At 43.9% G+C, this 50,716-nt stretch overlaps 1 protein-coding gene across 1 annotated transcript; it reads left to right on the top strand.

Moving 5' to 3' along the window:
- The first annotated feature begins 2,707 nt into the window (after positions 1-2,707).
- On the top strand, positions 2,708-47,472 carry LOC126260149 (dipeptidyl peptidase 1-like). The gene is made up of 10 exons (XM_049957408.1): positions 2,708-2,779; positions 8,009-8,185; positions 11,069-11,220; positions 11,301-11,453; positions 19,209-19,351; positions 24,752-24,877; positions 32,464-32,650; positions 33,927-34,038; positions 40,512-40,672; positions 47,055-47,472. Exons 2-10 carry the CDS (start codon positions 8,014-8,016, stop codon positions 47,238-47,240), a joined length of 1,392 nt encoding a protein of 463 aa, XP_049813365.1. The 5' UTR covers positions 2,708-2,779; positions 8,009-8,013; the 3' UTR covers positions 47,241-47,472.
- Positions 47,473-50,716: the final 3,244 nt, after the last annotated feature.

The raw sequence follows: 50,716 nt of genomic DNA on the forward strand, positions 1-50,716 counted from the left end.
TGTCCCCGGTGCGAAAAGGTCTTCGCAGCTTTAGTTTTCCCATCCGGTGCAAGATGTAGCACTGGTTAATGGTGGTATGGATTCCACCCTTCAGTTTTGTTTCATGGTTTCCTTCGCCCCGCACTTTGCTCTCTTTCTTTATGCCTTTTTCTACAACTATTAGCATGGTTTTAGTTATGTGCGTCCCTAACTCGACGCAAAGAGTGCACTTACTAGTTTTCAGTTCCTTACTGTTAAAAAAAATTTAAAAAAATGAAAAAAAATAAAAAATACATAAATGAATAAATAAAATAAAAAAATCACAATAATACACAAAAAAATGGTCAGCATGACGGACTGCCGTCCTAAGGGGCCCGGGTTCAATTCCCGGCTGGGTCGGGTATTTTTATCCGCTCAGGGACTGGGTGTTGTGTTGTCTACATCATCATTTCATCCCCATACGACGCGCAGGTCGCCGAATGTGGTGTCGAATGTACTAAGACCTGCACCAAGGCGGCCGGACCTGCCCCGTAAGGGGCCTCCCGGCCAATGACGCCAAACGCTCATTTCCATTTCATTTGTTAATATGAAAATATAGCAGAGAAGACCCTTCCAGGACACAGTTTCCGAGAAACACGAACGTAGAGACTAGTGTATTGGAAAACCTAGCAAGAAGTACGGGAGTGTAACTCAGAATTGTTAAAGAACTGCATATGTGGAAGTGAAACGATTGGTTAACACTGTTAAAACTTTTGCTAGGAGGAAAGATATTTGTTTAGATAACAAAAATGTCAGTGTTCAGCATTTTTCAGAGCCTTTTGAGTTGGTTCACGGGATCTGTGCAGACTTGTAGAGAGGGAGAAGGAAGTCTGTGTACGAAGAGAATACTTCACCTGGGGACCGTGAGGAGGACACCCCGTCTGGGGATCCAGAGGAAAGTACTTGGTCTGGAGGCACAGAGGAGAGCACGTCCTCTGCAGATGTCGGGAAATTCTGTGCTAGCAATCGGTGACTGATGTATTGCAGTCTACAGCGCTTCACGTCGCCCGCAACTTTCCACTACTGAGTGCAGAATATGATGACAAATTGCGACTTGGGTGAACAGAGTATGAGAATTACCAAGCATTTGTAGGCGCTCTGTTAGAATCAAGTACATTCCGTTAATTTTATGTTTTTCTGGAGTGACAGAAGCCAATTCACGACTCGATCAGTGATGTTATTTGCATACACTAATCTGTCACTATTCTGGCGGAATCAGGAGATCGCTGTGTGTCCATCTCAGATTTGTCTTTCTATACGTCATTCGTCGAATACGGTTTTATCCCATTCGCCTAAACTATGTGGGCCGGCCGGAGTGGCCGTGCGGTTCTAGGCGCTACAGTCTGGAACTGCGTGAGCGCTACGGTCGCAGGTTCGAATCCTGCCTCGGACATGGATGTGTGTGATGTCCTTAGGTTAGTTAGGTTCAAGTAGTTCTAAATTCTAGGGGACTGATGACCACAGATGTTAAGTCCCATAGTGCTCAGAGCCATTCATTAAACTATGTGGTTTTTGTCATGACAGTTAAGTGTTAGATTAGATGTGTCCCTTGTTAAAAATTGTCAGTTGCTCTGTTCTCTGCATTCATTTAGACAGAATAGATCCTGTGATAACTTCTTATTTATGTATATGTTAGCATAGGGGTTAATGTGGACCATTGTTTCATTTCATAGTTAGATGATGCATCTGTTTGTTGTCTTTTGCGAGATACAACACCCATGCCTGACACTGGCTAGCACCACCAGCTGCGTGATACCTTTCATTAAAGCATGTGAGCCCGTTGAGTGTGCTCTGATTGTCGGCCTGTCCAACCGATGGGCATCATTCTGACTTCCAGAGAGATATGTCAAAAACTCACCTGCACCCTCGCAGTACAAATGAACATCTGAAACGCAGAATTGTGTGAAAGTGGACTGTGGTCCATAGGAATTCTAATGAAGTAGAAACTGTACGCATGTAAAACGTGATTCTGTCCATGAATGTAAAAAATATATGGCCAGATAAGACACGAAGTGAAGCATTAAAAATAATTCGCAAGGAAAGGATTTTTATGGAATAATCTTACCAGAAATGGTTAAGGTGGAGGAGTGGAGGAGAAAAGTAGCCAGGGAAAACAGATCATAAATGATATTGAGTGTAGTATTTATGAGAGACGAAAGGAAAACAATAGGAACACACAGATAGTATCAAATCATTCAAAGGACTGACGACTTAAAAAAAAGATATCATAGGAACTCATTTATCGTTCATGCCATTTTTCCATTTTGTTTCAAGGCGCTTATTTTGTTTCAAGTTGTTGTTTTTCTTTAAGAAAACCAGTGTAGTACTAGTGCGATAGAAGATAGGAAAACAACAAATTGCACTGTTTTAGGGACGTATAATTTAAATTAGTTACACGTGATATTACAAATCCTAAGAAATAGTGTCAAATCTGTAGACAATGAGTAAATTCTCTGTCACTATTGTCAAAACCTTTTGTGTATGAATAATCTAGAGAGTTGTAAACAAGATAATGACATACGAACGTACGAGTAAAGAGTATTCCTATGGCTGACAGTTCACATATAACGTCTCGTAATAAATTATATATAACGATTAATCAGTTCGTTGTACAACAGACGCAGTATCAGGCAAATTGCGCTTCATATCTGGAATGGCACTGTGTGGAAGATAGCAGTCAATTGGGTGCAGAGGTCGCCCGCCATCAGATATAAAAGGCTTTGTGGATTCTGGTTTGTTGGTCACCGATAATTTCTGTGCGGTAAGTTATTCAGTACATACTCATGCACGTCCTGGGCTAGTTTACATTCATTATTATAGTCAATTACATTCGCTCGTAGTCTCGTAAACACTAATTCTAGCCCAACTGTGAAAATCTATTAATCGACTGTGACCGAACTTCAGGCTTTGGTAAAATCATAATTAGAAACATAAATACTGTAGCACCGTTTGAAAATATTGCGTATAGCCATAAATGGTTAAACAGTTTCGTATGTATTGTCTCTTGAGAAATCTGTAGGCAAGCTCTTTGTTTAATCTGTCTCTCATTGGTACACATTATCTCTTTAGCGACATGGTGTAATGCTCCTGTGACAGTTTTCAGCAGAAGAAGCTAATAAGCAAGTTCTTAATGTTTTATCATTATGATGAATATAGATTCCCTCTAACGTCTCCAGTAGACGGCCTGGCTGCAGTAAACAGTTGTCTTCCCACTATAAGACATTACAGACAAATCTCAAAGGCTACAGTTATCAGGAAACTATCCCCCTCTTGTCTTCCTGGACATAGACTGATAAATTATCTCCTGGCTATGAAAACGCCTTCAAATAGTACGTAGAGCTTCCAGCGAAATACACACCATAATTTTTCACTGTCAACTGTACATTAGGAACAGCGAAGAACAATTTTGATATTGTAATTTTTATAATATATGTTACGCTAATCCGGAAATACGGCTATCAGAATTATCATGGATTTTCACGTGCCACCTCATTCAAAATTGAAGAGAATGTGCCTAATTTATTGGAGTTTATATTTGCACCGAGAAATCTTGCGTAATTGTTTGAAGCCAAGCACAATATACTTGTAAAAAATCGTTGTTTCAGTTTCTTACTGAGCACTGCGTTCGTCTGCTAAACGTTTACCTATCGTATTGGCAATGAGATTAGGTTCTTAATTGTCATTTGAGTTCACCACACAGTAAGACGTCAGATTTCCTGATTATGGTTCCCTGTCAAATATTTTACTTTCCTAGACAACTGTTGAGACGAAGCGCGAGTCTTTTTATGAATAAATTGTTTTGGAGTTTCCATGCATTTTAATGACAAGCTAGTTAAACATCTGCATTATTTTAATTTGTGTCAAGTATATTTTTTAGTTGCATATTAAGTAACATTTCACAGTTTTTTCTGTATGTGCTACTTTCTAAACGCTGAGTACCTTAACACTCTGCCCCCAGCTCTGGAGAAATTATTTTACGTCTTTTCATTTTCCCTTTCAGTTATCATAAGTAGTTTAGCTATTTTTTCTGAAAGGGCAGTTTTTTTACCTCTGAAGGTCCCCCTTGTAGCTTATTGTAACTGAACAATAATTTAATATATGAAACGAACTTTTTGAGTGTGCCTACTATTTTGGGGTTATGTATTACGAATTTTTTCCAAACTGTTAGTTAATACTTTCAGACCCGAATTTTTATGGAGGAATAAAAATTTTTCTTTATGTGGTAAGGCTCTTAGGTGATTTTTTAAAGATTTTAAACGCAAGATTTATACAGAAATATGTATCTGTTTTCGAAATATACTTTGTACACTTGGCTTTATTTTGTGGACTAAAATAACTAATTGTGAAATATTCCCTGTTGTAATAAAAAAATGATCATTCAATAATTACCATGCACATTAACAATAACACTATTTCGTAATACGGTGGAATACAGTCAGCCAACCACAACCGTATATCCTGGTGGTCGTGGGCTATTGCTCACTGTTACAATGAGTTTCTGGTATTTTCAGAGTCATGCCAAACAGCTGGCAGCACCTGCACGTGGTAAAAAGGTTGAACATTCACAAATGTGCACCTTAGGTTCCCATTGGGGAAAAATACACTGATGAGCCAAAACGTTATGACCATTGCCCACTGCCCACAGTGACGTTGGATGCCACCTGGTAGCGCTGCGGACAAGTGACGCGGTAACAAAAGAGTTAAACGGAGCAGACACGGATGGGGGATCACCCTACCGAAGATATGGGTTGCAAATGGGGAAATTCGTTGAGCTACGCGCTTTTGACAAGGGACTTGTTATTATTACTCTGAGCCTGTGAACGAATATTTCGAAAGCGGCGAAGCTGGTCGAATGTTCACGTGCTACTATCGTGAGTATCTACAGAAAGAGGTAGAAAGATAGTGAAACAACCACTAGGAGCTAAATGGTTAGACGTCCACGATCATTCGCAGAACGTAGGATTCGGAGGCTTGTCCGCTCTGCTGAGTAGGATAGGTGGTGATCTGTGGCATCTGTGCCTCTTGTGCACACTCAAGTGTTTCGGTTCACACCGTTCATCGTACATTCTTGAACATGGAGCTCCGCAGCAGATCACACCTATGTGTTCACGTTGAGATCCAACGATATCGTCAGTTACGATTGCAGTGAGCACGGGACCGTTGGGATTCGACAATCGATCAATGTGTCGGCTCTTCGTGTGAATCAAATTTCTGCTACACTAGGGCGATGGTCGTCTCCGCAAACGCCGTCATCGAGACGAACGGCCGGCCGATGTGGCCGAGCGGTTCTAGGCGCTACAGTCTGGAACCGCGCGATCGCTACGGTGGTAGGTTCGAATCCTGCCTCGGACATGGATGTGTGTGATGTCCTTAGGTTAGTGCTCAGAACCATTTGAACGAGACGAACGGCGGCTCGAAATGTGCAGCGCGGCACTGATGCGGGCTGGCGAGTACAGTATTATGCCTTGGGAACATTCTCCTGCACTTGCGTGGGACCTGTGGTAGCTGACAAATGGTTCAAATAGCTCTGAGCACTATGCGACTTAACTTCTGAGGTCATCAGTCGCCTAGAACTTAGAACTAATTAAACCTAACTAACCTAAGGAAATCCCACACATCCATGCCCGAGGCAGGATTCTAACCTGCGACTGGAGCGGTCGCTCGGCTCCAGACTGTAGCGCCTAGAACCGCATGGCCACTCCGACCGTCCGGCAGCTGACAGCTGCGTTCACACTTGATTCTTCCCCGAAGGTGATGTCATCTTTCAGCAGTGTCATTTCTCCGTGTCTCGGAGTCAGAACCGTGCTACAGTGGTTTGAGGAGCATTATAGTGAACTAACGTTGATGTCTCGACCACAAAATTCGTCTGATGCAAATCCTGTGGAACTCATCTGGATCGCTATCGGTAGCCATCACCGCGTACGCAAATCAGTGTCCCGTTATTTATGCGAATTACATGACCTTTGCGTGGACAGCCGGCCGGAGTGGCCGAGCGGTTCTAGGCGCTTCAGTCCGGAACTGCGCTGCTGCTACGTTCGCAGGTTCGAATCCTGCCTCGGGCATGGATGTGTGTGATGTCCTTAGGTTAGTTAGGTTTAAATAGTTCTAAGTTCTAGGGGACTGATGACCTCAGATGTTAAGTCCCATAGTGCTCAGAGCCATTTGAACCATTTTTTGCGTGGACATCTAATGTCACATAACTCCAAAAACTACCAGGAAATTGTGGTATCCCTGACACACAGAATCAGTTATGTATTTCATTTCAAAGACAGACAAATAAGCTAAACAGGTTGTCATAATTTTTGGCTTATAAGTTTATTTCTGTTGCAGCTCAAACAGCGAAAGTTAATGAACATAACTGTAGCCAATAGATCTTAAAGGATTAAGAAAGTTTGCAATAAAATACAAGTATGTGAAAATGAAAGAGCGAGGTGGCGCAGTGGTTAGCACACTGGACTCGCATTAGGGAGGACGACGGTTCAATCCCGTCTCCAGCCATCCTGATTTAGGTTTTCCGTGATTTCCCTAAATCGCTTCAGGCAAATGCCGGGATGGTTCCTTTGAAAGGGCACGGCCGATTTCCTTCCCAATCCTTCCCTAACCCGAGCATGAGCTCCGTCTCTAATGACCTCGTTGTCGACGGGACGGTAAACACTAACCACCACCACTACCTCTGTAACCGAGAGATCGTGGTGATCGACGTCAACATGGAGGATCTGGGATCGATTTCTAATGTTGTAACAGAGACGGACAGCATTCTTTCAACCTGAAAACAAAGGATCTATCTGCAGGAAATGTTATCTTTGATTTCGTAAGGCAATATTAACTACTAGGCGGCCGTTGTACTGCCTATATACATCTCCGGTAGCGGCATCTAATGTAGCAATCAGAGGTCGGTGCTCAGACCACGATCCTCTATAGCAGTTACACAAAAGATTTTCTTGTATAAACATTTGGTGTGACAATGTAAGGCAAGTGTTACTTTACTGTGAATGATTGGAAATTGTTTTATTCCTCATCTATTTCACTGGACAAATGTAACAAATTCCTATTATCACGTAGCCGCAACATTTACTGAAACGACCGCCAGTTACGGAAACTAATGTGGTACAGTACAGTATGCTTTTCGTGATAGACGAGTCAAATAAATGCAAATCATATCCTATTCACTGCTGCACTAGTCAATGTCCCCTTTGTTTTTTTCTCCTCCCCCCCCCCCCCCCCCAACCTGATCCCGAAAAATCAGTATTCCTTCCCCCCCCCCCCCCCTTGCCTTGCCCACCAAAACCTTCCTATGTATGTGTTATTTCTTCCCCTCACACATGTCGACATTTTTCCTTGAATGACTAGACAGATTATGCTATTATCCAGGATTGATATCAGATTAGCAGACTGCTGACACTGAAAGAGGAGTTAAGTATTATTGTAGAAAGATAATCAGTTTCTGCAGCTGCAGAAGACGTAACTGGTATGGGTGAATTAATACCACCCACTATTAATTGTGAGTATTCTTTAAGGGGGGTGGGATGTGAAACCGGCCGACTGGGAGCAGGAGAGGCACCATAGAACATTTTAATTTCGAGAGTCCTGAATATATGATTGATGGCTTCCATTATAAAATATAAACGTTTGAATTGTACAGAGCAAAATACAGTGACGTGCGATAGAAAAATGCTGTGTGAAGAGTGTGGTGCTGCACTTTGGCACACTTAAGACTGAATAACATGTCGTACATTTACTCGAACATATATGTTTCATATATCAAACTCTTCAGAAAGATGTGCGCTACAAAATGGACATATTTTGAAAAATCGATTTTTTTTTAATTTTTGACGCCCTGTCTCAAACGCTTGAGGGGGGAGGGAGCGCCACTATCAAGTTTTTCTCCCACTTCGGAAATGTCGTAGATCCGGGGCTGTATGGGAGTAGGACTTCTGCGACTAATTGTGCGAAATTGTATGGATGTTGATGGTATTAATTTTTTTGACAGGAGAGATGGCAGCCATGTTAGGGTACCTGAGAACTTCGCTGATAGTGGCAGCTCTGCTGTTGGTGAGCGCCACGGCTGACACGCCAGCCAACTGTCTATACAGCGACGTGCAGGGTAGCTGGACGTTCCACGAAGGCGAAAGAAACCTCGACAACAGCGCCACTTGCGACTCGTTCGGTGAGTAACTTATTCATACAGAGACTCTTGGCTTACACATAAATTAATGTCAGCAGCTTGGTGTCAGTTACAGTTCCTAACTTTCAAGGAAGATTTTGTTCTTTAGTGGACCACTTTATTCAGTAACGAGTAACACGTTTGTCGCAATATCAAGGAAAACCAAAAATGTAAGTGCAGAAACAAATATATCTGTTTTACTGAGGATCACAAAATTTCAGAAATGTTAACAGCTTCTATATTCACTTCTGAAAAATATTTAATTTATGGACGATAGTTAAAGTCTTCTGTGTAATCACCAACTGTCTCCTTTTCAAAAAGATATTTAATGTTGCTATATACAACCGTATTGTTCGAATAAACAGGAAGAAACTTGCAATTGCAGCAGTTGTCGAAAGACTTACTTGTTTCTATGCGCGTACAGTCACTGTGAAAATATACGCCATATACTAAGGAGACCATAATGCAAGTGGATGATATATTTCACACAAAATTAGTACATGGAAGTTATCGACATCACTGATAATGGCTGTCAAGTCTCATTTTATGAAAAATTTAGTAAGACTAAGGAAAACGTGAAAAGTATTCCATTTTCCCAAAATTCTTTCTATAATATGTCCACCTCTGATCACAAGTAGAAAAAAAGGTTGCGATGTAAAGTACCTAAAATTTAACTGCCTATTACATGAAGCTTAAAAACACAATTATTTTTAATAAAAATGTAGCAAGATATGTTTTCGCTCCCTATTGTTTATTGGAGTGATCACTAGCAGTCATCGATTTAAGTGAATGACAGCGGAATTACTGTAAAAGTGGTATTTCCTGTTGGAGCATGCGTGTCTAAGGTCGAACCTCGTTGTAACCATATCATCAACTTCTTCCACATCTCAGGATTTCGAGGCCCAAGGAGGAGAACTAGGCACCAAGAACTGAAAGAATGGATATTACTTGTAGTGGCTCAAGTTCTGGTGCGCTTGGGGATACTGAATCTGAAGTTAACGTAAAGAACACATGGAATCTGACACATTTGCATCGGAAAGCAGATCACAAGCTCACCCGAGGCTAAAGGCTAGCCGTCACGTAAAAGACCAGTTGCCCTATATCTCATAATCTTCAGCCTGAAAGTCCTTGACTTTATTGCTGAATAGCATAAACTACTTTATAGTCACAGAATCGTTTCAAGAAATACATCACGAGTACCTTAGCAACACCTCAAAATATGTTCAAGTTTGCATTGTTTGGCAAAGAACAAGGAATGGAACCGTTTGAAAAATAAAGTTTATTACCATCAAGCCTCACTAAATAGCTATGAGACTTTGTCAGTTTTGAATAAATGACAATTTTCAAGGAACCATCTTGGCCTATAACTAGAATAAATTTTGATGAGCAGAGTATTAGCTCATGAAACACATCTCAGGAAACTAAATATTAGATGCTCCCCTACGCCTTTCACATATTTCAAGATCATTTAGAATATTACGCGAAGAAAATGTTGCTTTTCAATCTTAAGGAACAAGTATTACTGTATTCAAATCTTTCTGAGAGTACTGTTGCGTCATCTCCTTCTTCTGGATATCCCTTAATGGATACTGACGAGCACACGATGCATCTTTATCCTATGAAATTCAATATGTAGCAGCTGATCTGCACTTGGTAGTCGTATACACTGCTTCATGTTAGCTAATCAATATATTTTTCTTCGTCATTTTCTTCTTTTGCTCTCGATCTTCCCTTCTATGATCAATAGTAGAAGTAGGCCTATACATTTGGAGTTTCGTAGGTAGGTCCTAAATATACAGATTTTCTTCTTTTAAAGTTGTTAACATTTTTCACTCGTCGCAATACCTCGGTGCCAGTTGTTCTAGCTGTCTGCGGTATTTTAAACATTCTGCGGTAAATCTACATTTAAAAGCCTTCTATGTTCTTTCATATTGGCATGTTTAGTGTCCATCCTTCAGACCCATGTAGACGTATAGGCCAGATGTAGCATTTACAATCCGAACTCTACAGTGTAAGCCTAAATTTGTACTTGAAAGATTTATTTTTGAATTTTATGAAAGTATTATGGACGTTCTCTATGCTACGTTTTATCTCCATGTCTCATCTCCAGTCTTCACAAAGCCACATTCGAAGGTACTTACATTCGTCTACTCTTCGTATTACGGAGCCACTGAAACGTAGATTCGCTTTAGTAAAGGAGTCGGGATGTCTTGTGACAACCACAAAATGCATCTTTTTGGTGTTGATATTCAGGTATTCAGGCCTAGATTATTGTCGTAATATCCGACTATGTTGACAAGATGTTGAATGTCATCTAAATTATCAGCTTTCAGTACTGTATCATTAGGATGGCGAACGTTGTTGGTGAAAACTGCCTTAAAATTTATGCCTTTTTCTATACCATCAAGTGATTCTTGAAAGTAACCCTCTGATACGAATTGAATAACAGGGGTGACAGAACGCATCTTTATAGGACCTCTCTACACATGTTAACCAAGTCGGTGACTGTTATCAGAATTACCTGCACTGTCTGATTCCAATATGAATTCTCTATACAGTGAAAGTCTGTCTGGTCAATATCCATTCTTTTGGGAATTTCCATCTTAGAGACTACTTCAAATGCTATATATATATTATAGTAACCCGAAGTTCTGACCTGTTGCGGCGGCCTTACTCAACGCATGGACTCCCGAAACGTCGGTTATTTGAGTGTTTTTAGAATTTTTATTTCCTAAAATAAGGCGGCAGTGCATCCGGAAAGATTTTAGATTTTTTGAGATTGACGTCGGCCGCTGTAACTTGCGTATTTGCATGTGTGTTGCTGTACTATCAGTGGTTTCGGAGAGCTGTTTTACTTGTGTTTTTCTCTTCCTGTCTGGCGTGAAGAACCTGTGCAGACTGTGACAGTCGAGCTGTCGTACCCTAATGTGGCCACGGACCAGTACGGCAACGTGGGCACCTGGACGTTGATATACAACCAGGGCTTTGAAGTGACCGTCAACGGCAGAAGCTACTTCGCATTCTCCTACTACATATCGGTAAGCGTGGCTTACGTTCACTCGTTTACCTGATGGAGTTGGCTACGGTGAACACTGACTGGTGCTTTTGATGTCTCTAGGAGAACGGCACCGTGACCAGCATTTGCGACCGCACGTTCAACGGCTGGTCGCATGACGTCACGCTGAGACACTGGTCCTGCTACTACGGCGTCAAGAACTCGCCGGTGGCCAGAAAGGTTCACGTCGATCCTTTCACCGCAAAGAAGCAGCTGGTGAGTGGGTGAATACGTCTTTCTTAGCTTTATAGCGTACAGCCAATTTCCACCATTTGTATGTGTAAGATAGAACTAAGTTTCAATGTAACTTTTTCTCGCGTTACTGGATTCAACCGCAGGCTCATGCTAAAACAATTTCAAGTTTACGATTGAAAAAATATACTAATTGTGACTATTCTACCCTTATTTAACTAACTTTTTACGAACTGAGTTTCAGATTGTTAAGCCATCAACAATAATAACTGTCATGGATTAGAGAAGCTTTATTCTTCTGAGTGTGACTTTCTCACCCCACTGACTTCCACAGCTCTCGCAACCCCAGAGGGTGAAAATGATAGGAGCTTTCTCAGTTTCTACATATCTACATATATACTCCGCTAGCCACCAAGCGGTGTGTGGCGGAGGGCACAATTCGCGCCAAAGTCATATTTCCCTCCCTCTCTTCATTCGCGGATCACACGAGGGAAAAACGACTGTCTGAACGCCTCAGTATGAGCTCTTATTTCCCTTACCTTTGAATGGTGATCATAGCGCGATTTGAAAGTTGGTGGTAATAATATATGCTCTACATCCTCGGCAAAGATCGGATTTCCGAATTTAGTGAGCAGCCCCTTCCATTTAGCGCGTCCTCTATCTGCAAGTGTGTCCCACTTCAAAGTTTCTATGAGATTTGTAACACTCTCGCCGTGGCTAAATGTACCAGTCACGAATCTTGCCACTCTTCTTTGGACCTTCTCAGTCTCTTGAATCAGACCCAACTGGTAAGGGTCCCATACAGACGAAAACTACTCTAAGACTGGACGAACTAACGTATTGTAAGCAATTTCCTTTGTTGAAGGACAGCATCGCTTCAGGATTCTACCAATAAACCGCAATCTAGAGTTAACTTTGCCCGTTACCTGTGTAATTTGATCACTCCATTTGAGATCATTTCGAATAGTCACACCCAGATACTTGACGGATGTTACCTCTTCCAAAGACTGGGCATTTATTTTGTACTCGTACATTAATGGGAATTTTCGCCTTGTTATACGCAGTAGATTACACTTACTAATATTGTGAGATAATTGCCAGTCATTACACCACGTATTTATTTTCTGCAAATCCTCATTGATTTGTTCACAACTTTCGTGTGATACTACTTTCCTGTAGACTATAGCATCATCGGCAAACAGTCTTAATGCCGCTGTCAATACCGTTAACGAGATCGTTTCTGTAAATCGTAAAAAGCAGCGGATCTACACTCCTGGAAATGGAAAAAAGAACACATTGACACCGGTGTGTCAGACCCACCATACTTGCTCCGGACACTGCGAGAGGGCTGTACAAGCAATGATCATACGCACGGCACAGCGGTCACACCAGGACCCGCGGTGTTGGCCGTCGAATGGCGCTAGCTGCGCAGCATTTGTGCACCGCCGCCGTCAGTGTCAGCCAGTTTGCCGTGGCATACTGAGCTCCATCGCAGTCTTTAACACTGGTAGCATGCCGCGACAGCGTGGACATGAACCGTATGTGCAGTTGACGGACTTTGAGCGAGGGCGTATAGTGGGCATGCGGGAGGCCGGGTGGACGTACCGCCGAATTGCTCAACACGTGGGGCGTGAGGTCTCCACAGTACATCAATGTTGTCGCCAGTGGTCGGCGGAAGGTGCACGTGCCCGTCGACCTGGGACCGGACCGCAGCGACGCACGGATGCACGCCAAGACCGTAGGATCCTACGCAGTGCCGTAGGGGACCGCACCGCCACTTCCCAGAAAATTAGGGACACTGTTGCTCCTGGGGTATCGGTGAGGACCATTCGCAACCGTCTCCATGAAGCTGGGCTACGGTCCCGCACACCGTTAGGCCGTCTTCCGCTCACGCCCCAACATCGTGCAGCCCGCCTCCAGTGGTGTCGCGACAGGCGTGAATGGAGGGACGAATGGAGACGTGTCGTCTTCAGCGATGAGAGTCGCTTCTGCCTTGGTGCCAATGATGGTCGTATGCGTGTTTGGCGCCGTGCAGGTGAGCGCCACAATCAGGACTGCATACGACCGAGGCACACAGGGCCAACACCCGGCATCATGGTGTGGGGAGCGATCTCCTACACTGGCCGTACACCACTGGTGATCGTCGAGGGGACACTGAATAGTGCACGGTACATCCAAACCGTCATCGAACCCATCGTTCTACCATTCCTAGACCGGCAAGGGAACTTGCTGTTCCAACAGGTCAATGCACGTCCGCATGTATCCCGTGCCACCCAACGTGCTCTAGAAGGTGTAAGTCAACTACCCTGGCCAGCAAGATCTCCGGATCTGTCCCCCATTGAGCATGTTTGGGACTGGATGAAGCGTCGTCTCACGCGGTCTGCACGTCCAACACGAACGCTGGTCCAACTGAGGCCCCAGGTGGAAATGGCATGGCAAGCCGTTCCACAGGACTACATCCAGCATCTCTACGATCGTCTCCATGGGAGAATAGCAGCCTGCATTGCTGCGAAAGGTGGATATACACTGTACTAGTGCCGACATTGTGCATGCTCTGTTGCCTGTGTCTATGTGCCTGTGGTTCTGTCAGTGTGATCATGTGATGTATCTGACCCCAGGAATGTGTCAATAAAGTTTCCCCTTCCTGGGACAATGAATTCACGGTGTTCTTATTTCAATTTCCAGGAGTGTATTACGCTGCCCTGGGGCAGACCTGAAGATACGCTTGTTTCTGTTCAAGTCACCGCATTCAGGGTGACATACTGCTCTCTGTGTGTTAGAAAACTTTCTATCCAACCGCATATGTTATCGGATAGACCTTTTGCGAGCGCTGTATATGTTACCCGGCCTGCGGGTTCTTAAATTAATAACATGATCGATTGATTGTTTTGACCGTGTAAGGCAATGCTCTTACTTGTAAGGGATCTATGATTTTCTGGATACTGTGAAAGTTGGGTAGATGCCGCAGCTCAGTTTGCCTTTTTTGCTCATGATATGCTCCGGACCATGAATGACGGGCAACATGCAGATTCCATATTTCTAGATTCCCGAAAAGCGTTTAACACGGTGCCACATAGCACTCTATTAACGAAGACATGAGCGTATGGAATGGGTTCCCAGATATGTGAATGGCTCGAAGACTTCTTAACTAATAGAACCCAGTATGTTATCCTCGACGCTGAATGTTCATTAGAGGTGTGGCCAAGCGGTTCTAGGCGCTTCAGTCGGGAACCGCGCGACCGCTACGGTCGCACGTTCGAATCCTGCCTTGGGCATGGATGTGTGTGATGTCCTTAGGTTAGTTAGGTTTAAGTAGTTCTAAGTTCTAGGGGACTGATGACCTCAGGTGTTAAGTCCCATAGTGCACAGAGCCATTTGAACCATTTTTGTCCATTAGAGACAAGGGGGTTGTCAAGAACGTCCCAGGGAAATGTGATAGGACCGCTATTATTTTCGATACACATAATGATCTGGCGGACAGGATGGGTAGCAATCTGCGATTGTTTGCTGACGACGCTGTGGTGTACGGGAAGGTGTCGTAGCTGAGTGACTGTAGGAGGATAAAAAATGACTTAGACCAAAATATAGTTGGTATGATGAATGGCAGCTAGCTCTAAATGTACTAAATGTAAGTTAAGCTAGTTCTCAAGTAAGCTAGTTCTCAAAGTAGCAAAACTTACGTTAGTGCGGATGAATAGGAAAAGCAAACTTGTAATGTTCGGATACAGCACTAGCAGTGTCCTGCTTGACAGAGTCAAATCGTTTAAATATGTGGCCGTAACGTTGCAAAGCGATGTGAAATGGAAGGAGCGTATAACGACTGTAGTAGGGTAGGAGAATGATCGATTTAGGTTTTGAATTTTAGGAGAGTGTGGTTCATCTGTAAAAGAGACCGCGTATAGGACGCTAGTGCGACCTATTATTGAATACTGCTTGAGTGTTTGGGGTCCGTACTAGCTCGGATTAAAGGGAGACATCGCAGCATTTCAGAGGCGGGCTGCTGGATTTGTTACCGGTAGGTTCAAACGTCATGCAAGTGTTACGGAGAAGCTTCGGGAACTCAAATGGGAATTCCTGGTAGGAAGGCAACGTTCTATTGAGAAAATTTAGAGAACCGGCATATCAAACTGACTTCTGAACGATTGTATGTGAATTCCTAAGGGACCGAACTGCTGAGGTCATCGGTCGCTAGACTTAAAGTATTTTATTCTAAGAACAACACACACACCCATCTCCGAGGGAAAACTCGAACCTCCGGTGGGTGGGGCCGCGCAATCTGTGACATGACGCCTCGAACCACGTGGCCACTCCGCGCGGCTCAGAACGATTCTGTTGCCTCCAACATGCATTTCGCGAAGATAAGATACGAGAAATTAGGCCTCATACGGAGCCATACAGATAGTCGTTTTTCCCTCGTTCGCTTCTGGAACAGGAAAAGGAATTACCAGTAGTGGTACGGGGTACCCTCGGCCACGCACCGTACGGTGGCTTTCGGTGCATGTATGTAGATGTAGATGTAGAAGTCTAATAAGAAAGAAATAAGTAGTCCCAAAAATATTAATACATTCTGAAATCAGAATCAAGCAAAATGCAATATTTAGTCCAGAGCAGCCTTCACTGACGTTGCACGACGGTAAACGACACACAGCACATGTATTGAAATCATAGATTGATACGCATACGTATGATCAAGCCAGAGAGTACTGAACGAAGAGGGTAGGTCAAAGGACAACGGGGGGTGTTCAGGTGAATCTTACCACACGGCGGGCGTCGTTGGTTTGTGCTCTTAGCGCTAGAAACTTGCGCTCGAACGGGTAACGTATTTGCGCAACATTGCTGTTCCCCGTTCAAGATGATGAACAGTTATACGGCCACTAACTGCAAGGCGGTAAATGACTGTAGCAAGACGCGTCCGTGCTGGTGATGAAGCTGGTCCGTCTCGAAGCGAAAACTGAATGGGTAGGACATGGCGACAACCAGACGTTTTACGGCTTCGCTGTCCCCGCACACTGTAATGTTCTGAACTCAGAAACTAGAGTTGTTGCCAACCTCGTGGGAGGGTAGGGGGCAACGCCTCCCTGCTGTGGCGTAGTGGCTGAACACGTCGTTTTCCCAAGATAGGTTTCCTAGTGTGACTCAGTTCCAGCCATCGGAAAGGTTGGTGTCACTGTGTCTCTACACTACCATGACGAAGGAAAATACCCGTTTAAAACTTGAGTGCTTTTTAACTGTTGCCCCATTTTGAGTAAATTTCAGCTCGTCTCGAAATGATGTCAGCCGAAATCTGTTTCCCGATTTAGGTTCCTCAGTATGTTACGGGTTATCAACATGCTGTTTGTTTCCTTTCGGAAATTTCGTTAACGGTTTAAGATGCGGCTGAATTTTCAAGGACCCGTAAATAAAATTAATAAGGTAATTATAGATGCGCTAGTGGGTTGTTCATTACCAAAGGGCCCTGAACGTGTTACCTGATTGATTGCTTGTTAATCCCTAGTTGACTCGTTACTTGTTTGCAGCCTTCTGTGGCCGCCGACACGCGTGTGCTGCCACATGGCGCTCCTGGGAAGGTCCGATGTGTTACAAAGGGAAAAACCACTGCCTGTAGCAAACCACTTGAGGTCTATAAACACTGGACACAGAACCTTCTCCTCACCCTAAATGATCAGATACATATGAGCACATAAATAGGCTTTTCTCGTCTGAAGCAAGCAAGAACTCACTTCACCTCCTAACGTTCTCTTTGTTGTGGTTCAAAATGGTTCAAATGGCTCTGAGCACTATGGGACTCAACTGCTGTGGTCATAAGTCCCCTAGAACTTAGAACTACTTAAACCTAACTAACCTAAGGACAGCACACAACACCCAGCCATCACGAGGCAGAGAAAATCTCTGACCCCGCCGGGAATCGAACCCGGGAACCCGGGCGTGGGAAGCGAGAACGCTACCGCACGACCACGAGATGCGGGCTTTGTTGTGGATAACAGAGACTTCTCTTACTAGTTTTCTTCCACTCAAGTGACTTTTTTTTTTTGTAGTCGATTTAAAAGCACCTGCGGCTTTATCGCCAGGCGTTGTTGTTGCTTCAATATCATATGCAAATAAATTAAAATAGTAATGACAGCTGAGTTGAAGAAAATTGATAGTAAAATATCCTTTATTTCCCGCAATAAAATGTTTCACACTCGAAGTTTCCAATCACCACTGCTATGGAGGCAACAAGATCCTGTGATTCATTTATCTTTTTAGATATCGAAACGTGTACTGAAACGAGTCAGTAAATGTTGGTATGATACACTTCATACGTTACTGCTGATGATTCACTTTAGTGTAATCTGTATCGTGTTTCTGTCGATTTATGCATATTTGATGGTGATAATAGGGATATATCTGTGATTATAAAGACTGAGCCGCTAGCGCATGTCCTAATTTCCCTCTTTTCTGTAGTTAACTCTGTCTCCTATACCTGTTGTGACGGAGTCTTGGATGGGCCACGTGGTGGGAGGGAACGAGGGGTCTCCAGCGACTAGGACCCAGGTTTCCCTAGGTACAACAGCCGGCTTCTAAGGAGGTCTAGGCAGCTTGGAGAGCGGCAGTGACCTAGACGCAGTTTGTGGGCAGGCACGGTGCGGTCCCGGATTCTGCTTAGAAACAACAAGTATGAGGAACTGTGTTGGACACTCAGCCAGTGCCGAATAAATTGTTTTTATAAATCGCTCTCTCTGCTCAAAGAATAGGTTGCTGGAATGTTATCATTTTCCGTGGGTGCCTGACTGGTCAGGAGATGTTCAGCTCTGTTTTCTCATGGGAAGCCCGGCGGCTGTTTATTGTTGAAAGATTTTGCTTCTTCCCCTGTGGGGGTGGAAGAGCGACAGCCAGACGGCATTCCACTTGCAGTGAGAACTTCTCTCTTGAAAGGCGAAAATGTAGCTCACTAGGTGACGTAAAAAGAAAATCTGTAAATGGTAGATCAGGACACCGTTTTCTAGATATTTGAGATGTGGCAAAACAGTCCATTTGGTGATATAAAAAGGTCTAAGAAGTGGAAGTTTGGAGCTCAGTTTTCTCAGGTGGTTCACTGGGCAACTTCTAAAACATTTGCTAGGTGTCCTCTGTTTTAAACAAATACCTCACTGGCCAATATTTAGTGTATCCATCTGATTGGTGGAGTACTCGTATTCTTTTACACGCTTTTTGCTCGGAGCAGAGAGGAATTTTATGGATAATCTGGATGGAGACGAGGAAGCGGACGCTGGGGCTTTAGAGAAGTGGAAAATTGAACATTCTTAGGTCGGAGACACGGCAGAAGCTGGTCTTGCATTTCTGAGGGCCAACCGAAAACACACGCATTGACAACTATCGGCTGGGAGCAGGCTCCGCCGTACGTGGAACTTGGCAGTCTGACTCATCACCTATGGCCACATTATAGTGCAGCACAAGCTACCGGGGAGAAACTGCATTTCTAACGATTACAAATATTTGTAAAAGTCATGATATACGAGCTGTGTGGCACCACACTCTTAGAAATTTTACAAATATTATTTCTATTTAGTGGTAGTAGTAGACGGCGGAAAAAAAGTCTTCAATGTAAACAATTTTTCTCCTCAGTTAATTGTGATATGTTGATTGCACAATTACGTGAGCATGCAAGAAAGTTATTCAACGAATCGCCACAAGAAAGTTCTAGAATAGCATTGCGATGATATTAGTTTCACTGCAGCACTTCTAAGAACTTATTATCGGTACGGTAAGGAGCACTTGTACTGTGATATTTTGTTGCAGATGGAGCAGGAAGTCAGCTTCGTACAGCAAACGCGTCTGGTAAATGAGATAAACAGTGCACAGAAGCTGTGGAAAGCGAAAGTCTACGAGAAATACCTGGGACTGACCAATGAGGAACTCATTAACATGGCTGGCGGCAAGAGGTGAGTGAACGAGAAATTCCGAAAAGCAAACAACTGCAGAGAAAATTCGAAGTACAGGAAAAAGAGATTGCACTTCCTTTTTGTTCACTGCAGAATTCATAAAGAAATAAAAGAAAATAACGTAAGTATCGATGACCACGAGGCATAAAATGAGAAATTCATTAAAATGGTGGTTTAATGACTATGGCCAAAAGGTTTAAAAATCACAGTTCTTCAGTTCTTGTGTTTCACATGTTGGGTTGCTTCCAGTACTTGCCTGCTAAGCGTGCCTTGCGTACATTACGGCGGTATTAACGCCGCGCTTTAGGTTTCTACTGCCTAACTAGGCTTACTGCTCTTAAACTAGATTCATACTTTCACAGTGTAGATGAACGAAGATCATTTGCCCTGCATCCTCGTATCACATCACATACTCTTGTAGTTGATATGTTTCCAGATTTAGTGTATCAGACAAAGAGGGAATTCCAAGGCGACCGAAAGCTGTTTCGAACATCAACGGCTTTCCTACAGCTGTGTTTCCATACATTTGTCCAACACTGTTTCTGCACCGTGAACAGATGACTTACAACTGGCGGCAAAGTACATTTTTCATTTCGATCCATAAATTAACATTTAGAATTCGTTTCTTTAATTCTATTCTGTGGTCACGAAAGTTGTCGTCGCACTGTCGAATTTGGACTGTAGCGACAATATTCAGAGCTGTTTAAAATGTTTCCTAATGTAAAAAAGACAGAGTGGCATATTAGGATGTGTTATGAAATGATTTGAAGACAGTGACTACATACTGAAATCGATAATCTGGCAGCTTTTTTTTTATTTTTTTACACAGACTGGAATTAAAGAAACTTTCTGTAATATTGTTGTTACTCCCGACTGTAATCCTTCTTTCAAAGTTTTCTGTAAGCTTCCATTTTAATTCATAAGGAATAAACACTCTTGTGAAATCGGACCAACCTTTTCGAAACACCCTGTATTATGTGCATAGCGTATACACCTTCAGACACTTTCGTACTCAACTTGGGCAAACGCACATTATCATTTTATTGGGCACGACACATCATTGTCCTCATTTGCAGCTACCAACACAATTTGCACAAAAATACATCTCATCGTAGATTACGAGAGTATAAGAACTACAGAAATAGATATCGGGACACAGATAGAGTATATAATCTCGCAACAAAAGTTTGAGATGTTAAAAGGAATATTGACGGATCATGGAAACGAGCAACGTTTATGCACGGTTTAAACAACTGTAATATGCATCGGTTGTGAAATACTGCCACTCTTTTCTCCCGGCTTCAATAGGATTTCTTCAAGTAATTTTATATTGTTAAATTTAGTTGCAACGTCCTTTCTTATCATAAGACATTGGTAAAATGACTTATGTTTGTAGCTTATTGTGATCATCCTGTGCTATAAGACATTTTAAATATTGTTAACTGCTGCCCACTGAAGCAAAGGGTTGAAGTGCAGAAGTTAGCACACTGAACTCACATTCGGGAGAACGACGGTTGAAATGCGCATCCTGCCATACAGATTTAGGTTTTCATTGATTTCTCTAAATCGCTCCACGAAAATGCCGGGAAGCTTCCATTGGAAGGGGACGATTGATTTCCTTCCACATCCTTGAAACTTTCTGAGCTTGTGGTCCGTTTCTTGTGACTTCGAAGGGAGGTGAGCGCAGATATTTCTTCCTTCCACCAGCAATTGAATGTTGTAGAGTTTCACGAAGGTAAAGCGTCTGGTAGGGAACAGGGTGCATCAGAGAAATTCATTATTAATTTCTGTTTACAGTTATAGCACGAAATGAATCAATTGATCATTATGACTCACCATATTTGGCCTAAGGTGAAGATTTATTGGACAATAATTGTTCCAGGACGGCTAACGAATACAGGAGCTCTCATAGCTTCGTTAGACATAGTGGATGGTGGACTGGTAGGTTGCGTTGACCACTCGAGGACATCAGCACATCCGTTAACCAGTTGGGAACTGGCTGCTTGGTGTCTCAGATCCAAAAGTGCCAACGAAGGACTGTCACTGGATAAAGTTGCGTGTCAACATCCTAAAATGATCAAAATATCAGCAGCGACAGACAAAATAGCGTTCACTGATTTCCTGTGTGTAAAGTCTTGTTTGATTATTCAGTTTTCTTTCTTCTACTGTCCCATTTGGCACGTTTTTGCCGTAGAGCATCCTTGAGCAAACTACATTAGCTAGAGAGGTAGGCAGTCAGTGCTCTCACAAATATATTGTATTGTGGGTAAACCAGTCTCCACACTAATGTCTTCCTAAGTAGCCCATATTACTTTATAGCTGGTTGCTGAGTCAGAATGTAGTAGGAGTGGACATCTCCTCAGGACTGTAGGAAAACAGCGACTCTCCCAAGGTGTCCTACTAGATGACTGTTGTATCACGTGCATTGCCTCAGATCTCCCAGTAGAGGCCTACAGTAGAAGTGTGAATCTCCTTATGTCTTCACCTATATGCATAAAATAGGAGTGTGAATCTCCTCAGATCTTCTGCTACAGAACTGTAGTAGGAGCAAGCATCGATTCAGTTTGATTACTAGGGGACTGTAGTAGGAATGTATACCTCCCAGGTCTCCTACAAGAGGACTATAATAGGAGTGTGCATCTCCTCAGATCTCCTGCTACAGGGCTACTGTGACAATGAGCAGCTGCCCAGGTTCTGTACTAGGCGACTGCAGTAGGAGTGCACATATCCTCAGGTTTCCTGCTACAGGAATGCACAAGGATAGTGTATCTCCCCAGCTCTGCTACTAGATGACTGTAGTAGGAGCTTGCATCTCGTCAGTTCTTCTACTAGAGGACTGTAATATGAGTGTGCATCTCCCCAAATGTCCTACCAGAGGAGTGTAGTGGGAGCATCGATCCCCTCAGATCTCTTACTAGAGGACTATTGAGGTAGTGCGCATATCGTAAGTTTTCCCACTAGAGAACCATAGCAGGAGTGCGCACCTTCTCAGGCTTCCTATTGGAGAACTCAGAAATGGTTCAAATGGCTCAGAGCACTATGGGACTTAACATCTATGGTCATCAGTCCCCTAGAACTTAGAATTACTTAAATATAACTAACCTAAGGACATCACACAACACCCAGTCATCACGAGGCAGAGAAAATCCCTGACCCCGCCGGGAATCGAACCCGGGAACCCGTTATTGGAGAACTGTAACAAGGGCATGCACCTTGTCACATCTCTCACTAGAGGACATTATGAGTAGGTATCTTCTCAGATTTCCCAATAGAGGACGATAGTAGGAGTTTGTTTCTCCTCTGGTCTCCTACTTAAGGAACATAGCAGGAGCATGAATCTCCTCAGCCATCGACAAGGAGGATTTTAGCAGCAGCTTGCATCTCATCAGGTCTCCTGCTAAAGAACTATAGTAGGAACATACACATCCTCAGGTGTCCTACTAGAGGACTATAGTAGGAGTCTACATCTCCTCCACATTGTAGTAGGAGTGTGCATCTCCACATGCCTCCTACTAGAGGACTGTAATAGAAGTGTGCATCTCACCAGGCTTTCCCCTATACTAAGAGCATGCATCTCCCCAGGTCTCCTACTAGAGACTAGTAGCACTAGTGTGCATCCCTCAGGCCCTCTAGTAGGGGACTGTGGTAGGAGTGTGTGTCTCCAGTTGTCCTACTAGAGGTCTGTGTATTTTCTCAGGTCCCCTACTTAAGGTCTATAGTAGGAGTGTACACTGCAGCAGGAGTGTGCATCTTCTCAGACCTCATATAAAGGTCTGTAATAGAAGAGTGCATCTCCCCAGGTGCCTACCAGCGGACTATTGTAGGAGTGTGGATCTGCTCAAGTGTCATACTTGTGGGCTGTGGTAGGAGCATGCATCTCCACAAGCTTCCTATTAGAGGACTGTAGTACGTATGCATCTGCTCAAGGCTCCTGTAAGACTATAAAAAAATTGTGCATCTTTACACGTCTCTCTGACTAGTGAGCCATAACAGTAGGATGAATTTCACAGGTCACTTACTAATGGACTTAAGTGCATCTACATTCTCCTTCTAGGGGATTATAATAGGGATGTGCATCAGGTTTCCTCCTTGAGGACTATTGTGTGAATATGCATTCCTTAGTTCTCCTATTAGAGTACTGTAGTAGGAGTGTACGTCTTCTGAGGCCTCCTACCAGACGACTGTGGAAGGAGCTTGCATCTCCTCAGATCTTCTACTAAATTATTGTAGTAGGGATATATGATTTCCGATAATCATGATCACAAAATAAGAGTGAGACTTAAGACTAAAGAAAATGGTTCAGATGGCTCTGAGCACTATGGGACTTAACAGCTGAGGTCATCAGTCCCCTAGAACTTAGAACTACTTAAACCTAACTAACCTAAGGACATCACACACATCCATGCCTGGGGCAGGATTCGAACCTGCGACCGTAGCGGTCGCGCGGTTCCAGACTGAAGCGCCTAGAACCGCTCGGCCACTCCGGCCGGCCTAAAGAAAGTAATATTTTGTAAGAGGTAAAGGGACGCAGCTGATGTTTGCGACGATCCTCGGCTCCAGTACGTCAGAAGATTCAGCAGGTATTGAGGAACGTTTGCGGGCGATGATTTGATGGCTGACTTGTGGAAATGTATAGGGGAAGAGATTAATGACTGCTTTACCAAAAGCAGACGTCACGTAGCAAGGTACATTCAATGTGTGACTATGGCGGTCATATTCTCTTTACTTATGGTTCACGCAGTAAATTAATTACAGAAAAGAAAGGGAAATAGCAAAGCTCCACATTTTGGCCCAAATGAACCAATCGGAAACGATCAATTACCGCATCATTCTCTTCCAACGGCGTAATTTGGATGCAGTATGAAGGGGCATGGCATCAGCCGCTACTTCTCAATCAAGTTGCTCCTCAGTTGGCTTGATGAGGTTGAGTGCATCCTTTTCGGCCACTCCGCGCGGTTTGAGGCGCCATGTCAAGGATTGCGCGGCCCCTCCCGCCGGAGGTACGAGTCCTCCCTCGGGCATCGGTGTATATAGTGTCCTTAGCGTAAGTTAGCTTAAGTTAGTTCAAGTAGTGCGTAGGGACCGATGACCTCAGCAGTTTGGTTCCTTAGGAATTCACACGTGTTTGCACATTTTTTGCATCCTTTTGCAGTCCTTCCACCAAGGAAAACTCCCTGACAGTACCGACAATCGAATCCAGGTCCTTCGCACAGGCGCGCTGACCGCTGAGTTACGGAGGCGGACTACACGAAAGAAGCAGAATTTAATTTTCGGTGTCGCTTTCAGTACAGACTCTCATAACTCGATAGGCGTAATTTGGTCAGGGCAGGAAAGTGACACTGCAGAGTTGCTTTACAAGGAGAGTGGGAAGTGAGGAGGATGTGTGACGTTTGCTTGCAGCACGTGGCTGGCCCAGTGGCCGGAGCCCGCCCCAGTGACGGCGGAGCAGCGGCAGCGCGCCTCCTACCTGCCCAAGCACTGGGACTGGAGGGACGTCGATGGCGTCAACTACGTGTCGCCCGTCAGGTGAGTGTCCATGGCTCTTGCTTGTACAGCAACCAGCTGTGCCCGGCCACGCTTTGCTGTGGCTCAGTCTGCTTAAATCGAAAAGGAAGAAAAGAAAAAGCACACGTTTCTTATATGTACCAGGGTTGGATACATGTCCCAGTCTCCTTCTCTCCCCTGTCTCTGGGCATCTCCTCCTGTCTCTTTCTTTATCCATGTCTTTCTCCCCTCCCCCCTTTCACTGTCAATCACCCCTTCCCCCCTCTCTGTCCACCTTCTCTTCCCCCCCTCTCTCCATCTCACCTGCCCCCTCTATCTCCTCCTCTCTCATCCCATCACTTCGTCCACGCTTTCTCTGTCCATCATCCCCCGTCCCCCTCTCTCCATCTCCTCCTTGCCCCTCTTTCTATCCATCTCCTGCTTCCCATTCTCTATGTCCACTTTCTCCCACCCCCTTTTCTTCCCCTCCCCCCCTCTCTTGACCTTGATGCTTTGTTATTGCAAATTCAGGTTTTGTAGTAATATTCTAATCATAAACCAATAAGCCATAAACACAAATTTCCTTTTTGCTAACAACGTTTCACTATTGTATATTTTATAACGTTTCCCTACTGTTAAATTTATATAAATTTATGTATTACATGTATTTTAAAAAACAGATAAATGAAAACAAACGCGTATTCCAATAGAACGTTGCGTCAAAATTTCAAAGTAATCGGCCAAGAACTTTCGGAATTAACCACTTTGAACAAACTAACATTTACATTTGTATAAATTTTATCACATACACATTGCATATACACCAGACGGAGTTGCAGTAGCCATGTAAAAACACCTGAGTATTCGAATGCAACATTGTGTCAAAATTGCAAAGCAATTCATGAAGAACTTTTGGAGATTAAGAGATTTTGTAGACACGAACATCTACGTTTGCTCTTATATGGAAACTGTAACTGCTCCTAATCGCAAATTAAAGTGGGCTTTCAACCAACAAGGCCTTCTTCGAAATTAGACTACGTACGCACACTCATTCACGCAAACGCAACTCACACAAACATGACCACAGTCTCTGGTAGCTGAAACCAGTCTGGCTTCAGCTGTCAGAGACCGTTGTCATATTGTGTGTCAGTTGCGTTTGCGTGAGTGTGCGTGAGTATGTTATCTAATTTTTTTTTCTTTATTGTTATTTTTAAACCCGTACAACAGGCAGGCTGTCAGCAGCATGTTACGCTGTTCTTCAGCCATAGCAAAGACAAACAACAGAAAGAATACACGTAAGTTACATAACGGTGGATAATAAAACAGTAGACACATAAGACAAACATGGAGCCAGTCATACTCGACGATAATCCACACTACAAACTGTTGACTCGACACACAAACACTGAAGATGTCGATGGCTCAGGTGAACGATGGAGTGCGACGGTGAACACTGAACACTAAACACGACGGCACACACGAGACACTGATTGCGATGATCTCCGGCGCGCGAATGTCCACGTAGTGTGTGCGAGTCCGGGGACCTGCCATGAGGGGAAGAAGGGTGAGGGGGGGAGAGGGGGGAACAAAGATGCCAGTGGCTGAGGAGATGGGAGGAGGAGTAGAGGGACAGGGGAGGGGAAGCCCGGGGTAGGAGTGGGGAGAAATGGAGAAGGGAGGGAAAGGGGAGAGATGGGAGGGAGGGTGCCCAAAGGAGCAAACACAGGAAGAGGGAGGGAGGATCAAAGTTGGTAGGAGGGGTAGATAGAGGGGAGGAGGGCATCATCAGGGAGGGGGAACTGACGGAAGCCACCTTGGGAGAGGCAAAGGAGGCTGGAGAGATGGAGAGCAGGTGGGACATGGGAATACAGGCGCGGCAGCGGGCGGGGGTGGGAGAGGATGGGAGAGACAAGCAGGTGAGGAGGATCGAGTTTATGGGAGGTGTAGAGGAGCTGTATCCTTTCAAGGAAAAGGAGGAGGTGGGGGAACGGAATGAGGTCGCACAGGATCCGCGTGGGGGAGGGGAGACGGATATGATAGGCGAGGTGGAGAGCATGGCGTTCAAGGATCTGAAGGGACTTGTAAAAAAAGGTAGGGGGGCGCAGATCCAGGCAGGATGGGCGTAACAGAGGATAGGGCGGATAAGGGATTTATAGGTGTGGAGGATTGTGGAGGGGTTCAGGCCCCACGTACGGCCGGAAAGGAGCTTGAGGAGACAGAGTCGGGAGCATGCCTTGGCTTGGATTGTCCGGAGATGGGGGGTCCAGGAGAGGGTGACGCCAAGGTACTTAAGGGTGGTGGTGAGGGCCATAGGACGGCCATAAATGGTGAGATAGAAATCAAGGAGGCGGAAGGAAGGGGTGGTTTTGCCTACAATGATCGCCTCGGTTTTGGAGGGATTGACCTTGAGCAACCACTGGTTGCACCAAGCGGTGAACCGGTCAAGATGGGATTGGAGAAGGTGTCGGGAACGCTGCAGGGTGGGGGCGAGGGCAAGGAAGGCGGTGTCGTCGGCAAACTGGAGAAGGTGGACGGGGGGTGACGGCGGCGGCATGTCCGCAGTATACAAAAGGTACAGAAGGGGGGAGAGGATGGAGCTTTGGGGCACACCGGCAGAGGGAAAAAAGGTGTAGGAATCCGTGTTATGGATGCTGACGTGGGAAGGACGGTGGGAGAGAAAGGAGCCGATCAGACGGACGTAGTCAATGGGAAGGGCGAAGGTTTGAAGCTTGAAGAGGAGACCGGAATGCCATACGCGGTCATAGACACGTTCGAGGTCCAGGGAGAGGAAGATTGCGGAGCGACGGGAATTAAGCTGTTCGTTATCTAATTTTTCCCGACTGTCTTTTTGTTGCGCCCACCTCCGACTCAGCATCTCCGTTATATGGTGAGTAGCAACTATCCCTTTCATGATATTGTTAAATTCCATCCTGGATTTTATATATTCAGGGTGGTCCACTGATAGTGACCAGGCCAAATATCTCACGAAATAAGCGTCAAACGAAAAAACTACAAAGAACGAAACTCGTCTAGCTTGAAGGGGGAAACCAGATGGCGCTATGCTTGGCCCGCTAGATGGCGCTGCCATAGGTCAAACGGATATAAACTGCGATTTTTTTAAAAACAGGAACCCCAATTTGTTATAATATATTCGTGTAGTACCTAAAGAAATATGAATGTTTCAGTTGGACCACTTTTTTCTCTTTGTGACAGAAGGCACTGTAATAGTCACAAACGTGTAAGTACGTGGTATCTCGTAACATTCTGCCGGTGCGGACGTTATTTGCTTCGTGATACATTACCCGTGTTAAAATGCACCGTTTACCAATTGCGGAGAAGGTCGATGTCGTGTTGATGTATTCCTATTGTGATCAAAATGCCCAACGGGCGTGTGCTATGTATGCTGCTCGGTATCCTGGACGTCATCAAAGTGTCCAGGCCATTCGCCGGATACTTTATTTAAAGAAACTGGAACTGTTCAGCCACATGTGAAACGTCAACCACTACCTGCAACAAATGATGATGCCCAAGTAGGTGTTTTAGCTGCTGTCGACGCTAATCCGTACATCAGTAGCAGACAAATTGCGCGAGAATCGGAAATCTCAAAAACGTCGGTGTTGAGAATACTACATCAACATCGATTGCACCCGTACCATATTTCTATGCACCAGGAATCGCACGGCGACGACTTGAACGTCGTGTACAGTTCTGCCACGCGCTCTATTTAGCGACGAAGCGTCATTCACCAACAGCGGTAACGTAAACCGGCATAATATGCACTAATGGGCAACGGAAAATCCACGATGGCTGCGACTAGTGGAACATCAGCGAACTTGGCGGGTGTGGTATTATGGGAGGAAGGATAATTGTCCTCCATTTTATCGATGGCAATCTAAATGGTGCAATATATGCTGATTTCCTACGTAATGTTCTACCGATGTTACTACAAGATATTTCACTGTATTGTGAGACATATGATAGTGACTATTACAGCGCCATCTATCACAAAGCGAAAAACGTGGTCCAACTAAAACATTCATTTTTCCTTACGAACTACACGAATATGTAATAAAAATGGGGGGTTCCTAATAAAAAAAACGCTGTTGATATCAGTTTGACCTATAGCAGCGCCATCTAGCGGGCCAACCATAGCGCCATCGGGTTTCCCGCTTCAAGCTAGACAAGTTTCGTTCTTTGTAGTTTTTTTGTTTGATGCTTATTTCGTGAGATATTTGGCCCGGTCACGATCAATGGACCAGGGTGGTCCATTGATCGTGACCGGGCTATATATATATATATATATAGGGTGGTCCATTGATCGTGACCGGGCCAAATATCTCACGAAATAAGAATCAGATATATATATATATATATATATATATATATATATATATATATATATATATATATATAGTCATCTGTCTACTGACTGGTTTGATGCGGCCTGCCACGAATTCCTTTCCTGTGCTAACCTCTTCATCTCAGAGTAGCACTTGCAACCTACGTCCTCAATTATTTGCTTGACGTATTCCAATCTCTGTCTTCCTATACAGTTTTTGCCCTCTACAGCTCCCTCTAGTACCATGCAAGTCATTCCCTCATGTCTTAGCAGATGTCCTATCATCCTGTCCCTTCTCCTTATCAGTGTTTTCCACATATTCCTTTCCTCTCCGATTCTGCATAGAACCTCCTCATTCCTTACCTTATCAGTCCACCTAATTTTCAACATTCGTCTATAGCACCACATCTCAAATGCTTCGATTCTCTTCTGTTCCGGTTTTCCCACAGTCCATGTTTCACTACCATACAATGCTGTACTCCAGACGTACATCCTCAGAAATTTCTTCCTCAAATTAAGGCCGGTATTTGATATTAGTAGACTTCTCTTGGCCAGAAATGGCTTTTTTGCCATAGCGAGTCTGCTTTTGATGTCCTCCTTGCTCCGTCCGTCATTGGTTATTTTACTGCCTAGGTAGCAGAATTCCTTAACTTCATTGACTTCGTGACCATCAATCCTGATGTTAAGTTTCTCGCTGTTCTCATTTCTACTACTTCTCATTACCTTCGTCTTTCTCCGATTTACTCTCAAAACATACTGTGTACTCATTAGACTGTTCATTCCGTTCAGCAGATCATTTAATTCTTCTTCACTTTCACTCAGGATAGCAATGTCATCAGCGAATCGTATCATTGATATCCTTTCACCTTGTATTTTAATTCCACTCCTGAACCTTTCTCTTATTTCCATCATTGCTTCCTCGATGTACAGATTGAAGAGTAGGGGCCAAAGGCTACAATACGAGCACTTCGTTCTTGATCACCACTCTTATTATTCCCTGTTGGTTTTTGTACATATTGTATATGACCCGTCTCTCCCTATTGCTTACCCCTACTTTTTTCAGAATCTCGAACAGCTTGCACCATTTATATTGTCGAACGCTTTTTCCAGGTCGACAAATCCTATGAAAGTGTCTTGATTTTTCTTTAGCCTTGCTTCCATTATTAGCCGTAACGTCAGAATCGCCTCTCTCGTCCCTTTACTTTTTCTAAAGCCAAACTGATCGTCACCTAGCGCATTCTCAATTTTCTTTTCCATTCTTCTGTATATTATTCTTGTAAGCAGCTTCGATGCATGAGCTGTTAAGCTGATTGTGCGATAATTCTCGCACTTGTCAGCTCTTGCCGTCTTCGGAATTGTGTGGATGATGCTTTTCCGAAAGTCAGATGGTATGTCGCCAGACTCATATATTCTACACACCAACGTGAATAGTCGTTTTGTTGCCACTTCCCCCAATGATTTTAGAAATTCTGATGGAATGTTATCTATCCCTTCTGCCTTATTTGACCGTAAGTTCTCCAAAGCTCTTTTAAATTCCGATTCTATTACTGGATCCCCTATCTCTTCTAAATCGACTCCTGTTTCTTCTTCTTTCACATCAGACAAATCTTCACCCTCATAGAGGCTTTCAATGTATTCTTTCCACCTATCTACTCTCTCCTCTGCATTTAACAGTGGAATTCCCGTTGCATTCTTAATGTTACCACCGTTGCTTTTAATGTCACCAAAGGTTGTTTTGACTTTCCTGTATGCTGAGTCTGTCCTTCCGACAATCATATCTTTTTCGATGTCTTCACATTTTTACTGCAGCCATTTCATCTTAGCTTTCCTGCACTTCCTATTTATTTCATTCCTCAGCGACTTGTATTTCTGTATTCCTGATTTTCCAGGAACATGTTTGTACTTCCTCCTTTCATCAATCAACTGAAGTATTTCTTCTGTTACCCATGGTTTTTTCGCAGCTACCTTCTTTGTACCTATGTTTTCCTTCCCAACTTCTGTGATGGCCCTTTTTAGAGATGTCCATTCCTCTTCAACTGTACTGCCTACTGCGCTATTCCTTATTGCTGTATGTATAGCGTTAGAGAACTTCAAACGTATCTCGTCATTCCTTAGTACTTCCGTATCCCACTTCTTTGCGTATTGATTCTTCCTGACGGTCGGTGTTGGTCTGCTGTCGATTCTGATTAGAACAACCTAGTCACTGAACTGTTCATAGTAACACACCCTCTGCCCTACCTTCCTATTCATAACGAATCCTACACCTGTTATACCATTTTCTGCTGCTGTTGATATTACCCGATACTCATCTGACCAGAAATCCTTGCCTTCCTTCCACTTCACTTCACTGACCCCTACTATATCTAGATTGAGCCTTTGCATTTTGCTTTTCAGATTTTCTAGTTTCCCTACCACATTCAAGCTTCTGACATTACAAGCCCCGACTCGTAGAACGTTATCATTTCGTTGATTAATCAATCTTTTTCTCATGGTAACCTCCCCCTTGGCAGTCCCCTCCCGGAGATCCGAATGGGGGACTATTCCGGAATCTTTTGCCAATGGAGAGATCATCATGACACTTCTTCAATTACAGGCCACATGTCCTGTAGATACACGTTACGTGTCTTTAATGCAATGGTTTCCATTGCCTTCTGCATCCTCATGTCGTTGATCATTGCTGATTCTTCCGCCTTTAGGGGCAATTTCCCACCCCTAGGACAAGAGAGTGCCCTGAACCTGTATCCGCTTCTCCACCCTCTTTGACAAGGCCGTTGGCAGAATGAGGCTGACTTCTTATGCTGAAAGTCTTCGGCCGCCAATGCTGATTATTTATCAAAATTTAGGCAGTGGCGGGGATCGAACCCGGGACCGAAGACGTTTTGATTATATATATATATATATATATATATATATATTATACCTCGTGTGTTATTACAATATCTAAGACCTCTCTGTATAACCTTTCATGATACCCGCTTGTGAAACATCGGCTAACACCGGACACGTTATACCAAAAAGTTCAGAAAATATCCCTGTACAATTTTCCAAATTTTGTCGGTACGGCTTCACCCCTTGCACTCACGAGTAACTGGATTAGAGTCACGTCTTGTCGCCATGTAGATTGGGACAGGTCAACGAGTCGTGTGGCTGGGGTGTCGCGAGACCTCGCGCATGCTGTCGATGTGACTGTCCGCTGACTTCATTGATTCTGGTGGAGGAACTTCGCAGAGATGCACGAGAATGAAATAGTCACGAGAGCTTAAAGTCACGCGAGCGCTAATATTGACAGGGACCAGCTGCAGTGCGGTAGCTGCTTCGCGTTCGCCGCGGCCGGCATGCTGGAGGCGCGCATCCGCATCCAGACCAACAACACGCAGCAGCACGTCTTCTCGCCGCAGGACGTGGTCAGCTGCAGCCCGCTCGACCAGGGCTGCTCCGGAGGGTTCGCCTACCTCGTGGCCGGCAGATACGGAAAGGTTCGTATCAAAAAATACCTGCAACTGTCAGGCAAAATAACTGTGAACACTGAGGCAATTATTCTACCGCCGCACCAGCTTGAAGATACGTTTGGTAAAACACCTTGTCCTGCTGCACGAAGTAATGAGCAACTGTCTGCTGCACGTCCTCGTCAGACAGGAGTCGTTAACTCTTCAATGCTTTTTTTAAGGGATCGAAGACGCCATAATCGCATGAGGAGAAATCGGGACTATAGAGCGGTTGATCGAGTGTCTCCCACTTAAATTAGCGTAACTTCCGTGTTACGACATCTGCGATGTGAGGACGCACGTTATCATGAAGCAGCCGCACCCCTAATAGCATGGAACTTGGCGTACTATTCCACAACGGTGGAACGCTGCCCCATACACTTTCTTCACTCTCCGAGGGATGTCTACCGGCGTTCGTCCTTCGGCACCCGCCTCGACAGCAGGAGCACATTGGTCCCGTTTCGAAGCGTTTGGTTATAACATCAACTTAGTTGACGTTTCCGCAATTACCGCATGAACTTCGGAAAGACACGAATACCAAATTAAACCCTTACTTAGATGTCGGTGCTTATATACCTGTATCGGAGTCAGGATACATTGCATGGATGCTGCATAAACGCCCTCAAATGGAAGCTCTTTGCTCGTCACTTAAGTTTTAATTTTGTTTCTTTGCCTTGCTCTTTTTAATTTTTGTATTTAGTAGTAACTTTGCGTTTTGTCTTTTCTGTATTTATCGTTCTGATGTTGTCTCATTAGAGCAGAAACGGCTAAACTGTTGTAAGTCCACTCCATACGATCAGGACAGTTGCGAATAACCATTAGTTTAATCATACTGAGTATGAAGGGGCGATCTTATTTACTTTCTTAGGAGAGCACTCGCTATAAGTGGGAAATCCGGGTTCGAGTCCCGGTGCGGCAAAAAATTGCATTTATTGCGTACAGCTGACATCAATCCAGCAAAATGTGAATCCATTTCGTCATTGGAAGGAGAAAGGAGAAACTAGATTTTGGGGCTTATCAAAGAAAATACCTCGGTATTGATCTTAAGTGAGGCAGGGATACTATGGGAACATAAACTGGGGTGACGGGACGGGGATTTGAACTTCACTCCATTTTAAGCATTGCCGAGTGCCTGAGCCAATGCAAAGCATCGCTTGATAAAACACTTTTTGGGAATCTCGTTTGTCTTTGGAGGGAAGTTAGAAGCGCAGATTGAGCTCCATACAACCAGGTAACGCTTTAGTTAACAGAGACTGATTTATTGCAGGACTACGGACTGGTGGAGGAGGAGTGCAACCCGTATGTGGGCAACGACACCGAGTGCTCCACGGTGAGGGAGTGCGACCGACACTACACGTCCGAGTACGGATACCTTGGAGGTGAGGCAGCTCAAAGATCTAGACAAAGACATTTTCAACATTTCGCGGCCCTGTCAGCAAATGTATAAATATTAATTTCAATTTTAATAACCAGCGCATCGGTCGCGAAGTGGGGCCGAGGCAGTTTCAGATAAGTTTTTACAGTCTGACGGTAATTTATGGATTTGTAGTTTTTGCTTGACGTTGTCCACTATGGAGAAACGGTAGTTGCTTTTATTCTGAAGAAAGTTGGGTTATCCCGACTGAAATCTAGGTAAACATTGCAACTGAGGCTGTTGGTAATTAAAATTAATCTAGACAAAGCTTTTGACAATGCTTACGAGAACAGATTCTTTGAATTTTTTAAAAAGTTTTTAACTTTTTTAGCCATCAGACTTCTGACGTGTGATGTGACCGGTCAGGAATACCATCCTTGTGCAACCATCTCGGGTCAAAGTAGCATTTGGACCCTACGTCATCAATTACTTTTTGGTTATATTCCAATCTCAGTCTTCCCCTACAGTTTTATCCTCTGCAGCTACTGCTAGTACTATGCAAGTTATGCCCCAATGTCTTAACATATACCGTATCAGCCTGTCCTTTCTTCTTGTCAGTATTTTCCGTACTGGTATGCTCCTTTCTCCACTAATTGGTGGAGAACCTCCTCATTCCTTATCTCACCTGTTAACTTATTTTTCAACACCCTTTTGCACTGACACATCTCAAACGAGTCAGTTCTCTTCTTTCCCACTGTACATACCATGTCTTGTATACCATGTCGTGGTCCAAGGTACATTCTCAGAAATTTCTTCCTCAAATTAAAGCCGATGTTTAATACTAGCGGACGTAATTGGGCCAGGAATTCTCTCTATGCTGTACTAGTCTACTTTTTATGTCCTCCTTGGTTCATCTGTCATGTCTGTAACTTGTACTGAAACCAGACAGGAATTCTAAGAGTGAAAGGAACTGAGATATAGGCAGTATAGGGGGAGCGAGGTATGGTTATGGAGTAGAAGGGTGTGGAGGCTGGTTATGCCCCTTCTCACCCCGATATTTAATCTGTGCACTGAGTAAGCAACAATTTAAACTAACATCTGTTTATCTGTCACTATAAGTGATTGCTTTGGATTTTCTGATGAAGACCCCATAGTCGATGTCGAAGCCAGATCAAGAGAAATGTTCTTGAAACCGGTTGGCTGTATTATACAAACCACAACTAAGGAGATATTAGGAGAGGGAATTATAGTTCCGGTGGAAGAAATAAAAATCTGAAGGTCTACTGATAACACTGTAATTCTGCTGGAGACGACAAAGGGCTTGTAACATCAGTGGAGCGGAATGTGTAGTGTCTTGAGGAGAGGTTATTAGGTCAAAATTCTTGACAGATAAAAAATGTGTGTCGGACTGGGACTCGAGTCCAGTAGCTTACTGGTTCGAGTCGCAGTCCGGCACACGGCTTTAATCTACAAGTTTCAAAACAGCATACAGCTGCAGAGGGTCAATTTCGTTCAGGTTATAAGAGGAACACCAAAAAATAAAACTGTGAGCATTCAATGTAGACAAATTAAATCAGTTGATGCTAGGGGAATTAGACATTGGAAGTAGTAGATGAATGCTGCTATTTAGTGCAGTAAAATTACAGCAGAAATAAAGAGACGTAACAATAAACAATTTTCTAATAAAGGAAAATGCCAGTGTGTTTACATTGTAAATAAATTTAAGTTTTAGAAAGTTTGTTCTGAAGATATTTGTATGGAGTGTAGACTTACAGGATAGTGATGAATGGACGATAAACAGGGCCGACAAGAGGAGGACAAAACTTTTTAAACAGGAGCTATAGAACGATTTTCATGGATTTATGTGAAGATGGAATAACTAAAAAATAGATACTGAATCGAACCAAGGGAAGAGAGCACACCGCACCGTTTGACTAAAGGAGGGGATAGATTTGATAGGAAATATTCTGAGATATCAAGGAAAAGTGAATCTGCCAGTGTAGAACTGTGTGAATTTGTCTGTGCGTGTGTATGTGTTTATAAAGATATTAGGTCCTAAGAGGAGAAATAAATTGCACTGTGCATCGCTTAACGAGTATGTATTGCAATAGGGTGGGAAATGTATCAGCCATAGTTTGCAGTCATAGCGGTATTAGGCCATTCATCATGTAGAGAAACTAATCAGTGACAAAATCACATCTGCTTCGTAGCTCCTGCCACTCCACAAAATAATTGTCTGTATGTGCGCCTGTGTTTGATGAGAGAGTTAAACCTAATTCACTACAGTTAAAAGACTATGATATCCCTGTGCGTATGTTACTAAAGGTTTCAGTGCTAAATAACATGTAAGCGAATCATGTCAATGGCCCCTGTGTAGGAATATTTTCATTTAGAAATATGTTGTATCGTCAACCAAGTGACACATTTCACATTATAGCCATAAACGTGAAATATCGTCGATCGAAATGACGATAGGAAACTAGTTACTAGTACAAACAATTAATTACTGCCCAAAGTCGTTTTCGTGTAAACTATGAAACATTGAAAGATTTTTATTTGCATTTCAATCGTTTTTTATGTGCCTTAAGGCATACGCGAGTGTTTTTATTGATGGTGACTCTCGTTTATTGGATGACTATGTTCATTTAGAGAAGGTTTCACCCAGACGCTCGAAATTTCATTCCACATTTCACATGAATCTGTGAAAAAGCGCCGGTGGAATTTTTTGCCACCAGTCGTCAGTCTACTGACTGGTCTAATGCAACTCGCTACGATTTGCGCACTTGTACTTCTCTCTTCACTTCATACACCTAGCATTCTCAGTTATATGTTGTACTTATTGATTCAGCATGTAGGAAAGACTCAGCATATGGGAAAGTCAAAATAACTTTCAGTGAAGTTAAAGGCAACGGTGGTAACATTGAGAGTGAAACGGGAATTCCATTGTTAAATGCAGACGAGAGAGTGGATAGGTGGAAAGAGTACATTGAACGCCTCTATGGGGGGACGAAGAAACAGGAGTCGATTTAGAAGAGGTAGGGGATCCGGTATACGAATCAGAATTTAGGAGAGCTTTAGAGGACTCAAGATCAAATAAGACAGAAGGGATAGATGACATTCCATCAGAATTCCTAAAATCATTGGGGGAAGTGGCAACAAAACGACTATTCACGTTGGTATGTAGAATGTATGAGTCTGGTGACATAAATATCATCCACACAATTCCGGAGACTGCAAGTGCTGACAAGTGCAGGAATTATCTCAGAATCAGCGTAGGGGCTCATACATTCAAGTTGCTTACAAGAATAATATACAGAAGAATGGAAAAGAAAATTGAGGATGTGTTGGATGACGATCAGTTTGCCAGAGGCAATTCTGACGTTGCGGTTGATAATGGAAGCAAGACTAAAGAAAAACCAAAACACCTTCATAGGATTTGTCTAACTGGGCAAAGCGTTCGACAATGTAAAATGGTGGAAGATATTTGAAATTTTGAGAAAAATTGGGGTATGCTATATGGAGAGATGGGTAATATACAATATGTACAAGAAGAATTACATGATCTGCTGAACGGAATGAACAGTCTAATGAGTGCAGAATATGGATTGAGAGTAAATCGAAGAAAGGAGAAAGTAATGAGAATTAGCATAAATGAGAACAGCGAGAAACTTAATGTTCAAATGTGTGTGAAATCTTATGGGACTTAACTGCTAAGGTCATCAGTCCCTAAGACTACACACTACTTAACCTAAATTATCCTAAGGACAAACACACGCACCCATGCCCGAGGGAGGACTCGAAACTCCGCCGCGACCAGCCGCACAGTCCATGACTGCAGCGCCCGAGACCGCTCGGCTAATCCCGTGCGGCAGAAACTTAATATCAGGATTGATAGTCACGAAGCAGATGATGTTAAGGAATTCTGCTACCTAGGCAACAAAATAAACAATGGCGGATGGAGCAAGGAGAACATCAAAAGCAGAGTAGCAATGGCAAAAAGGGCATTCTTGGCCAAGAGGAGTCTACTAGTCTACTTGTATGAAGCACAGGCCTTAATTTGAGGAGAAATTTCCAAGAACGTACGTTTGGAGCGCAGCATTGTATGGTAGTGAAACTTGAACTGTGGGAAAACCGGAACAGAAGAGAATCGAAGCATTTGAGATGTGGTGCTACAGACGAATGTTGAAAATTAGGTGGACTGATAAGATAAGGAATGAGGAGGTTTCGCGTAGAATCGGAGAGGACAGGAATAAGTGGAAAATTCACACAAGGAGAAGGGAAAGGATGATAGGGCATCTCTTAAGATATTAGGGAATGACTTCTATTGTACTAGAGGGAGTTGTAGAGGGCAAAAACTGTAGAGGAAGATAGAGATTGGAATACATCGGTCAAATAATTGGGGATGTTGCTAGCAAATGCTACTCTGAGATGAAGCGGTTGGTACAGGAGAGGAGTCTGTGGCGGGCCGCATCAAACCACTCAGAAGAACAATGATTGAAAAAAAAAGACTGTTTTTATCTTTGTATTCAACTATAATCCTTGCCCCATACAGATCCTCTACTATGCTGTTCACTGAAGTCCTAACCTTGCCCCTTATCCCACTTGTTTTCTACTTATTTCTTTTCTCGTTTATTCTACGGAGAAACTACTCATTTTTTATCAGTCCACATAATTTTTACCATTCATCTGTAGCGCACACTTCGATTGTCTTCTTTACTCTATTAAACACTAAACACTATTTAAAAACTAAACCTCTGCAGCAGGCTGTGTCATACAATAGCTGCTGCTGTGATTTTCAGTCTGAAGACTGGTGTGGCGCAGCTTTCGATGCTAGAATTTCTCTGCATAATTTTTGCAACCTACATCCATCTGAACCTGCTTACTACTGTCAAACCTTTGCCTCCCTCTACGATTTTACCCCTCCCCCTTCCCACACACTTACCCCTATCAGCAAATTATCTATTCATTGATGTGCCAGGATGTGTCCTATCAACTTATCTCTTTGTTTAGTGAAGTTGCGACATTGGAACGTCCCCTTAGAAAAATTAATGAATTACTGTGCTGATAAACCTCTTACATTATTTGATTTTCAAACAGCTGAGCAGAACTGAACGTACTCAGACATTTCGCTCTTTACCTATTCTGATCAACACTAAACTGACACACAATATTTTTAGCGCAACGCAATCTGACTTTCAATAATCCCTACAAAAGAATGGCCCTGACTAACATTAACCTAAACCTTTCACAAATCACTTACCTCACAAAAATCTTCGTTACTCGAACTACTGCAATACAGCGAGCACCATTACTGCCAGCTAAATAAAAGATTCAAACTACTGAAGGCACTAACTACTGACAGGCATAGTTAGCAAATGAAAGATTTTGATAGAGAACAAACAATGTATTTGCCTTGATAGTGTTCAAAAGTCATAATATATATAGCAGTTCATGACATCCAGTCTTACAAATTTACTGTCTCTGATGGACACACGTCCAGATCATCCGCTCTCAAAACTCCGCCATTCCCCCCCCCCCCCCACCCCCCCACCCCACATCCACCACTGCGGGCGGCTCACCTCCAACTGCGCAAAGCTACGCGCTGTTAACATCCAGCTGCCCAACACTACAATAGCCAACAACAATGCAAACCAGCCACAGACTGCACACAGCACAGCCAGTGATTTTTATACAGAGCGCTACGTGGCGTTACCAATAAAAAAACCTAAAAAGCCTACTTACAACATCTATTTCTTCTCTCGAAAATGCGATGCAGATAGCCGATCTACCCATTTGATCTTCAGTGCTTATCTGTAACATAACATTTCAAAAGTTATTTTTTTCTCGTCTGTACCTTCTGTCGTACACATTTCACTTCCGTACAAGGCTACATTCCAGTAAACACTTCTGAAAAAAAGACTTCCGAAAACTTTAAATTTTTAGTCCATGTTAACAAACATTTATTTTTCGGAAACGCTTTTCTTGCGACTGCCACCCTGCATTTTGCAACCTCTATGCTTCGACGATCGTGTGGTTTTGCCACCCAGCTAGCAGAACTCACCTACTACTTTCAGTGTGTCGCTTCCTAATGAAAGTTCTGTCAGCATCGGCTGATTTTGTCTGACAACAATTCCTTGCGTTTTTGTTTTACTTTTGCTGATATTCATCTTACAACCTATTTTCAAGATACTAGCTATTCCGTTCAGCTGTTCATCCAAGTCCTTTGCTGTCTCTGACAGAATTAGAACGCCATCAACAAACCTTATAGCTTTCATTTCTCCTCCCTCAACTTTAGTTACTTTCATTCCAACAGTTACACTGTCGAATCTCAATAAAACGAACAGCGATCGCACCAACACCAGAACTGCGATGTTCCCACATTTTCAGCACGATTGACATTGACAGCGACTTAGATTTACATGGTTTTATTTACTAAGGAGAGCTTTGGCTCGACTTGAGACACGACCCAACATAGTGAGAGGTCGCTTCCTAACGCAGGCTACTACGGCGGCAGCAACGAAGTGCTGATGCAGGAGGCTCTGGTGCAGAACGGCCCACTCGCTGTCGGCTTCATGGTGTACGACGACTTCCGTGCCTACGAGAGTGGCGTCTATAAGCACGTGGAATCCACCACCCGCTCGAGCTTCAACCCTCTTGTGGTGAGTACCTTCCATTTTTAATGTATGACTCCAATTCTCTGGGTATTCCTCTAGAAATAAAGGACTGTTAGGACAATTAGTGGTACTAACGCTTGTTGAAAACCAAGTTCACAGGCAAAACGTTAGTCAACCGCATTAAAAGAGCACACTGGTTACTTTGGTGTAGTACTGGTACCAGACCGTCACGTGATCTTCCACTGCTGACATTGATTGCCTGATCAAAATTAACCGGACAGCGCAGTGCAATGCGGAATTGAACCCTACATCCCACGGGAGGCGGGGCTAGCAGCTTAAAAAGAGGCGGGAAGTATTTGTCAGTAGAGAAGCTTTAAGAGCAGAATGGGTTGGTTGGTCAGGAGAGTTCATTGACTTCGAAGGTGGACTAGCCATTGGATCTCACCTGAGAAATAAATACATCATAGACACTTCAATCCTTCTAAAGCTGCCCAAATTGACAGTCGGCGGTTTGATTGTGAGATGGAAATGCGAAGGAACAACCACGACTGAACCGAGACCAGGAAGATCTGTTGTGCTAACGAACGGGGACCGTCGAGCGTTGCGAAGGGCACTTGTAGAAATCGTATGACATCGGCGTCAGGAATCATTCCTCTGTTCCAGAGTGCAACCACCACTCCAGACAGCACAATGGCTGTGCGTAGGAAGTAAAAAAAAAAAGGGATACAATGGTCGAGCAGCCGCTCATAAGCCACAAATTTCTGTAGTTAACGGTAAGCGACGCTTGAGGTGGTGTAAAAAGTAACGCCTCCAGTCAGTTTATGACTGTGATTTTGTGCTATGATTCAGGCAATTTTTTTTAAAACTGAGTCGCCAGTCTTCTTATTGGTTTTATAGGGCCCGCCATCCTGTGCTAACCTTTTCAGCAGAATGTCATACATAACGGCCCGGGTTCGGTTCCCTCGGATCGGGGATTTTATCCGCTCAGGGACTGGGTGTTGTGTTGTCCTTATCATCATCATTTCATCCCGATCGAGACGCAATTCGCCGAAGTGGCGTCAACTCGAAAGACTTGCACCAGGCGAACGGTCTACCCGACAAGAGGCCCTAGCCACACGGCATTTCCATTTTACCACCCAAGGCGGGTATGGGAAGAGATCCCATTCTTACGGTGTTGTATAGAGACACAGCAGTATTACTACTAGCACATAGGGAGCTAATTGACATGACTTCAGGTCACAGCTGGTAATGACTGAGAAAATTTTTACGGTACAACGGTATGTCATGGACTTCCTGCGTCCTCATGCGTTACTTCCCATACGACAGTATCGAGGCGTCATTTTTCAACAGACCGCATGATGTTGAGGTACTCCCAATGGCCATCAAGATCCCCAGATCTGTCCTTGACAGAGCATGTGTGTGACCAGCTCGGATGTCAACTCCGTCCCAGAGCCAGTATTCAGAATATCAAGGGCCAGTTACGACAGCTGTGGGCCAACTTGCCTCAGGAAAGGATGCAACGGCTTTATGACTTCCTTTCCATGTGAATTAGTGAATGCTTATAGGCCAGAGATGGTGCAACGTTATACTGTTAATTAGGATTATACTGACAAGACATTTGTAAATATGACCCGAGTTGTAATCACTGAAATAATATCACATACCCTCTCAATACAAAATTTCATTTCGTTTCCTCCTCCACTCCTGGGCGCTTCATTCTTTTTATCAGGCAATATAAACAAAATACGAGGGACATACAATATATAATGCATCAAATTTTTTCGCCCAATTTCATTTGAAAAAAATGCAGAATTTGTTGTGGGACATCGTGAAATATTCCTACTTCCGCGCTCTTAGTTTCATGAAGTTTCGATTGGTGGCGACGCTATAAAAACCTTCAAAATGACGTCTGTAACGGAGGTACTTTCCAAGCAGAGAGCTGTCACTGAGTTTCTTTTGGCGGAAAACCAGAGCATTGCAGATAATCGTAGTGCTCGCAAAATGTCAACAGGGATCTGGCAAGGATCAGAAGCACGGTGAGTCGTTGGGCGAGGTGTCTGTCCCTATAGCAAGAAGGTCGCGTGAACTTGTCCGATCTTCCGCGTGACTCCTGCAGAGTGTTCGTCGCCACAAAAAAGTATACGAGCTTCTGCATGACAAATCAAGACCTCACAAAGGTCTACGAATCCGAGAGGAGCTCACAAAATTTTATTGGACCTTTTTTCCTCATCCACCCTACAAACCGGATCTCGCAACTTCCGACTTTCATCTGTTTGGCCCAATGAAGGATCCACTCGGCGGGAAGTAGTGCGTGTATGATGAGGAGGTTATTGACTGCACCATGATGTTAACTCCGACGTCGACCAGTAGTGTAGTACCATGCGAGCATACAAGCACTCCCAGTAAGGTGGTATAAGTTCGTCGCATTGAACGAAGATTATGTTGAAAAATAGGTTTTTGTAGCCAAAAGAGTGGGAGATAATATGGTGTACTGAAATCCTGAATAAAACCAATCTGCTTTCAGAAAAAAAAGTGTGTTGCATTACGTATTGCACACTCCTCCTAGATGATTCATAATACTTTGAACTATAAAGTCTGGCACATGGTAATACTATGTCGAACTTAGGCTCACGAGAATAAGGTGTTATTAAATAAACTGATTTTGTTGATATAAAAACGTCTGTCGTAAAATAAACAGATGTAAATCGTGCATTGCTACCGATGATGAATGCACTACACCATTTAACCAGGTGTTACCCGTGTTAGCGTCAATATAATTACTGGAGTTAGTTTTCCATGTTTTGGGCTTCTGCTGTGATGATAGGTCGGCCGGAGTGGCCGAGCGGTTCTAGGCGCTTCAGCCTGGAACCGCGCGACCGCTACGGTCGCAGGTTCGAATCCTGCCTCGGGCATGGATGTGTGTGATGTCCTTAAGTTAGTTAGGTTTAAGTAGTTCTAAGTTCTAGGGGACTGATGACCATAGATGTTAAGTCCCATAGTGCTCAGAGCCATTTGAACAATTTTTTGCTGTGATGATAACGCAACGCAGCATCTATTTTCCGCATTCAACTGCCTGCAACAACAGTTACACCATCTGAGACTCCTTGTTGAAACAGCAGCCTAGGGGGAATTTAAGACTCTGCTGAACTGCGTATTTCTTCGGCTTCCAGCGATATTCTAACAACAGGAATATAGCGTTTTTCTATGTAGAAAACATTACTTCTGATATCCCGACATTAGCCGAGCGGTCTAAGGCGCTGCAGTCATGGACTGTGCGGCTGGTCCCGGCGGAGGTTCGAGTCCTCCCTCGGGCATGGGTGTGTTTGTTCGTCCTTAGGATAATTTAGTTTAATTAGTGTGTAAGCTTAGGGACTGATGGCCTTAGCAGTTAAGTCCCATAAGATTTCACACACATTTGAACATTTTTTGATATACCGCCACTCCGGCAATATAGGGACAGACTCGGAGGACGGCAGCAATGTTATTTGTGTGGCACATAGTTCTGCTTTCGGCTGCTGCTTCTCCAACAATCGCAGCAAACACATCACATATGGATGTCTGTTGCTCTGCTGCAAGAAATAAATACCCAATCCAGAGGATACCACGCCATTAAAACCTTCGTTACGCTAATATGCAATTACAGCTGTAACCTTTTTTATGGCCCAGATCTTGATTTGGAGCGCTGTTCCGTTGTTTATATTACTGTTTACGATAACTCCGGCTGTATTCAGCGGTACCGATTTGAGCTCTCGTTAGTTGCAGTCGTAGCTTTCGCTGTCTTCTGCCTTTGGCCCATCGATATAGCGTCCCTGTTTTCCGTAGGCTGCGGTGTTCGCGGCGCAAACCTGCGTAGTTTGTGGTTGGCTGCTGCACGAAATTAGTGATCATCGACTACGTAGATTACGTGACTTTTACTAAAAACTATGGTTTTCATTAAAATTAAAGTAAATAATTGATTACAGGTAACTGTGACGAACACGACTCCTCTAGAGACCGTTTGTAGACTGGTACAAGTTGGTTTCAAATGAAACAAGTGGTGTAAGTTATATGATTTTGCGTCTCATCAGTGGAATGATATACGGATTGGCGACGGGAAGGGCATTTGGCCATCCTGTGCCACAATCAGCAAATCCAGGTTAACATGCTGACCCGTTGAAGACACAACATAAAGGCCAGGGGAAAGAAAGGTAGCGAAACTTGCTTATGACTTACTTGTCTGCTACCAATTCGTGCAGGTGTAAAGATACCCGCTACAGGAGTCAATGATGTTCACGAGAATCATCCCGCAACTTCGATTGGAATCAACGTAATTATGAAACGTTAAAACAACTACGAAGTCAACGTCTCTGTCGTCTGCAGCGGTCGTCTTCAGGTCTGTTATAAGTTCAGTCGCTCTGAAGAAAACCATTGCAAAGGCAGTTGAAACGACGTCCTTATAGTATCAGGATGGCGCACAAGTTGGAAGCGTTTTCCCGTAAGTTTAATAAACACAACAGATACACATAACAGAGGCTTTAGGCGTCAATAATATATTCTCTTTCACTATGTGCAACCAGTCTGTCAACACTACGATAACTTTTGGATCCCGCGACTGTAGAAATTAGGTGGTTTTGAGGTGAAGAACTCGTCGAGCCATTTTCATTTGGAAAGTTCTTGAAAGTTTTTCGATAGACAAGGTGAAAATAGAGGGCGCAAGATCAGGTAAATGAGCTGGGTGCGGAAAGACTTCCCAATCCAACTCCTGTACAGTATAGCGTTTTTTGTCTATCTAGCAGAATGCGGGCGGGCATTATCATGGAGTAGCATCACTTCAAGCGGTCTTTCTGGTCATTGTTCTTGGATTACGTCTGCAAGACTTTTCAGTTGTTGACAATAAATGTCAGCAATAATGGTTTCATTTCGGGGAAGCAATTCGTAGTACACAACATCATCGCTGTTCCACAAAATGCATAACATTATTTTTGTGCATGCTCGCAGGTCTTCGTACAGGGAGTTGCTGCTTTGTTTGGACTCAGACATTCCTTTCTTTTCCTTATGTTAGCACAAATACATCATTTTTCATCACAAGGGACGATACAGGATAGGAACGGTCGGTGTTGTTGACGAGTCAACTGATGACGAGCAAGCAGAGATGCACGTATGGACACCCGCTTATTTTTGCGATTTTGACTTAGAGGATGCATTACCCATACAGCGGGTTTTTTTAACCTTCCCCATTGCATTCAAATGCCGCACGATGGTGGAATGATCACAATTCATCACATTTCCCAGTTTTCGAGAACACTGACGTTGATCATTGAGAATTAATGCGTTTAAACCATCTTCATCAGACCCCAAAGGTCTTCCTGAAAGTAGAGAGTCACTAACGTCGAAACGACCCTCCTTAAAAAGAGAAAAAGCGTTTTCTTGCCGTGCTCTGCCCAGAAGCATTATCCCCATACATGGCGCAAATGTTTCTAGCTTCCTCCGCTGCTGTCATCCAGCCATTGAACCCAAACAGAAGGAAATGTCAGATATTGTTCCTATTTCTCCAATTTGTACTAGAGCTCTAGTGCCTCTCTCTAATGACAAAATAAGAAAATAGCAGCAGTGAACTACAATTAAAAATGGTAATCAATAAATAAACCCACAACAATCGAAATACAATACGTAAACAACACCGCTACGAACTTACGCACCAACGTAATATTTTTAGTATTTCATAATGGGTCGGCCTCACACTCAAAAGGATTCGATTCAACTCGACACTCGTTGTGGAAGCTTACACTCTTAAATCATCTTAATAGTTACTGTTTGAGTCTCTCTGCGACGACATGTCTGCGGTAGAAATATTTAAGTAGTACGTATTATGTGCTACAGCTAGGGCGGTCTAGAAACAATTGAATGAAAACTAAGCAAAACCTGTTGGAGATTCGTGTGTGGTACCGTACTGTTTTCGTTGGTTTTAGTAGCTAGTGAGCGTCTGAGCACGATAGGGAAACGAAAATATTTAGCCGTGTCTGACAACGGACAGACGTGTCTTGGAATACAGGCGTGTCAACCTCACAGAGAGCTGCGTTTGTTTCTGAGAACGGCATTTGAAGGATCTGTGTAAAGCTTGAGATTTATCCAGTTTCAACATGGTGAGTAAATCGAGAAGAATTGTTCCGAAGGTGTCGCCACTAGGATTTCATTGTCATGTTCAGGACAAGTGTTTTGTAATAAATATTGCAGCGTCTGCTGTTTTACTCTATCTGTTCATCTTGGTTGTAGTATTTGTGTTTGTGGCTGCAAATGTATGTGAGAGCTCCTTGTGTCATCAGAATGATGTTCGGTTTATGGCCTGTAAATCAGTGCTCCTCTTTATTTTGTAATTAGGCGGCTTACTTATAATTACACGTACCAGATTTTTGCCAGTGTTTGAGAGGACGCTTACTTTGTCGCACAGCCTGTGAGCCACGCGGTGCTGTTGGTGGGATACGGAGTGGACGAGGCCTCTGGCGAGAAATACTGGACCATCAAGAACAGCTGGGGCGGCGAATGGGGAGACGCCGGCTACTTCAAGATCCTGAGGGGGACCAACGAGTGCGGCATCGAGAGTCTCGCCTTCGAGGCCACCCCCATCCCGGCCTGAGCAGGCTCGCAACATGGCGACTCAGCATGGGCCCCTGGGTTACTGCACACAGCACGCCTCATGAGTGATGAAAACTGGCAGAACAGCCACACTAGTACCTCGCTTAAGATATTTAAACACAGCAGCGATTGCTTTTTTTTAGCAGGACGCCACATTCAGCGTTCCTACAAGTTACATCTTGCGTCTAAGTGTATAATTCTATCAATTATAATAAAACGGTGCCACAAAAGTACCAGTTTCATTTGTACACTTTTTTACCTGAGTTTTTCCTTTATCTTGTCGCTCTCATTATCTACAAAAGCAACAGAGATTTTTCTGCACGTCATGTCCATCATTGGAAACAGAATACAATACTTTCAATTAATCACATGTTCAACTTCATCTAATTTTGAAACATCGTAAATAGTATGTAAGACATAAATGAAATCTATACAAATTATAAATTAAAATTTTCCTGTTCTTATGTGAATGCTAACCTGAGGAAGTACTGTAGGGATTTTATTACAGTTTACGTTAATAGGCAGACTTGTTCACGATGAACATTCGTATTTATCACCATACACTGATCAGCCAGAGCGTCATGACCATCAACCTACTGCCGATACAAAACCGACCAGGCGACAGTAGCGTCCCTGGCGAGGAATGACTGCCAGTCAGACGCACGCACGGTGTACGTAGTACAAGTCAACATGTTGTCTGTGTCTAGAATGGTGGGGGCGCGCCACCTATCTGAGTTTGACTGAGAGCAGATAGTGATGGCCTGGTGGCTCGACACAAGAATTTTGGAAACTGCACACCTTGTCGGGTGTTTGAGGAGTGTTGTGGTGAGTGTGTTCACCACGCGGCGAAACCAAAGTGAAACCATGTCCAGACGTCATGGGGTTGGGCGCCCCCTCCCCCCTCCCCCATTATAGATCACGGACGCCGTAGGCTTGACTGACTGGTAAAACAGGTCAGGCCGCGAACTGTGTCGGAACTAGCATCTGACTTTAATTCTGGGGAGAGTACAGGTGTGGGTGAACACACAGTGCACCGAACACTGCTACCGATGGGCCTACGGAGCCGACGATCCTTGTATGTGCCAGTGTTAACACCATGACGTCGGGAACTACGATTGAAATGGGCAAGTGACTATCGGCAGAATACTGTTGACACAAGGGCAGAGCTTAGCATAGTCTGATGACTCCCTATACCTTCTTCGTCATGCCTATGGGAGGGTGCGAATCCGTCGTCTTCCGTGTAACAGCTCCTTCACACCTGTAGTGCGGGATAGAGTCAAGTTGGCAGCTGTTACATTATGCTCTGGGAAACATTCACGTGGGGATTCATGAGTCCAGTGGAGCTCGTGCAAGGTACTATGACATCCAAGAAGTATCATACTTTGGTTTCAGACCACGTACACCCCTTCATGACGATTGCGTTTCCCCCTGGCTGTGGCCTTTTTCAACAAGATAATGCACCATGTCATAGGGGCAGGAGTGTGATGGAGTGGTTCGAGGAACACAGTGGCGAGTTCCAATTGACGTGCTGGCCGTCCAGTTCGCCACATAAAACATCTCTGGGTTGTGACTGAACGTGACGTCAGAGCTCATCGCCCCCCTTCCTGGACTGTACTGGAATTAGGTGACTTGTCTGTGCAGATGTGGTACCAAGTCCCTCCAGCGGCCTTCTAAGGCCTCATTGCTTCCATACTCCGGCTCAGCGTCACCGCTGTTATCTGTGCTAAAGGTGGACATACCAGCTATTAGGTAGGTGGTCATAATGTTCTGGTTGCTCAGTGTATATTATGAAGAAGCCGTGCAGCTGTGGATACACAGCACTACCTGTTCGAAGACAGGGCGACTCGCTAGTTTTATTTAAAACTAGCTGCATCCGGCCCTGTGTTGCTGTGGCTCAGACTGGATAAACGAAAGAGAAATACAAGAGAAAGCACACGTTTCTAATACGTTTCAGAATTGGATATACGTCCTAATCTTCTTCTCTCCTCTGTCCCTGACCCTCTTCTATCTCCTCCTCCCCCTCTCTATGTCCATCTTCCCCACCTTTCCTCTCTCTCTGTCAATCACCTCCTCAACCCTCTCTCTCTGTCCATCTTATACTTCCCACCTCATCTTACACCCCCCCCCCCTCCCACCATTTCCTCCTTTCTACTCTCTACGTCCATTTCCCCCCATGCTTCTCTCTCCATCTCTTTTTCCCACCCCTCCACCTTCCTCTCTCGCCCCCGCTCCCTCTGACCACGAACATATTTTGATTGCTGTTGCAAATCCAAATTCTGTGGTAGTATTCCAACCATAAGGTGATAAGCCAGAAGTACAGTTTTCCTGTTTTCTCTGAAAATCGTTTGTGAGGAAGAAAACAAAGTTGCAAGTGGTTCAAGTGGCTCTGAGCTCTATGGGACTTAACTTCCGAGGTCATCAGTCCCCTAGAACTTAGAACAACTTAAACCTAACTAACCTAAGGACACCACACACATCCATGCCCGAGGCAGGATTCGAACCTGCGACCGTAGCGGTCGCGCGATTCCAGACTGTAGCTCCTAGAACCGCTCGGCCACCCCGGCCGGCAAACAAAGTTGCACATTTTTGTGTACACAACTTGTTTAAAAATATTTAGATTAAAGTTCAGTCTTGATCACGTTATGTCTGTTTTAATGAGTAACCGGTTTCGGTTTTTTCTATAAAACCATCATCAGACCTGTGAATAAATTTTAAGAAATACTAGATACCAATCTTTAAATGAATGAAAAAGTCTAATGATGTCAAAATTTTTAACAAAATAAAATAAAATAAAACTTGCCTCATGGAACATATCTACATCTACATCTATACTCCGCGAGCCACCTTACGGTGTGTGGCGGAGGGTACTTATTGTACCACTATCTGATCCCCCCTTCCCTGTTCCATTCACGAATTGTGCGTGGGAAGAACGACTGCTTGTAAGTCTCCGTATTTGCTCTAATTTCTCGGATCTTTTCGTTGTGATCATTACGCGAGATATATGTGGGCGGTAGTAATATGTTGCCCATCTCTTCCCGGAATGTGCTCTCTCGTAATTTCGATAATAAACCTCTCCGTATTGCGTAACGCCTTTCTTGAAGTGTCCGCCACTGGAGCTTGTTCAGCATCTCCGTAACGCTCTCGCGCTGACTAAATGTCCCCATGACGAATCGCGCTGCTTTTCGCTGGATCATGTCTATCTCTTCTATTAATCCAACCTGGTAAGGGTCCCATACTGATGAGCAATACTCAAGAATCGGACGAACAAGCGTTTTGTAAGCTACTTCTTTCGTCGATGAGTCACATTTTCTTAGAATTCTTCCTATGAATCTCAACCTGGCGCCTGCTTTTCCCACTATTTGTTTTATGTGATCATTCCACTTCAGATCGCTCCGGATAGTAACTCCTAAGTATTTTACGGTCGTTACCGCTTCCAATGATTTACCACCTATGGCATAATCGTACTGGAATGGATTT

Source organism: Schistocerca nitens, chromosome 1 (assembly GCF_023898315.1).
Source record: "Schistocerca nitens isolate TAMUIC-IGC-003100 chromosome 1, iqSchNite1.1, whole genome shotgun sequence".
In the NCBI taxonomy this organism is placed as follows: Eukaryota; Metazoa; Arthropoda; class Insecta; order Orthoptera; family Acrididae; genus Schistocerca; species Schistocerca nitens.

What these genes read in the sequence shown, in the direction of transcription:
- LOC126260149 (XM_049957408.1), top strand. Translation starts at nt 8,014, where the DNA reads ATGGCAGCCATGTTAGGGTACCTGAGAACTTCGCTGATAGTGGCAGCT. An exon ending in AACATGGCTGGCGGCAAGAG is followed by an intron (nt 19,352 to 24,751) that starts GTGAGTGAACGA and finishes GTTTGCTTGCAG; the next exon opens with CACGTGGCTGGCCCAGTGGC. An exon ending in AACTACGTGTCGCCCGTCAG is followed by an intron (nt 24,878 to 32,463) that starts GTGAGTGTCCAT and finishes TAATATTGACAG; the next exon opens with GGACCAGCTGCAGTGCGGTA.